At 39.0% G+C, this 67,409-nt stretch overlaps 3 protein-coding genes across 4 annotated transcripts; 2 read left to right on the top strand and 1 right to left on the bottom strand.

Moving 5' to 3' along the window:
• Positions 1–7,905: 7,905 nt before the first annotated feature.
• Positions 7,906–11,092, bottom strand: LOC122639446 (BTB/POZ domain-containing protein At3g22104-like). The gene is made up of 3 exons (XM_043832308.1): positions 10,737–11,092; positions 8,862–9,968; positions 7,906–8,705 (listed from the first exon to the last, which is right to left on the bottom strand). The coding sequence occupies exons 1-3, from the start codon at positions 10,797–10,799 to the stop codon at positions 8,244–8,246; spliced, it is 1,632 nt and encodes a 543-aa protein (XP_043688243.1). The 5' UTR covers positions 10,800–11,092; the 3' UTR covers positions 7,906–8,243.
• A 1,102-nt stretch (positions 11,093–12,194) lies between these two features.
• Positions 12,195–40,161, top strand: LOC122640544. 2 transcript variants are annotated; one of them, XR_006329689.1, is made up of 4 exons: positions 12,195–12,205; positions 27,373–27,379; positions 39,069–39,426; positions 40,042–40,161. XR_006329689.1 is itself a non-coding variant. In XM_043833766.1 (2 exons), the coding sequence occupies exons 1-2, from the start codon at positions 39,116–39,118 to the stop codon at positions 40,097–40,099; spliced, it is 369 nt and encodes a 122-aa protein (XP_043689701.1). In that variant the 5' UTR covers positions 39,004–39,115; the 3' UTR covers positions 40,100–40,158. The 2 variants fall into 2 exon arrangements, 1 of the variants encoding a protein (XP_043689701.1); XM_043833766.1 differs by lacking the exons at positions 12,195–12,205; positions 27,373–27,379 and having other exon boundaries at positions 39,004–39,426; positions 40,042–40,158.
• A 12,129-nt stretch (positions 40,162–52,290) lies between these two features.
• LOC122640545 lies at positions 52,291–53,395 on the top strand. Its single transcript, XM_043833767.1, has 2 exons — positions 52,291–52,679; positions 53,286–53,395. The coding sequence occupies exons 1-2, from the start codon at positions 52,369–52,371 to the stop codon at positions 53,341–53,343; spliced, it is 369 nt and encodes a 122-aa protein (XP_043689702.1). The 5' UTR covers positions 52,291–52,368; the 3' UTR covers positions 53,344–53,395.
• Positions 53,396–67,409: the final 14,014 nt, after the last annotated feature.

Genomic DNA, 67,409 nt, shown 5'->3' with positions numbered 1-67,409 from the left:
TATACTTTTGGTCTAATTGTACTAACTACAAGTTACTCTCTCACTCCACAATTTTTTTAGTGATAGGTGAGGTATGTTGGTGGGTTCTGTAAAGAGGAAAATAACAAAATAAGAATGTAAGTATCTTATTTCAAACTATTAAACACATTAAACATTATTAATGGTTGGATCGACTGATCATAAACTCCCCAATCACTAGGAAAAGAGTGTAATGTAACATATCAGTAGTGTAACTATGAAAAGTGGGTAAATATACGGTGTTCTATCTTTCCTTTATCAGATAAAAAAAATATAAAAACTAAATGCCATCTGAGGATTAAAATATCTTCTCAAATTGGCTTGGCTTCCAAAATCTTATGAGTTGTAGGGTTTTATCGAATGGGATTGATACATTAAAATTACCTTTATACCCATCCGTAGACAAGTAATTGAGTAGAGCAGGCCAACATAAACCGCTTATCCTAATCAAAATTGATAGCTAAGACCAGCTAGGAACCTTCTTCTCCAAACCCCCTCTCTTTCCCTCTTTTTGGCGTAAGGAGATGTATGGATGGAATTCCTTTCTTTTTAGAGACATTTGGTGGACTCAATTTGTGGTGGCAATGGTCTCCTGGTATTGATGAAGACCATGGGTCCTTAGTCATAACAACATGGACTGACAACCAATTAAAAAAGTTTCGACATGCTTAAGGCTCTGTTCGGCTAGATGTGAAGTAAGTGCAGTAAAAATTAAAATCTAAACAAAAGTGAAATTTTTTTTTTAATATTTATAAAGAACAATTTTTATGCCGGTAGACTCAATTTCTAATATCTATAAAAAAAATATATATTAGGGAATGGGGATTGAGAAAATGTCTAACTGATAATCATCTTGATGGGTGGAGTTGTTCGATAAACTACTTAATAAGTAAAGGTCTATGATTTTGGATAAGTGGATTAATTCTTCCATCAGAGTAGCCTCAGATGACCCTAAAAATCAAAAGACCCAATTCCAATAATAACGCACCACCACCCATGTGTTGCTGTCGCTGGGAAAAAAAAAAGACAAGTACGTTGGAATTGGACGTCAGGCAAGCCTTCACGGTCCTCTTTGAAGGTAAGCTTACAATCTTCTTTAAATTTTTCAGTTGGTATCAAAGCAGGAGGTCTATGCCTTCTGTCCATTCCATTAATTTATTGTTATGTATTTTTTTCGGCAATTGAAATTAAATAGTTTACTTTTGGGCCGATTTGGCCCCTGGACATAATTTTGATTTAGGTTGGGTTAGATCATAGAATTGAAACCTAATGTGGCCAATGTGCCACGTCAGTATTAGGGAGTGGGTAGTTGGTTGCTAACCTTTAGGGTAACCACCTTAATGGTGGGGTTATCCATTAGGGTACTAAGGGATTAGGTCCCTATCCTTGGGTAACATACGAGCAACTCATAATCAGAGCAGCCACTTCAAGGAACTAAAATGTCAGACGACCCTAATCCAAGTGCACCGATGTCGCCCGTGGTTCGCCATCACTGGAGAAGAAGAAAGCCAGGATGGAATTAGACTTCATGGCAAGCCTTTCGATCATGATGAAGGTAAGTCTACAACCTCCATTTAATTTCTTACAAATGGTATGAGAGCCTAGAGGTTTTTGTCTCTGTCTAATCCATTTGCTCAAATATTGATAGTTGGATTAAAGACCTTGCTTTGGGTTAGTTTGTGTTCAGAATTTTAGTGATGAATCAACTTTGGTATGCGACCACTGAACCTAAAGACTATGGTCATCCCCAATAGCAAGTCAGTAAGATACCATCAGTATCTGCATGAACTTGAGTTTAGTTACTCAGGCTGCCATGAATTTAAGGTAATCCGAACATTTGAGATTTGGGAACCTGGTATAAGTAAAACAAAATACCAGTAAGAGTGCTATATATGACGGACTAACAACCAATTAAAAATATTTCGAAAAGGGCAAGAGGTCCCAAAAAAGCAGTGGCAAAGATTCAATGATAATAAACCAAGATTCACAGGTCAATGCTTTCCTAAGCTGCCAACTTGAATAGTAAATTAAGCCCAACAACTAGGGGTGTCAATTTGCAGATCAGTGTGGGTAACTATTATTTTGAAATAATGGACAAATATTTTGAATACCTGGGTGTTTCATTTTTATTTACTGGGTTTAGTTTTTTTATTTTTATTTTTAATAAAAATTAGGAGGATTTTTTCTTTTTTAATTAGATTTAGTGGATTTAGTAGTTAGTGCTTTCTTTTGTTCTGATTCTTTTGTTGGTAGGATTAAATTTGTTCTTTTTTGTTACGTTCATTGTAAAATTTTCATATTTTTTAATGGAATTTTTTTTTGTCTCTAAGTGTGGCCTACTGTCTAGGCTAGTAGTCCCATGAGTTTATATCTCTCTTCCCCATATGAAATGACACCTATGCCAGCTTATTTTAAGGATGAGAGAAATAGACACATGGGAGTGTTTTTGCATTTTATTTTTTTTTTGTTACTAAACTATTATATAGTCTCCAATATTAAATTAAGCAAAATTACATGTTCTTCATATTTCAAATCTTAAACAGAATTTTAAATAAAATTTAAGAATCAATCATAATATATGTCCCCTTCACAAACATAAGCTCTGTCCTCTCGGTTTTCCACACAAGTTTAATCAATGTCTACGGTCTTCTCACAGATCTGATGTTATTGATATCCCCAATCAAAATCCCCAGAAGATCCTTCTCCTTCTCTCTCTTTCTCTTTTTCTTTGTCTCTTCTTCTCCTCTTTTTAATCTAATTCAGAGCTCTCCTCTAATGGCAGCAACACCATCAATATTTCTTTTCTAATTTAGATCTGGGCAGCAGCTAATCAACGTGGTAGCACCATGAGCCACAAATGACAGCAACAAAAATAAGATCTCTGTATTCTCTTTGATATTCAATCCTCTTTCTTTAGTCCTGCTGCACCACCGTCTTCCACCTCTCGAATCTCCAAAACAATCTCTTTAGTTTACATTGCATGTCACTTAGACTCTGCAAAGCATGAGCCTCTTTGTTTTATTTTATTGATGTTGCATATAGATGATAAACCTCTTGATATTGCATAACAACCACATTAGATTCCAGATTCATGGAAGAAAAGAGTTCTACCTTGAGCCAATTACAGAATCATGATCAATGATGTCGTACTATATCCTTGCTCTTACGTTGGCACTCTCGGATAGAAAACTACTTCTCTTTTTTCATATCAATTTTTATTTATATATTCTATATAAGAAAAATTGGGCTGAGGATCTCTTTAAGCAAGTAGCTTAGCCTATACCAATCTCTATCTCTCTCCTCCTAATATTGTCTCTCGTCTTTCTTTGTTGACTCTTATGGTCGTGGATTGCATATTGTGCCAAAAAGGCACCCCTCTTGCCCTCTCTCCTCTCCCCCCCTGTAGTTGTAGATTGTTGGCTTGTCTTAGCCTTAGGGGTGTCAATAAAGCCCGGCTGGCCCGAACCCGCCCTAAGCCCGGCCTTGATCCGACCCCGATTTTTCAACCCTGAGGGCGGGTTTGGGTTTAGTTATAGTCTGGCCCTGGCAGGGTCGGGTCGGGTCAGGGTTTAGATCCCAGGCTTAGCCAGACCCGACCCAACCCAACCCAACCCTGCATTAATTATAAGTATATAATATTGCATATATATATTTTTTGGTCTAATATTTATTTATATATATAGCCTAATAAAAAAATTAAAAAGCAAAAGACAAAAAAAGCCCTAAAGGCACAGGGGATTACAGATAAAATCAGGGTCAGGGTCAAGGTCAAGACAGGGTCAATCAGGGCCAACCCGACCCTGCCCAACCCTATCAGGGTCAATCAGGGCCGGGTCGAGTCAGGAAAAACCCTGACAGGGTCGGGATTGGGTTGAGGGTTTCTTGGCCCTTGCAGGGTCGGGTCAGGTCGGGTCAGGGTTTAGGTTAAGGCCTCTAGGGTTGGGTTAGGGTTTAGGGTAGGCCCGGCCCAACCCGACCTATTGACACCCCTACTTAGCCTTCCCCCTTAACTTGGCCTATGGGCCCTTGGGTAGAATCTGAATCCTCAACTTCCACCTGTCCGGTACTGTCGTGCGTCCTACACATAGCAAGACGGTAAAGACCGCCTTACCCCCACTTGGGCAAGGTGCTCAGGCAGGGTTAAGGTGATCTTTTCACCGCCCTGCTGTGTCTGGGGCTCACATGATAGTACTGGGCAGGCGGAAGTGGAGGATCTTGATTCCCTTGGGTAAGATAGTAAAAAAAATAAAAGGGTTTTTATCAAATGCCTCCCTGAAAATGCCCATTTGTCCAAATGCCCACTTACAACTTTTCTAATTATAACTCCCCCCTACTTTAAACAAATTGTAGCATTTTGGTCCTATCCGTTAATTTGGGATGTTAGACATTAGTTTTAGGGACTATAATGACCAACATGCCCTTGTAACAAAAACCAACCAAAATTAAAAAGTAAAGTGATCAAATGGCCCTCATCTTCCCCAAATGATTTAGGGTTTGAAACTGAAAATTGAAAAAACCCTAGATCTTTCCAAAAACCATCATGTGCAATCTGAAAGAGATCATTGCTGGAAATTTTATTACTGGAACTCTTATAGAGAAAGGTAATACAACAACAGTACAAGAGAAAAGCCCCACAAACAAAAATATGAAAGACCATAAACAAAGGTTCTCCTCAATCATGGAACAATTGAATAAAAAATCCGAACGAAAATTAGAATAAATTTCTTATAATCCAATTGATTCTTAGCTTTTAACATACCCGAACGCAAGCGAAACTGAATATTTTGAATTTCAATCCTCAGCAATGAAATGGGTTCGAAGTACTGGAGAAGGGATCTTCAGAGCACTGGGAAATTTTCTGGGGGAAAACGGGAAACTGAATGTTTCAAAGTTTGTAAGACAATCGAAAAACAGCAGCAGACAAAATTGGGGAAGATGGGCTTTTATGCTCCATGATTTATTTGTTTTCTATTTAAATTTTGTAGAGCCAAGGGCTCCTCACGATTTATTGAACTGGGGACCAATTTGAGAAATTTACAGTGACCCAGTTCAGCTTTCGTCCTACTATAGAAGGGTTAGTTGGAAATTGTTTTTCTATCACTAAATTACTTAAATCATCCATTAATGGGTTATCCCTCTTTTGTAGTCTGCATCATGGGATGATTTTGATTTCTTAAAGATCTGTTAATGGGTTATCTTTTCCGTGGATTGCATTATGCTGCTGATGCATTTTGATTTCTTAATGGTCTTCAATCTTTTTCTTTTTACCCATTTCCACTCACACACAGACAGTGCTTGGTTGAGGTAGTAGTTGCAGCATCAATGGTGCTGGTAGTGTGTGTATTGAAAGAGATTGCTAGACTTCTATAAAACGATTGAACGTCCACTGTTTTTCTTGATTTTACAACAAAAAGGAAAAGAAAAGAGGGTTGGTGAGGTTGAACTATTGAAGACGGGAAGTTCTAAAATTCCCAAATCAAAGAAACCCCACTCTACTGGAGATGAGCATACCAGATCCCCTGGATCTTCACGTCCTTGGAGTCTTTGCAAAAGATGGTTTTTTGGATAGATTAGGGTTTTTTCAATTTTCAGTTTCAAATCCTAACCATTTGGGGAAGATGAGGGGAATTTGATCACTTTACTTTTTAATTTTGGTTGGTTTTATCACAAGGGCATTTTGATCATGGCAGTCCCTAAAACTAATGTCCAACGTCCCACAAGACCAAAATGCTACAATTTGTTTAAAATATGGGAGAGTTTATAATTAGAAAAATTTTAAGAGAATATTTGGACAAATGGGCATTTTCAGGGGCATTTGACAAAAACCAAAAAAAAAAAGAGAAAGATTTACTTGCCCTAAAATTAGTTGCAATGGTCAAAGGTCAAGAATCTTATTAATTAATGAGGGGTACTCTTGTCGTTTGGCACATTCCCATTTGGATTTCATTGTGCGGAATTCCAAAATTGCATTGATGTCAGGGTTTTATGAATCAAGAATTGAACGGGTAATCGGCGATTCAGATTAAAATCGGCTGATTCAAATCGGAATCCACCGTGACCGATCCTGATTCCACCGATCTGACACAGTCGATTCACACCCAAAAACCTTGAAATTCCTTATTTTCAGATCTGAGAACCAATTCTAGGGTTCTTGAGCACCAATTTGAGCCGATCCAGATAAAATTCCGTCCCGATTCCGTGTTTTAAAACCTTGATTGATGTGGAGGAAACTTGAATACGAGAGATCACAGCGGATTCGAGCGAGCTCTGCCCCACACAATACCGAAACCCTTTCTTCCCTTGCACGGACCAGGAAGTTGAAAGTTGCAGACAGCCAAGAAAAGCGCAGCTCTGTCCCTTCCCTACCAATAACGTCATATTGCCAGATTCAGAATCTCGAGGTGCCCAAGTCCTATACTTTGGACTCTTTTCTCGAAGATTTCGGCTTCCATTTTGTGTTAATTAATTTTTTAAGGATGTTCTGATTTACAATTATCATTTATGTCATCATCTGTGAGTTACTGTTAATTACTTGGGAAGCAGTACCTGAGTACCGTTTAAGGGAAAGCTTCTTGCCTTTTGTCTCCCTCCATTAATGCTCTACCTCTATTTCTATTGTTCTTGGTTTTCCACTAAGGAGAAGAAAACACCCTAAGACGATTCTAAGTAGATCATATTAGAATAAATTAATCTCTTTGACTCTCTGATAATGCTCTGTTTTGCTTTTACAGATCTTTTTGATTCTCTAATAGTGTTCTGTTCTACTTTTACTTTTTATTATGATAAGAGAGAGAAAAGAACAAGTAGTCCATCAAAAAAGAAGTCTAACAGAAGAACCCTTATGAATAATAAATTTACCAGGAAGGAAAAGCAATTAGCAGCCACGTTACACATGACACACCTGTGGATATGGATTGAATCTCTGGTTTTTGGTGATTCGTTTCCTATTTATTATGATAACGAGGTACGGATCCTGTGCTGTCTTTATTGGATACTTTGAATCACTTTTTGGTGGTTCAACATGCAATGCCATGTGGTAGCCATTAATACAAATTAAATTCAGGAGTCCATGAAAGAATGCAGTAAGTGATTTCAAGTTTAAAGCATTTGGGTCGATCTCGATTTGATAACCAATAATTCCAATCTCAGAAATCCCCCGCTTTCTGTTAAAATATTGAATGAAGTAATAGAATCAACCCAGAACATAGACAAGGTGAAACAGAAATGGAAGCAAGCATGATGTGCTGATGTGACCCTCAACCTACAGATGGCTCATGGATGTACCAGACAGCTCTTCCCTGTTGTTTCGTTTTAATTGGTAAACCGTTTCTGGTTTCTACCTTCTACCACATTTAATGGAGTTAAATTGCTACCGTTCTTGTGGCTTTTTTGGGTGGGACTTGGGAGCCTAAAACTTACTGCTCTGCTCTCTGCTCTTCCTCACCTCTCTCAGCCACAAACCTTCTGCTCTTTCCCACATTGCTTGCCGACACCTTGTAGAGTTTGGATCCTCTGTTCTTGGCACATTTCTTTCCTCTGCTCTGATGAGCTTTATCTATGTAGAACATTCCATAATTAAAATTTGGTTCCACCTGATCCTCTTCCACAATCAAGTACCCTTGAAATAGTTACTTTAATTTGATATATCCAACAAGATTAAGCACTGCAACCTCCATGACCTCCTTTCAGGGTTGGTTTAATAAGTTCATATAAGTATCTTGACAACAAACACTAGCTTTTAATCACTTCTACACATTCTTTTAGAGCAGAAGGCCCACAACAGAAGAAGCTTTCAATGAGAAAGGTGGATGGTTTTAAGACATCCTGCATTTTTCATGAATGAATTATTCGCAGGCTACAGCTTTTGATTTGCTCCATATGATTTCGCTTTTTAGGCAGTGTAGTGAGACAGACCAGTTGTCAACTTGCTCCACTAACTTTGCTTTGAGTGTGACTTGGGAAAGGGACTACACATATACACAAAGGAATGCTGTGTAAACAGAATCAATGTATATGAAAAGAAACAAAAACAACCTAAGCTCTCTCCATCTGTACAGCCATCATCTCATTTCCTGTTAAAGAAGCTGCTCTCAATCATCTTTGCTTTTCTAAAGTGACTCCTCCCCCCCCACCCAAAAAACAAAAAATTTTTTTTTTTTACTGTACAACTAATAATTTGGAAATAAGAAACAAATGCAAAAAAACAAAAAAAGAAAGAAAAAATATCATGAACACATCCTGGGTAAGGATTTGGTACTACTTGGACTTGCTAATCTTAATCTTGACTTCATCAACTTTTCCATCTGGGCCTCCATTTTCCTACAAACATTCTCCAGTTCCATCACCCTCCATTGCATTCCTTGTAAATGTGCTCTGAGTTTCTCATTCTCCATTGAAATATCAAACCTCCTTTCATAAAGCACAACTTGCTCACCATCCTGAGATTCCTTCCCCTTAATTCCCTTCTCAGTGTAATTACAAGGTAGGTCAACAAAACATTTGAGATTGTCAGTGCCTTTGAGCAAGCTTTTGAGGTTTGAATGTTGAGGCATGAGAGTTTGGTCTGCCATTCTTGATGGGAATTTCGAATTTCTAGCAAGGTGTTTGAAAGCTTCCGATGAGAGCTTCTCATAATTCAGTGCACAACAGATCTTCGTCTTTTCTTCTTTGGATAATTTAGGATGAACCTGGAAAATCATGAATCAGCTAAAATTTCTGAATCAAAACTTCAAAACAAATCAAAAGCTTGGGAATTTGTTGAAGTTCACTTGGTGATGGACTAATAAAAAACAATGGAATTGCTGCATCCACTAAGAATGTTTTGTGGATGTTAGATGCCATACCTCTAGATACATGTCCATGGCTAGGTAGATTCCATCATAGGAATCTCTTGAAGTATCAGGCAGGGCTGTTAGTAATGCAATGAATTTTGAAGGTTTCACACAGGAATCAGGGGCCACTTCTGCAATATACAAATCCATCAAGCTTGCAACTTTTCTCAATTTAGTTGATGATGTCCAGCAGTCTCCTTTGCTGAGAAATGATTTCAAGAATCTCAGTACCAGATTCACATCATAAAGATAATCTGAACCAGGTGGTGATGGGATAAGAAGGCTATCAACTGTAGCCTGATGTAATTGTGAACCAATCATATTCTCTAATCTGTTCTGGCAACATTTCTTCACATTCAATCTCAAAGCTACCCGAAGAATCTCAAATAAGCTCTTGCAAGAAACAGAGCTATGGTCCAGCAAAAACAGCAGCTCAACCACAATCTCTGTGATTTTGCACTTCTCAGTGGATGTTGCATTGGAATATCTTGACTTTTGGTAATAGAAGAGGAACCTACTGAGAATTACATGATCAAATTTCTGGGCAACCATTGCCCTCAGAGCCTTTTCTATCAAAGTGTGGTTCAAACTCGCAAGATCTTCGAACCACCAAGTTGCCCGAGAGTAGCTATTCTTAAAACTTTCAGTGCTTCCCGTATCGCAAGAAAACCGGAAAGCAGAGCTGTTCGGTGAAGAAGCAGATGGACAGACATCAATGGCGGGAGCAGCCACCCTTGCTATGAGGGAATCCAAGTATTTCTGAAGAATACTAGAAGAAATAATTGCTGGTACAAAATCTTGACACTGTTTCAAAGCTACCAGAAGTTCAGACCAAGACCAGTAACTGATCCCTTCTAGGAATTCTTCAGTTAGTTCAATCAAATTGTCAGTTGCAGAGATGTCTTTAGTCATTTCCATGAAATGTGCCACACAATGTAGAAGGGATATGTTAAAGGGGGTTATCTCAATTTGACCATTGTTGTAGCAGAACCTTGCCGTGAGTTCAAAACCCTCTGCCCCTCCTGGCAAGTCATGAAATATCACTTTAAGGTTCTTCCTTGATGCCGTGGATTTACCGAATAATTTGTTTAATCTACCTGAAAATGATGAAAGAATTCTCTGCAGATGCACATATATAACACTATTAGATGACAAAAGTACAAAATTAAATAAAAATCACCAACAAGAAATTAAGGGGTTTAAAAGAAAACAATGAGAAAATAAAACATAAATTGTAAGCTATGGCAAGTAATGAAGGAAATATGATAAATTCATGAAATTAGAGTAGGGTAAGAGGTAGTTACAGCCAATTAATTGTAACAGAGGAATCTGGAAAAGTGTCTGCTAATCATCCCGACATAAAAAGAGTTAAAAAGCAGTAATTAATACGAGAAAGGAACCCGAGAGAAGTGAAAGAAAACGAAATAAGGTATGAACATTTAATCCCCATTAAAGCAGCAATAAACGCGGTACAGAAAAGAGGCTACCTATCCCGACAGCTTCTTCTGGACTGAAAGAAGACACAAGTGACCATGTTACAGGAATTTGAGGAAGAAAAAAAAAAAATTAGAAACAATGGCGAACTAACTGGTGAGCCCAAACTAAGTTCTTTCAGCATTTCAAGAAAATGAAGGGAAGAAAGAATTTGAACAATCCCATAACAGAGTAAGCTAAAAACACTCGAAGACGCAGAGCAAAAGGCTTCCATGCACCTCTAAACAAGGAAAGTATTCAAACATCCACATCGCTTGAACTAATTAGAGACCACAAGCAGAGATGTGAAGTTGTGAAGATGACCACACAGGTTAAACAAAAGATCAAAACCCAATATAATTGTACCCGGCAAGCAAAAGAAACAGAAAGGAATAGCAGGGTAAAGTGAATTACCTTGTCTACCATAAAAATCTCTTGCCCATTGACGTCCACTTCAAGATCACAGCACACTTGCATCCTTTTGAGTTAGGAAAGAAATACAAACTACCTGAAATCAGAGTCTCAGATTCTTTCACAACCCAGTAAATGAATTGATGTAACACCCAATAAAAAAGATTAATTCCTTAGTTCATCTTCAACTCAGCAGAGGGAGGGAGGGAGAAAGTTTTGGGGGGAAAGGGGGAGTAGATGAAAGACAGGAAGTATCCCATGAGGTCATGTCCATAGATTAGGTGGAGAAAGACAAGACGATGTCTATATTATATTGCGTAGTTAATGAGAGTTCAAGCAATGTTTCTCAACACAGAAAAATAGAGAGAGAAAGAGAGAGCATAAGAGACAAAGGAGACCATCCACAACAATCCACAATAAATTAAGATGAGAGTAGAGGAGAGAGTCACTTAAGTCTCAACCTCAAGGTCCCGGGGAAACAGTTGTAACTTGTAAGGGCCAAACTCTCCCTGACATTCTTACAGAGAGAGCCTTTTCTCTTTTATTTTATTGTCAAGAAAGAAATAAGAAATATCGTGGAGAGTTTGACAGAGTAGGGAAAATTATCTCCTCCAATCCCCAGCCTGGTCCAGTCCCAGTTTCTCTAATAGGGGGTGGTGGATCCCATCTGGTAGAGTGTTTAAGCAAAAGTAGGGCCGTCATTTCGACCCCCCTTGTTAGAGGAACTGGGCCGGGCAGGGAACTAGAGGAGATAAAGACAAATCTGATCAAAAAAGAGTACAGACCCGAAGCTTATAACTCAAAGTGGCTTTCCTTCTCTTATTCCATTTTCATCGCTACAAGTCTCAGTTGTAGCACACCCACCACCATCCTTAGATTATTTTATAGTAACTCTCTCTCTCTCTCTCTCATGAAGTGAAGGAAGAGCGAAGTATTACGAGCATCCAGCCATCCATTGTTCTCTCCTATACGAGTATTGATTGACCAAATTACCTTTTGTTTCCTTGTCTAGATTAGCACCTTTGGGTCTTGTGCTGGAGTTTCACATGTAAGGCGAAAAAAATAGTGTCACATCAGATATGAATGGGAATGAAGAGGGTTTATAGGTACTTGGGTACCCTCTTCTTAACCCGAGGGGGAGGGGGAATAGCTTTTGAGGATGAGTTCTACCCAAGTCCCTAACAACTTGGGTTCCACTCGAGGGACCCTCTCTTTAACAGCTAGCTTTTGAGGATGAATTCTACGCAAGTTCCTAACACCCTGGGCTCCATTGAAGAGACGGGTTCCTTAGTAGAAACATGAGTAGAATCTACCATTAATCTTGCACCATAAGACTTGATATTAGAAAGTGTTGAAGAGTGAAATCCCAAGTTACTTAGGCAGAAGCAGTTTCAGTAAGGGCATTGAGGTGTAAAAGCAAATTTCCTATCTTGAAATTATTCCAGGCTTTGTTCTGCTCCAGAAGATACTACGTCGGTTCCCAGTTTCCATAGAATGGTTTTGCAAAGAAGGTAAAACCCAATCCATGGACTAAGGGAACCCCTGCTTGAAGAAGTTCAATCGAACGTGGGCAATTGATGTAGTCCTAGGTAGGAGAAGTCCCACTAGGAACCAGGAAAATAGGATCACTTAACAAGGCTAGCTGATTAGGACAACTTAGGCTAATTAGGGCAGAAATTAGGGTTAAGGTTGAATAATGGTAATGGGGCTTATGGGATTTTATTATGCAGGTCTAGGAGGCTTTAATGGCATATAAATATTAGGGTTTGGGAAGGTTCAAAAATTCTGCAATCCTAGGCAGAATCGAATTGCAGGTTTTAGGTTTAATGGAGTGGGGGAATGAAGGGGTTGTAGTGGAGACTAAGGGCTAGGTTTAAGGTCGAGTGTAGGGAGAGGTGTGAGGGATATAGGCTGGAAGTAGGGTTCGAAACTGATGGCTAAATTTGGAGTTATGAGGGAGTCCTAGTTGAGGTAGGAGTTGCAGGTTTAATGGAGATTAGGGTTTGATGGAAGGAGGGGACTATAGATTAGGTCTAAGTAGAAGAAGGTTTAAAATAAAAAAACAGATTCAAACTCACTGTATTGCAAGAACAATGGCAGCACCTTGATGATTTGAAAGAGCCTCCCGATCTTCACAATGCAAGGAGTCGCAGGAGTCCACCCACCCTATCCATCTTGAGATCCATAAGGATATACACTCACAAAGAGCAACAGCAATGGCAGCAAGCATAAAGCTAATTTTTATTAATCAAATTCATATCTAATGCTGGCCTCCCTTACACATTTATATAGAAGACTCAAAATAGACTTAGACACTAAAAAGGAATGGCCTAACCCTATCCCTAACCTATTAGGTAACTTAAACCGACTAGGAAACTAGAATACTAAAGGAAATAGACTCAAAACATGACTGGACTTATAGAGTCCTAATCCAGCCCAGCTTACATCACATGACTACTTAAGTTGTCACATGACCACTTAACCAAGTCACATGATCACTTAAATTGAACCAATTGGATGCAACCAATTTGAACCGGTTCAATTAAAAAAACATAAAAATAAATTAAGTATTGGACTAATCCCGTATGCAACCTATGTACCCCTAGTTTAGGCTCATTAAAGTGGCATAATACATAGAAAACCCTTGGAAACAAAGGCCCAACATGTGTGTAACCCAACCCTAGACTTATTCCTAATAAAAGAAGCCCAATTTGGTGATAAATCTGCATCAGCAATGCTTATGCTTGGAAAGCCGTGGTTGGACTTTTTTTGAGTGAACTTAGTGACTCTATGCGACCTAAGTTGTTATACCCGTACCCCGGGATATGATTAAATATCATTTCTTCTCGTGACGTGTAGATACCGCTGCCATGTATGCTGGTGACCTGTTCTCCATGATGGTCAAACCTAGCTACAAAATCGTTGACCACAGCACGGGTTTGCCTGTGGAGGAAAGATTCCTCAACCGCCAGTGGGGAAAGTTCGTTGACGGCGACTTCGTCGACTACCCTCCAAGTACCAGCCCGGGAAGCGAGGAGTTCAGGAGAGAGCATCCTGGACCGTCACCTCAGTTGGATAATTCGTTCGGTGATGAGCTTAGCATTGCGTGGCGAAGTGCTTCGGGTCATGGGTAATAAACCATGACAGGGAAAAGTAAGTTCTAGCCTCAAGACTTATTAATTATTCTTCCCTTGGTAACCTCGAAGTGCGGGTCCGGGCTTGAACCGCTCGAGCTATTTCATGAGAGAAGGGAATAATTTAAGTTCGGGTCCCACGTACCTTTAGGAAGTACATTGGGGACTTATACCCATCTCATATGAACCCATCTAAGAATGGGCTTTTCCCTAATTAAAGTTGTGGGCAGGCCCATTTAACCTATTGACCCAATGATGGGTTATTCCATCCACTTACCCACATAGAACTAATGGGTTGACCCATTAAGCCTCATGACCCATTTGACTAGAGGTACCCAAATACCCATTTATTATAAATGAGTCCATGAGGGAGAGAGAGAACATAACTTCTCCTTCATCATTCTCTTCTACCCTAAATCGTGGAGGAGAGAAAGAGGAGAGAAAGAGGAGAGGAAGAGAAAGAGGAAGGAGAGAGAGGCTTGGAGGAAGGTGGAGACCCCATCTCTTGGGCCATAAATCGTGGAGCTCTCTCATCTTGGGGGTAGGTAAGCTATTGAACCTTCTTCCTTCTTCTATTTTGGATTTTAAAAAGGGGTTGGGTAATGGGAGAGATTGACCTAGATCTCTCTTGGAACCTAGGGAGTCGATGGAGCTTTAAATCCAAGCTATGGTGGAGTTATTTCACTCCATTATGAGCTCTAATGTGAGGGTTCTCATTGCCATTTGAGAGATTTAAGGTTGGACCCTAATGAGCTTAGGATGGAGTTTCCTAGAAGTCCTTGTGCTTTAAAACCACTTGAAATGGGGTCCTTGGAGGAATCCTTCGGATTTTGGACCGAAGGTGTGAGGGTTTACATGTGGGTTCGAGACACTGCAAGAAACCACCACAAATTACCTTCCCGAGAAGGATTACGTGAAGGTCGGATTTACACTCGGTTTGATTTTAAAACCACATCCGCATCCGACCTTGACCAAAATTGTCCTGAGCCCCGTGAAGGTCGGATTTACACTCGATTTCGTTTTAAAACCACATCCGCATCCGACCTTGACTAAAAACTGTCCCGAACCCCGGTTTCCTAGGATTTACATGTGGTTGCAGAATTTTGGCATGAAACCACTCCTGCAACCACTTTGTTTACGAAACCTTATACTTAAGTGTTTATGGGAGACCTTTTGGGGATCCTTTCCTTCGCTCGTTTAACCTTATTTCACTCTTTGTATAGGTTAATATATTCACTTTTGTGGCTTATTGCTTGATCGAGCGACAACGATAATCTCGGTGCTTGGCGTATACGTTGTGAGTGGGTTTGGTCGTTTGGGCTTGTTATTATTATTGCATTATATATTATGTAATCATTATAATTAATAAGCATGTTTGTGCATATTGCATACTCTTATATACAATTGTTATAATGTTGATTGGTAATGTGATACCTTGATGGGTCTCGGTGCGGTGGAGTGCAGTGCGGCCCCGAACACTATATACATTTATGAAGAAATTTTGTTGAATGTCATGTTGAAGCTGTATCGCCGTGCGTCTTGTGCTAAGGCACTAAACCGGATGAAAAGTTGATGCGCCGGATTACCTCTCGGGGCGATAGGACTTGCATGTAGTATATTGTGGCTAGGATTTCACACCCTTATGCTACGACCCTTACCAACAGGGGTTTAGGTGTTGGGTAATCGATACCGGATTCGTGGAGGTGGGAGAGGCCATCATGGTAGTATTGGTTATCGGGGTGCGCCATTGAGTGGTCTTGGAGGCTTCGATCGGCGTAGGTCCCACGTGACAATTGAGGTTTCATTGTGGCGATAAGTTAAGTGACCCACGGTGTCTCCCGAGTTGTCACGATGCATATGCCATTGACTTAGTTGTTTGTTAGGTGGAAAAATGGACTTAACATGTGCATGCATCATTGGACTATGTGAATTGCGTGTTTGTGCATTCCCATCCCCTCACCGCTCGGTGGAGCTAACCCCTCGTGCGCACACTTTTTAGATTATGATGCGGTGACGGATATCTCGCGGGACTTGGAGTTCAGCCCTCGGGATACGATGAGATCGGTGAGGAGGAACCGGAGGCCGTGTTTGAGGAACATGGCGACGGGTGTCCTTGCGATGATTGTGCCTACGGGCCGTGAGGATATTCGGGACTCGATCCCTTTTTGATTACTTTTGAGGCTAAGGCCTATGGTGAAATACTTCTGTAATACCATTTTTGATAGTTATTAGATGGTCATTGGAAATGTAACTAATTCTTGTATTTATCATCTAGCTTTGAACATCTTGTAACTATTCGATTTATACGCTTCCGCAATACTACGATCCTTGGAATGTAATATTCCTCTTTTCGCATTCTAATATTATATTGTGTTAATATTGGATATGGTCGTGCGTTGGGACAACGTGTCGGTGATCCGGGCGGTTTAGTAGGATGACACGCGTCGTCCTAGTCACCCTTTATATGATATTATATTCCTTATGCGGAATAGGGGTGTGGCATGGGTATCGGAGCGAGATGCTCGCACCATGCCCATCTAGCGGAATTGTGATTTACTCTACACAATAGGTTGCTAAAATAAAAGCTTCTAACAATGCATAATTGGAATGTGTGCGAATGTTAGGAGAAAGCCAAGACAATAGCAAATAATAGGCAAAGTGGAAGGAAAGACATGTGTATATATTTATATATATATTCCTTAATTCAAATTGTGAATACATTTTCCATAAGCCAAATGAGTGATTACAACAAAATTCAATGAATCGTAAACTTCAAATTCTTACAACCAGGAAAAAAAAAAAAAAAAATTTGCTTGCATGATAAGACAAATAGCTAGGAGTCCATCTGAGCATGGTGGGAATGGCCGGAGGTCTACTCGCTCCATCTCATCATCACTCTCGGGCTCATCCTCTGTGCCCTCATCATGGAGGTAGGAGTGCAAGTCCTCCATCTGCTGCTCAAGCTCTCCATGCGTCCTGTCGATGCATCGAGCCTAGTGTTCACTCCTTCAAACCCCCGAGCCATGCGGTGCTCATCCGCCCAGAGCTGCAAGAATCTGTCGATGTCGGACCCACTAGGAGCGATCTTGGGATGAAGAGGCCGCATGCACATGGCCGAGGAGGAGGCTCTTGTACGAGGCTCGGGCCCGTGGCCCTCTCTGGGACCAATGGCTCCCCATCACTATATGCATCCATCGCAATTCGCATCCTCGCCCTGCATTACGATCTAGAGGTGGATCTTCTTAAGTCTTGATCCTCCTCACTCAAGTCAACTCCAAAATCTTGGAAAATAGTGGTGAGCAACCTCCCATAGGGTAAATCTAAGTTCTTCCTGGGAATTCGCCCGCATGATCCATGGTCCGCATGATAATGTAGGGCGGCGGATGGGAATGCCTTTGTAGAGGTGATAGGCCACATAGCCTACGAAGATGGAAGGCATGGTGCGGTGACCTGCTATAGGCACGATGTTGTCTTTGCACAATCCGGCTCAATATCCAGGGAGAATTAGCAAAAGAAGTCTCGGGCACTTTCTTCTCGAATGCCCCACGTGTAAGCTCCTGTATAATTCCTGTATGCCTCTCTCCGAGAAAGGAGTAGGGATTCTTCCATGGTGCTGTGATGGTCTTCTCTCCCAGGATAGCTACATTGAGGATGCACCGCCAACTGTGCCCCTGTGAAGGATATGGTGACTCCTTGACATAAGAGATGATCCGGTAATCTCGCGTGCCTAGGTTCTCGGTGTGCGAGTTGGCGTAGAAGTGACGAATGAGCTTGGGATAGAATGGCTCGGAAGGTTGAGGAGGTTGGACCACCCCGATGCTTCAAATCTCGGCCCTACTTTGTAGGCCTTGAGGTCTTCCAAGTATCACATCTCTCCCCTCCAAGATACTCTTAAAGCGAAAGTGGTCTTGGTACATCTCCTGTTTCTCTAGGTCTTGGAACCATAGTACATCCAAAGCATGGGCGCTTGTTCGGCCGTGCACGCCTTGTTCTAGGAGCCATTTAGATTCCCTAACCTGCAACCAAGGAAGGCCAAGAATACAGAAACATATTAAGTCCATGCTTGGATATTAAGGTCTAAGCGATATACAATGAAAGGAGATAAGGAATTAGAACCTAGACCTCGATTCCTACAACGTTAACCAAATTACAGCAGGAAATTTACTAGAAAATTTGGTTGTGAATGGTCTAAGGAGTTAGGAAAAAGGGGAATGCATGGCCACTATGTAGATGCAATCATAGAGAATAAATGTACATGGCCACATTATGCTTGGAGAGCATTATATTATGCAAGCAATTAGTTCAAACAAAGTTGGACTGATTTGATAAGAAATATACTAAGAGATCCAAAGAGGAAATTTTCAGATTGTGTTTGGAAGTTGAATGGCATAGTAAACAATATAAATACATGGCCATATTATACCTAGAACATGAAGTTTATACCAAATATCTAGTTCAAGCAATATATGGAGCTAATTTGTAGTAAATCATGCTTGAATCTCTAAAAGGAAATTTCGGATGTGATTCTTGAAGTTCCAATTGCAAGAAGTAAATAAGTAATGGCTTGAGACAACCCCAAATTATATACACCAAGCCTACCTAGCAAAACCGAACTTGATTTGGGCAAAAAGGAAATAGAATTTTCGGTTAGGGTTTTGGGATTTCTCCAAAATCCAACCCAAACCCATGGTGAAGGTGCAAAATTGGGGAAATACCTCAACTAGGTTGCATATGATGGGAAACGAATGGAGAATGGACAATAATCCATCTATTTAGCTAGGAGAAAACAAAAAACCCAAACCTAGTAAACCCGAAATGGGTTTTGGGGTTTCTCCATAAGAGAAGTCGAAGGGAGAAGAGATAAATCGATAGAGAGGGAAGAGGTCATACCTGAACTCGATCGGATCCGTTGAAGAGAGGGTTGGAGTGCCAAAAAAATCGAACCTAGAAGGGAAATGGAGCAAGAACGAGTGCGGTTTTGGGTTCTCCAAAGCGTAGGGTGTGTTTAGAAATAGGAATTTGGGTTTTGAAAATGAGTTTCGAGTCGAATGTTTTTTGGGCCATGCGGTTTTACACTCGGATGCAAAATTATGAAACCGATGTGAATCCGCGGTTTCCGAGACCAGACTTTGGTCCTGTGAATCTCGGTTTTACACTCGGATGCGCCTAGTGAAACCGCACGTAAATCCGACCCGCCAGAAGGGTTTTTGACCTGTTTTGCTTAACCAACTTGTTTCTAATGCTTATTACCCTCATTATTGCTACCCTTACCCCTCATGTAACTGTGTTTACCTTTGCAAATCGATTTTTGATTGGTTTGCTTAATATTGCTATTGTGCCTATAAGCGTAGGTGTTGATCGTAACCAGTGTGAACCATGGTTAATACACGGTCAAATGCCAACCGTTCTCCTGCTAGGGAAGAAGCCGGTGAGGCTTCAAATACGGTTCTACCGTAGCACCGCCTTAGTAATAATGCGGATGTCGCGCGTTGTTGAGCAATAGGTTGCAATCCATGGAACGAGAGCATAGGGAGGCGCAACAAGAGCGGCGCCAATTTATGCAAAACATGACTGCTATGTTCCAAGCCTTTGTTAGGGAAAGGCGCCAGTGCCTCCTCCTGTGCAAGTCAATCCTCCCCACCGCCCCGTGGGTTCTGCTGTACCTAGTGTTCCTCCTGGCTCAAGCTACGCCGGAATTCCTTTGACACAAGAGGTGCAGCACCTACTCTACCTTCCACTTCGATGACTCCTCCACCAAGCGGTGGCTCGGCTTGGGTAGATCTTGCTAGGTCAGGAAAGATTTGAAACATCGCCCTCCAACCTTCTACAAGATGGCCCATGATTCCTTTTTCCGCAACATTTATAAGGGATCTTGAGAGAATCTTTGAAGTGATACAGATGCAATGACACGGACAAGATCCGGTGTGCTACCTACCACTCGGGGTGATTCGATGCGTGGTGGCTCTCCTCTAAAGACCATTTTTGGGCAACTCACCCAGAGGCAACTTGGGCTCAATTCAAGGAAGTCTTCTTCAAAAATTTCTTCCCTCAAAACTTAGTGATAGGAAGGAGTCCGAGTTTATGAGCTTCTTTCAAGGATCCAAATCGGTCCTTGAGTACCAGCAAGCTTTTGAGGAGTGTTTTACTTCGCCCGGTACACATGAAGGCGAGAATGTGAAGGTTAGGAAGTTTGAGAAGGGGCTTAGACCTAGCATTAGTACTTGTGGTGCTACACAAGTACCCTACTTATCTTGAGACGGTCCAGGCGCTAAGGTGATTGAGGACCAGAGAGAGAAATTACAGGGCCATTCAGGTGGTAAAAGGCCCATGACCTCTCATGAACCTAGGGATCCACAAAATTCCAAAAGAGAGGATCCTACACTCGCTTTTCCGGTCCGATCCGGAGGTCGATGCGAGTGCAAGCGCCCAGCCTACATCAACTCCTCACTATGGTTCCCAGACTCTTATATGTTACAATTGCAAGGAGTCCGGGCATATGGTTCGAGCTGTCCTCATCCCTCGGATGATAGGTCCTCAGTGCGGCTACACAAAAGGCACCCCAAGCCAAGGCGTTGTGCGTTCTCTTCTTCTGCTCCGGCCCATAGATCTCAAGGTCGGGTGTATTCTCGTGACAAATGAAGAGGCCCAGGCCGATCCCAGTGTTATTACAGGTAATGCACTCTACTCTTAAGATGTGCATATGATAGCTTTTGTTTCTATGATTGGTTGTCTTGCTTGTCGGTGTCGTTCTTGTTTGCTCTCGGCTGCTTATGCTTTATTTGATTCGGGGCATCACACTCTTTTGTGTCCCCTAGTTTTGCTAAGAAGATGTCCATTGAACCAAAGCTAATGGCCCGAAATTGACAAAGTACACCAACGGGTAGCAAGGTTGAACTTAACTCGGTTTATGATCCTTGCCGGTATGTGTGGGTGGTCACGGACTCAAGCAAGCTTAATCTGCTGGATATGAAAGACTTTGATGTGATTTTGGGAATGGATTGGCTATCAACTCACAAAGCCGAGTCCTAATCTGCTTGAGAGGAAGGTTCTATTCAAACCATTGAAGGTGAAGAGTTTGTGTTTATGGGTACTAGGCGGGAGAGACCCAAGAAGGTTATCATCTCTGCGCCTCCAAGTACAGGTTGTTGGCGAGAGGATGTCGTGTTATCTAGCATCCGTGATAGACACTGAAGCCAAAGCAGGCCTTTGGAAGAGTTGTACGTGGTGAGAGACTTTCCGGATGTCTTTCCGAGGATCTAACGCGGTTGCCACCGGATCGCGAGACAGAGTTCATGATAGATCGATTCTGGTGCAGCCCCGGTATCCAAGGCACCTTACAGATGGCCCCAACTGAGCTAAAGGAGCTACAAGAGCGGTTGAATGACCTGTTGAAGAAGGGTTTCATTAGACCGTGTATCTCCTTGGGGAGCACCGTGTTGTTTGTGAAAAAGAAGGACGGTAGTATGCCATGCATCGACTACGAACCGTGAGCTCAACAAATTGACAATCAAGAACGGTATCCTTTGCCTAGGATCGATGACCTATTCGATCAACTACGAGGTGCTAAGGTGTTCTCGAAAATTGATCTCCGGTCGGGTACCATCGATTGAAGATCGAAAATAGTGATATCGGCAAGACAAAGATTCGAGATCTCGCTATGGTCATTATGAGTTCTTGGTCATGTCCTTCGGGTGACCAATGCCCGGCGCCTTTATGGAGTTGATGAACCGGGTGTTCCACGATGTTCTAGACAAGTATGTCATTGTCTTCATTGATGACATCTTGGTCTATTCCAAGAGCGAGGAGGAGCACGGACCATCTTCGCCTAGTATTGCAACGCCTAAGGGAGAAAGCTTGGTTGTACGCCAAATTCGATAAGTGTGAGTTTTGGCTACAACAGTGGCATTCAGGACACCTTGTTTCGGTAAGGGTATAGAGGTTGACCCTGGCAAGGTGAAGTCGATGATTGGTAGGCGATACCCAAGAATGTGGCGGACATTCGTAGTTTCCTGGGACTAGTGGCTATTACAGGAGATTTATTGAGAACTTCTCAAGGCTCTCCGCTCCTATGACACGGCCCGACTCGAAAGGGAGTGAAGTTCGAGTGGTCGATAGGCTGTGAAAAGAGCTTCCAAGAGCTCAAGCGAGGCTGGTTTCCGCTCCAGATCTTACCATTCCTAATGGTACTGGAGGGATGGTAGTCTGATGATGCATCTAAAATGGGCTTGGGTTGTGTTCTAATGCAAGATGGGAAGGTAGTGGCCTATGCTTCTCGGCAATTGAAGGACTATGAGAAGAACTACCCGACCCATGATTTGGACCTTGCCGCTGTGGGTTTTCGCTCAAGATCCGGAGACATTATTTATATGGTGAGAAGAGCGAAATATACGATGATCACAAGAGCCTCAAATACTTCTTTACACAAAAGGAGCTCAATATGAGACAATGCGGTGGTTGGAGTTGTTGAAAGATTATGATTGTACTATCCATTACCACCCAGGCAAGGCAAATGTAGTAGCGGATGCGCTGAGCCGAAAATCTCGAGTCCTTGTCCTGGCATCACTAGCGGCCGGTGAGAAACTCATCGAGGAAGCTAGAAGGATGGACTGGAATTCTTGGTTGATGGTGTTACCTTATCTCTATCGGCTTTATCGGTACAATCCACCTTTGGTAGGGCGAATTCAATCAGCCCAGGCTTCGATGAGGAGATTCAAAAGGTTATTGAGGCTATCAAGGGGGACACACGGGGAACTGGATTTTACTTTAACAGTGGTGTTCTCATGTTCGGACAACGGCTTTGTGTTCCTAGTAACCCTCGGTTGAGGAAGGAAGTGTTAGGCTGAGGCCCATGACTCTCCCTATTCTATTCATCCAGGTAGTACGAAGATGTATAGAGATCGAAGGAATATTACGGTGGAGTGGAATGAAGAGGGATGTGGTGAGTATGTGGCAAAATGTCTTACTTGTCGGCAGTGAAGGCGGACGAGCGCGACCTCATGGCCTCTTACAGTCATTGCTGTTCCCAGTGGAAGTGGGAGCATGTTACCATGGATTTTGTCACCGGGTTGCCCCGCACGCCTAGAGTGTCGATACCATATGGGTTGTCGTTGATGATTGACAAAGACGGCTCACTTCATCCCCATGAAGATTACCTATTCGATGGACAAGCTGGCTCGCTTGTACATTGATAATGTAGTTCGTCTACGGAGTTCTGCAAGACATCATCTCCGATCGGGATCCCGATTTACATCTAAGTTTTGGGGGTTTTTGAAGGCAATGGGTACACTGTTGAGTTTTAGTACAGCCTTCCACCCTCAAACCGACAGACGATCGGAGAGGACTATTCGGACATTGGAAGATATGCTCGAGCTTGTGCCATTGATATGCAAGGCACTGGGACGAGCATCTCTCACTTATTGAGTTTGCTTACAATAACGATTACCAGGCTACTATAGGCATGGCACCGTTTGAGGCTCGAGTATGGGAAGAAGTGTCGGACACCGTTATATTGGGACGAAGTAGGTGAACGGCGTATTCTTGGACCCGAGTTGATTCAGGCAACATGCGAGAAGGTGGACTTGATTCGTGGCGGATCAAGGCGGCTCGATCCAGCGAAGGGTTATGCGGACTTGAGACGGAAGGACCTTGAGTTCACTATCGGCGATAAAGTGTTCCTTAAGGTATCACCCTCCAAAGGGGTGATGCGTTTCAAAAAGAAGGGCAAGCGAGTCCGAGATTTATAGGACCTTTTGAGATCCTTGCACGGATTGGACCGGTGGCATATCGGTTAGCACTCCCTCCATCTTTAGAAGGTGTGCACGACGTCTTCCACGTGTCCATGTTGAGGAAGTATGTCCATGATCCAAGCCATGTATTGACGCATGAACCACCGAACTTGCGGTCGACATGTCCTATAAAGAGATCACTGAAAAGATTTTGGACAGACAAGGTTGTTCATCTTCGCAACCGCCCATTCATTATGTGAAGATAAAATGGTGCAACCATCCAGGAAGAGAAGCTTCTTGGGAGGCGGAGGTAGAGATGCGGGCGAAATACCCTTTTCTTGCCTATCTACAAGGTACGTCAAATTTCGAGGACGAAATTTCTTATAAGGTGGGGGGATGTTATACCTGTACCGGGATATGATTAAATATCATTTCTTCTCGTGACGTGTAGATACGCCATGTATCTTTGGTGACTGTTCTCCATGATGGTCAAACCTAGCTATAAAATCGTTGACCACAAGACGGTTTGCCTGTGGAGGAAAGATTCCTCAACCGCCGATGGGGAAAGTTCGTTGACGCGACTTCGTCGACTACCCTCCAAGTACCAGCCGAGAAGCGAGGAGTTCGGAGAGAGCATCCTGGACCGTCACCTCGATTGGATAATTCGTTCGGTGATGAGCTTAGCATTGCCGTGGCGAAGGCTGTTCGGGTCATGGGTAATAAACCATGACGGGGGAAAAGTAAGTTCTAGCCTCAAGACTTATTAATTATTCTTCCCTTGGTAACCTCGGGTCGGGTCCGGGCTTGAACCGCTCGAGCTATTTCATGAGAGAAGGGAATAATTTAAGTTCGGGTCCCACGTACCTTCAGGAAGTACATTGGGGACTTATACCCATCTCATATGAACCCATCTAAGAATGGGCTTTTCCCTAATTAAAGTTGTGGGCAGGCCCATTTAACCTATTGACCCAATGATGGGTTATTCCATCCACTTACCCACATAGAACTAATGGGTTGACCCATTAAGCCTCATGACCCATTTGACTAGAGGTACCCAAATACCCATTTATTATAAATGAGTCCATGAGGGAGAGAGAGAACATTACTTCTCCTTCATCATTCTCTTCTACCCTAAATCGTGGAGGAGAGAAAGAGGAGAGAAAGAGGAGAGGAAGAGAAAGAGGAAGGAGAGAGAGGCTTGGAGGAAGGTGGAGACCCCATCTCTTGGGCCATAAATCGTGGAGCTCTCTCATCTTGGGGGTAGGTAAGCTATTGAACCTTCTTCCTTCTTCTATTTTGGATTTTAAAAGGGGTTGGGTAATGGGAGAGATTGACCTAGATCTCTCTTGGAACCTAGGGAGTCGATGGAGCTTTAAAGCCAAGCTATGGTGGAGTTATTTCACTCCATTATGAGCTCTAATGTGAGGGTTCTCATTGCCATTTGAGAGATTTAAGGTTGGACCCTAATGAGCTTAGGATGGAGTTTCCTAGAAGTCCTTGTGCTTTAAAACCACTTGAAATGGGGTCCTTGGAGGGGAATCCTTCGGATTTTGGACCTGAAGGTGTGAGGGTTTACATGTGGGTTCGGACTGCAAGAAACCACCCTGAAATTACCTTCCGAGAAGGATTCGTGAAGGTCGGATTTACACTGCGGTTTCGGTTTTAAAACCACATCCGCATCCGACCTTGACCAAAATTGTCCCGAGCCCCTGTGAAGGTCGGATTTACACTCGGTTTCAGTTTTACGAAACCACATCCGCATCCGACCTTGACTAAAAACTGTCCCGAACCCCGGTTTCCTAGGATTTACATGTGGTTGCGAGAATTTTGGCATGAAACCACTCCCGCAACCACTTTGTTTCTGAAACCTTATACTTAAGTGTTTATGGGAGACCTTTTGGGGATCCTTTCCTTCGCTCGTTTAACCTTATTTCACTCTTTGTATAGGTTAATATATTCACTTTTGTGGCTTATTGCTTGATCGAGGCGACAACGATAATCTCGGTGCTTGGCGTATACGTTGTGAGTGGGTTTGGTCGTTTGGGCTTGTTATTATTATTGCATTATATATTATGTAATCATTATAATTAATAAGCATGTTTGTGCATATTGCATACTCTTATATACAATTGTTATAATGTTGATTGGTAATGTGATACCTTGATGGGTCTCGTGCGGTGGGTACGTCTGGAACCCGAACACTATATACATTTATGAAGAAATTTTGTTGAATGTCATGTTGAATCGTATGCGCCGTGCGTCTTGTGCTAACCGGGCACTAAACCGGATGAAAAGTTGATGCGCCGGATTACCTCTCGGGACGATAGGACTTGCATGTAGTATATTGTGGCTAGGATTTCACACCCTTATGCTACGACCCTTACCAACAGGGGTTTAGGTGTTGGGTAATCGACACGGATTCGTGGAGGTGGGAGAGGCCATCATGGTAGTATTGGTTATCGGGTGCACACGAGTGGTCTTGGAGGCTTCGATCGGCGTAGGTCCCACGTGACAATTGAGGTTTCATTGTGGCGATAAGTTAAGTGACCCACGTGTCTCCCGAGTTGTCACGATAGCATATGCCATTGACTTAGTTGTTTGTTAGGTGGAAAAATGGACTTAACATGTGCATGCATCATTGGACTATGTGAATTGCGTGTTTGTGCATTCCCATCCCCTCACGGCTCGGTGGAGCTAACCCCTCGTGCGCACACTTTTTAGATTATGATGCGGTGACGGATATCTCGCGGGACTTGGAGTTCAGCCCTCGGGATACGATGAGATCGGTGAGGAGGAACCGGAGGCCGTGTTTGAGGAACATGGCGGCGGGTGTCCTTGCGATGATTGTGCCTACGGGCCGTGAGGATATTCGGGACTCGATCCCTTTTTGATTACTTTTGAGGCTAAGGCCTATGGTGAAATACTTACTGTAATACCATTTTTGATAGTTATTAGATGGTCATTGGAAATGTAACTAATTACTGTATTTATCATCTAGCTTTGAACATCTTGTAACTATTCGATTTATACGCTTCCGCAATACTACTGATCCTTGGAATGTAATATTCCTCTTTTCTGCATTCTAATATTATATTGTGTTAATATTGGATATGACTGTGCGTTGGGACACTGTGTCAGTGATCCGGGCGGTTTAGTAGGATGACACGCGTCGTCCTAGTCACCCTTTATATGATATTATATTCCTTGTCTGGAATAGGGGTGTGACATAAGTAGTCTTCTTCACAGGTTTTAGAATGGATAAGGGATGTGGGTTAGTTTTAAAGGATTGGATGTTTTCAGTTCGATCGCCTGATCCGGGCTCCACGGGGTTGCCTGGATGTGAATGGATCGAAATTGAATTGAATATAACATTATCTCTATTAACATCTTTGATTAGCTTTCGAACTAATTTGGATAGTTTTCTAAAACTCAATTTTTTGAATAGGGATTTCACTGCACGGATACAAACACAAATTGAATAGGATTTTCGACTATCCATTTACATTCTTAATAGAGATTGAAAAGTGGAATCATGAGTCTAGAGAGAGAGAGAGAGAGAGCGGCATTAGGACTGTTTGTGTTGAGTGGCAAAGAATTGTAGAAGAAGAAAGGATTAAAATCCTTTACAGTGCGAGCATCTTGTGGTACACTGCAGTGTAGGCCTGAGAGCTCGGCATGTGAAAGAAGTTTCATCCAATGGTGTGAGCTCGATGCAAGGTAATTTTTTTTCTTTCTACTTGAACTTGTCATCATTGGATGTTGCATCTTCCACGTGTCGAGCTTTTAAGTCCACACTATAGTGCACCGCAAGATTAAGGCAGTATAGAAGATTTTTTTTCCATGAAAGAAAGTTTGAGAAGTCGAGAAAAGGCTGAATCGACTATCCCACTAGGGTTGATATTGAAAAGTCATATATGAAATTACATAGATTTCCTCATTTTTTTTTCTGATTAATATCTGTTTTTTCTTTTACTTGTAATATATCGTGAATTGATAACTGTATTTTAGTATTATAAAATAGAATCTTAACATATCTATAAATCCTTGGATGAAGGAAAACTTTCGCCTTGAAATTTATATTTAAATATAAATTAAGCTCAACACATTTCATATTAACAACATTGACTTTAACAAACTTGCCAAAACTGAATAAAAAAAGAGAAATCAAACCAAAAAAAAAAAACAAGTACAGAATAGAGAAAAAATTTATATATGTGGTTCCTAGATTTTTTTTATATACGAATAGGATAATCCTTTGTACTGCAAATATTAGGTACTGTGTCTACATTCACAAGTTTAAAACAATAAATGCACTGTTGAAAATAAAAAGAAAAATATTAATACTTACTGAATATATGATTGAATTTCGCTTTTAAGAATTGACATTTGACCAAGAGAGAGAGAGAGAGAGAGAGAGATTGACGAAGATTAAGAACTTGGTAGACTCCTCAAGACTCCGTTTTCTAATCATGTTGAGTAATGATTGCAAAAATTTTTGCCTTTCTTTTTTATACTTTTGAATGGATTGACATAATTATGAAAATCTTTCGAATATGAAATTCTCCAAATGGATACAAACACGAATGGAATACGAATTTTTGACTATCCATTTACATACCTAATTGCCACTAAAGATAATTTGCATTGGAAAATGGACCATTGAAGCAAACCGCTCTTCTCTGGCCATCAAACTGCAGTGTTATCCCATATGCATAATTCTAGCTTTATAGATTATTGTTTTGCTTATATAACATTTTACTTTAAAGAACCCAATTTTCCATCATCCAAGAAGGAAGAAGGGTGTTTTTGACCATGTACAATAGAGGATAGGCACATTTATGATGACATGAATCTTGAAAGAAAAGTGAGGAAGAGAAAGTGTGACAGTTTGATGAAGAATAAGGAACTTGGTAGACTCTCCGAGGGCTCCATTTGGTAATCATGTTGAGTAATGACTATAAAAGTTTTTTTTTTTTTTTGTTCGAAAATTGTCACTTCTCTTCCTTTTCCTTTTAGTTTCCCTTACAACCAAACAGAGCCTATGAATAAACTAAGACAATCTTAAGCTGCATTGACAGAATCATTCAATTCAGGTGTTCAGCCATGTGTCCAGATCAGAGATCAGAGCTATACATCACCACACTCATATGGCCTATAGATTGGGTCCATTGGAATGACATTGAACAGCCACACCAGTTCTAACTGTGTGAATACTGCAGACCTGTAAGACTTTTGTGGGTTCCAAAAAAAAAAAAAGGTTGAAATGGAACCTGGGTTGGCAGGTACAGGTCAAGAAATTAAATAGCAACAATGGACTTTTTTTACTTAAGAGGCAGGATTTAGAACCCAAATTAAGCTTACCAACTCCATGCTGAAATGCCCATTATGGGTTATGAGCTAAGTTGCTCACACTCTCTCTTCATGTGGATTACTATACCAACTTTCAGTGATGTTCATGTGTTCTGTGCCAATACCTACCTATCTCTTTTATGGTAGTTTCCCTCATAAATCATTACACCCACTGTGTCTGTGTCAACTCCTCTTTTATCTTCTAAGTAGATGGGAAGATCGAGCTACATATTTTTGTTAGCACTTGTTCTTATACATTAGTTATGCATGATTAAACCCTGATAAGACTAAAAGGGCAAACATTTTTTTGTTACAGCTCTTCCTTGTAGCTGGATCACCAAAAGGCCACAACAGCTTAGCCAGCTTGGGCAATTGATGACCAAAGCTTCATCTAAAAGGTCTTAACATGGAAGGAGATATTCAACTGACCCAATAGTGATTCAAGGCCAAAGCCATAAATATGACTTTGATTTAAAAGAATTCGAATCCTCAAGAACATGGAAATATCCCTGGAGTTTGCAAAATTCCCTAACCAGAGACCAACTTCTTGAAAAATCTGAGATACATACGAAGTTAAGGTTAAACATATTCGAAGTTGTACAAGATCTTTGGGTTATCATGAACAAATGTCCTCTGATACCATGTTAGATTTTCATCTCAAGAGAATGATCTGATAAGTGGGAGTACTATTAGGTATATAAATAGAATAAGGATCCCACTCACAGTTGGGATAAGGCTGAGTTGTTGTTGTTGTTGTATCCCACTCACAATCAATGTGGGATCTAACACTGCTGTGTGTCTTACCATTGACATCGAAAATAGGAAGAAGAAGAAAGCAATAGTATCGGACAAGCAAAAACAAACTTAGCCAAACTTGCTCTTAATAATAGAGTACCAACACAAGTTTCAATCTACAAAATGATTTTGAGACAAATTTTTTTGCTAATTTTTTTCTCTAAACTCAAGTTTCAAGATACAAATTGAGAGAATTTGCACTCAAAACATTTGCAACAAATTATGGCACTGAAGGGCCTCCGAAGATAGCATAGAAGCCAAATTCAATAATTTAGTCGTACAATGTGGGATTATTGTTTTATAATTCAAGTAGACAAATAACTTAGAAAGATAATGAAGAACATGAATTCTAATACCATATTGGAGGGTCTAACCCAAAACCTTAAAGCATTAGGTGGAAAGAATTAAATAACCCTATAACTCCCAACATCCCATGCTCACTTGATACACTTGGTACATTTTCAAGGTATTATTAAAAAATCCCAAAACAGCAAGTGGGAAATGTAAGGGAAAGTGAAGTGAATCAGGCAAGATTCTGATTCTACTTTTTATGGATTTTGTTTCGGGAATGTGACGAAGCACCCTTTCCTGATTCAATTGATTTAATTTAACATGAAGTAGGAAAGAGACATATCTAGAGAGAGTGACTCAACACTGATCCATAGATCAGTGGAAGCGAAAAGGGTCTCTACCCAATTTTATGGATTATTTTCTTGTAGTACTGCAACAAAACTGGCTTGCCACTGGATGGATTACAAACAAAATAAAGAAAAAGAAAAGGAACAAAGGATTGTGCTTTTAGGAAAAGGTTCAGAATTAATAAAAAAAAAAAAAAAAAAAAAATTCTGAAGTAAATTATTATCCTAACCATATCAGGAAAATTAGATTCTAAAGAGATATTTTTTTGGTCAGGGAGGTACCCAAAACCTCTCACAAGGTGGGGCGATGACTCAGCCAGTGAGGTAGCAAACCTAGCAAGCCTCCTTATAAATCTTCACATCCGATTATTCACATATAATACATCATTACAAGTCTTTAAAGTTTTCATTCAAAAAGTATGAACTATTAGGTGGAGGGACTCCCAGGTGTATGAGGAGGGTTGTAGGCTTATTAATAGCCGATGTGAGACTAATCCCCTCCCAACACTTCCTCGCATGTGTGATAGTCTGTGCTACGGACACGTGGATATGGTGATGAAAACTCGCTCTTATACCATGTAAAGATTTCATTCTAAAAGTTCAAACTATTAGGTGGAAAGAGTACTCTCAGTTGTATAAGATGGGTTGTAAGCTTGTGTATGACTAATCTCCCAACAGGGTTCACTCAATTCTTGCCTTTGGAAAAGAACCGGTTAAGATATGAGACACGTCTCTATAACAAGAACTTTGAGATATTTTTTTTGTCTTTAAACAGACACTCAAAGCGTGGCCAAAAATGAACCATTTCTCTTACCCACTACTTTACTACTTTTGGTTATTATGTTCGTACAAGACTATATGGCGCAGAGTAATTGCCTTCTAAAGAAGGAATTTCAAGAAGAAGAGAAGAAGAGAAGGAAGGAAGGTATGATATGAATGAGATTGAAAGCAATCTTCTAGCATCTCTTTTCTCTATATCAAAACCCAAATTGTTTAAATGCCTTGGAAGAAGAATCACCCACATGAAGGATAGTATGGGAGAGAAATTGAATTGGTTCTGTGAATTATTTGGAAAGACAAAAACTAGTGGAGGATACAAGTTTTGAGTTATCTCTCTTGGTGGTATTATTTTATTGGGAGATTCTGTGTCTCAGCACAGGCTGTGTCTAGGCACATGGGTAACCTGTGCAGATGGCAAAGTGGCCATTGCATCCATCCCATGTGCCGTAGGCTGCGACACAGAGAACAGCACCCCTATTTTATTCTAGGAGTCAAACAACCTCTTCAACCAAAAGATTTCAAAACCTTTCAGTCCTCAGAGTTAGTGAGTGAATATTATTGTCAAATCTTTAAAGTTCCACTATCATCACATATATTAACCAAAATTTTTTTTTATCATTTATGTGTTCACACTACACACCAACTCCCACTTTAAAATCAAAAATAACAATAATAATTAGGTGACTTTGGGCGTCAACCACACTGTGCTTAATATTATATTTTCATCCACTGGTCTTTAGCAGTCTTTCAAGACCCTTTTTTGTGGGATTGTGAATGATACGAGGTGGATTTAGAACATATAATCTTCTTTTAAAGGAACAACTTGTTGTCATTAAAATTGTGAACTAAGAAATTATCAATTTTCTATTGTTTTATTCTCAATAATTATGTAATATACTATTTAATGTATAGATTAAAAAAAAAGGGTTTTTAAAATATTGAAAGTTATTTAATGCAATATTTAATATAATTTTTTCTGTGAAATGACCGGATTTACTCTCATTTTTAAAAAAATACGTTATATTAGAAGGGCAAAAAAATAATGTTACAATTTCCCCTTCTTTTAATTGATCCTCGCTTTATTTTCTCTCGAAAGTTTTTTAAGATAGGGGGTACACTTTCACAATTATTTGAAAATTATTTATTATTATGTCATTTTCATTGTCTTATACACGTTGTTCAGGTACAAATGCAATACGACAAGATTTTACCCTTATTGAAAGAAAAATGTGTCATATTAATCATGTTTTAAAAAAATGGTATACCAATACCCATACAGATTGGCTGCATGTAGCGGGTCTAATCGGATGGTTTTGCTTTCAATTTCAATTAAAAAAATCGTTGTTTAGACAGATTTACCATCAATTAAAACCATTCCATTTATAACCGAACCGAATCTCAGGATGCCCACCCATGGGGGCGGCCGCACTGGCCGCAACCTGAAAGGGTAAGGAGGTCGGCCACTTAAGGTGGTCTACCCCCTCTTGTTTCCTCTTCCTATTGGGATTCTATATGGGGGCACACCCGAAACCCTAAATTGAGATTAGTCTCTCTTTCACTCTCGGATTTGCTCTCCAAGTTATTGTTGTGTTCTCTATGGGAATTCATCAACTCCCAAGGATTTGTGGTGTGGACTTTTCTGTGGAGAAACTTAACAGATATCTAGAAGTTGAAGAAGATATGCAAAGTGCATGAGACTTGTAACCATTACTTGATCGTGATCCCATTCCGCTGCGTTTCATACTCATTTCAGGTAACACCCAAACGGTGTCCATGTGATGTAATTTATTAACACCACTGATACATGATCGAGCAGGTATCGATATTAGACATGATCAATATGCCTGAACAAAAAAATAAATTACTAATTATTTGATACTTAAGAATTATCAATAAGAAAATCCCTTACCTAAAACTTTAAGAGCAGTGACATTATTCAGAGCAAATTGAAACTTCTAAGCAATAGATATACAGTTTGACCTACTCATGCACATTTAGAGTTAAATAAAGGAAACTACCTAGGCTAAATCCGAACGCAAGCACCACTTGAAATTTTGAATGATATTGCAAAGAATGGATGGAAGATGATGACCCATTGTTAATATTAAGTAGATCAAATATAATATATATATATATATGTAAATCCATAATTATAGTGAACACTAAGAGAAATGGCCACTCTAGCTAGTTTATTAAGGTTGATGGGTTTGCTTAACCAACAATCTGTCGGCAAATTAAGGAACAATTAATAAATTATGGATTATTCTTCCATTGAGGGGAAATAGAGGGAGGGGTAGTTTTGCATTTAACTGATTTATGGTATTTTGGTCATTTTCTGCTAAAAAAAATTCTCCCATTGGATTTTAATGGTGGACACCTATTAATGACTTGACTTGGCCTGGCCGCCCACCCCACCTCACCTCCTTTTAAGCCAGTCATTATTAATAATAATATAAAAACATTGACTTCCCTTTGTTCTTAAAACTTCTATTGGTGGCCAAATGCCAACAAACTAATGGAGCCTTTAATCCATACTTATCTAGATGTTATTTAAGTAAGGGAAAATCTTGTTATAAATTATATCCAACCTTGGTTATAACAAGATTGTAATTTTATTTTTTTGTCGATTATTACAATACATTTTTTTTGCAAAGATGTCCTATCATTTTATATAAAAAGTGCAGTAAATACTGCATCAAATAACTTTGAGAACAAGATAGGACCGAGTATCCCTCCACCCACAGTGAATGGAATTCCATTTAACAAGGGCCAGAATGGGTATCGAAAAGGTATTTTAGAACATACAAAAATCCTAGGAGAGGTTTGTGAACCCTAGGATGATTGATGAAGCATCCTTTATGGGTGGAGGAAAATTTTATCCAATAAGATAAGGCAATTAAAAGAAGATTAGAACTTGTTAGTTCCCAATAAGTAAGATGCACCTTGTTGTCACTGACGTGATAAAGTGAGAAGTTGTAATATTTTATTTTTTTTTCAAATAGTTATTTTAATAAGAGGTAAAAATAGATTTTCAAAATAAATAGAAGGTGACTTATCATTATATCATTTTCAAAAATTATCATTATCTATAGGAAATGATAGGATTTACTCTCATTTAAAAAAGAAGCATGTTATATTAAAAGGACGAAAAAATAAGCTTAAAATTTCTTTTTCATTGATTTTTTATGAAAATTTTTTATGGGAAAAGGAACACTACCTAGTCGCGTGGTTCTTGCCCCAAGACAAAGGAGCATGTGCAAATACCATTCAACCCCCACTAAAATAAAAAAAAAAATAGCGTCCAAACTGATGCCTCTATGAACACTCTTATTGGCCTCGGTACTGGTGCAGGAGCTACACAATCTGAAAGAATAACATATACAATAGGTCAAGGAGATTTGCTAAGCATGTAACAATCTAATTACAGAAACAGGTTTTGGCTTACCTGGATCCATAGTCGAACAACAATGACTGTACAAACATCGTCGCTCCATTGCAATGGTCGTCAGTCTTGTTTACCGTCTTCTCTACTCAATTTTAGATGTTGTACACTTAATGGGCTAGTATCGACTATATAGAGTGAGGGTAAGGACCAATCATTTTTCATTAACAGATATGTTAGTTATGTCCACACTATGCAATATCTTCATACCAATTAAGAAAAATCGACAAGAAATGACTTTAAAAAAATTCAATGATAATAAAGTTTTTAAAAAAAAAAATTTAAAAGTTTAGACCTTGTTAATAGTTCTATGTATTCATCACCTAGATCCACTGACCATTAGATGGACGTATGCAATATCAATAAAGGTCTTTCTAATGGAACATACTTCAACAACATAGTGTGGTAATAGAATATACTACAATTAACATTAAAGTCTTTGAATAGTTGTGCAACATGCATGAAAGATAGAGACACTTTTTTTTTTTTTTTTTTTAAATGATGTAAGAAATAAGTACAACCTAATTGCCTTGCGTGTAGGTCGCAAGATTACAAACTAAGTAAAAAGATAGAGACTAAACAATACAATAAATTGATAGCTCTAATAGGATGTTCATCGAAAAATTTCATTGGAACAACTGTTTGGTGGCTATAGGCCATAGCTCCATTGGTATATATTGCATGAAAGAAAGAGACTTAACAATACAATAAATTGATAGTTCTAATAAGATGTTCATCAAAAAATTTCATTGGAACAACTGTTTGGTGGCTATAGGCCATAGCTCCATTGGTATACATTGCATGAAAGATAGAGACTTAACAATACAATAAATTGATAGCCCTAATAAGATGTTCATCAAAAATTTTCATTAGAACAATTGTTTGGTGGCTATAATCATGGCCATAGCTCCATTGGTATACGTTGCATGGCCGCCATAAGGTCAAAGTTCAGAACTTCAACTCCAAATTTTCATAAAAGATATTCTATCTAAAATAACTCTTAAGACATTTAATTTCATTAGTAGAGGAACTTGTTAACTTTCATATGGTGGTTTACACTGCATGGCTACCATGAGGTCAAAGTTCAAAACTACAACTCCAAATTTTCATAAAGGAGATTCTGTACGAAATCACGTTTAAGTAATTTAAATTCATTATTAGAGGAACTTGTTAACTTCGTATAGAGATATACCAAGTCAAAATAGAATTGATTTAAATTTAAGAAAATTTTCTTTTTTGGTTTAATGTTCACGGTTCACCATGGTCATATAATGACCATAACCTCTTTGAAAACGATTTAAAAACAAATGACTCACCTCTTTAAAAAGCTAACAAGTCAATTCTGATCATTTAAATAAATTTTTTTTAATTAGTGCTTTACAGCTGTACTTCAGTACATATCTAATTTGAGGTGATTTTGTTGTTTTCAAAAAGAAATCAATACTACATAAAACGATTCTTATTTGTCGTTATCAAAAGGAAACAAACACCAGCGCTACATATATATAATTAATTATATAAAATGGGATAAAATTACTTTTATACCCTTGTCACCAATTTTTGTTTTCAAAACAAAGAAGTAACGAAGAAAGCCTCTGAAAATAAAAATCCTAAAGACAACACCATGGCTGTTTCCTGATGGTACGAAACTAGGCAGTTGTCGGTCTTGAAAAATTCCGACGAAGGGATATCTACTACCGAGAATCTTAATTCTGACAATTCACTACGTCAAAACAACATTACAGTAGGAATTTTAGATCTAACCAAACACTGCCTGAGGTGGCCAATATATACGGTGGATGCATTCACAGGTTTGCATTCAGAGGGTTGACTTCACAAGTGTTTCAAACAATGATCAGTAATTTATTTGGCCACGGCCACCACTTCTGTGGCTGTTTTTTTTATTTTTTATTTGCTATTTATTCAGTCAAGTAAATAAATAAAATAAAATGTAGCCCATCAATTGGCTCTGATACCAATGAAATAATAACATATACAATAGCACATGGAGATCTGATAAGCATTCAACAATCTAATTACGAAGACAGGTTTCGGCTTACATGGATCCATAGTCGAACAACAATGACTGCACGAACGTGTCTCTCCACTGCAATAACCTTCAATCTTATCTACCCTCTTCTCTATTTACTTTAGGTTTTAGATGTTATATACTTAATGAGTCAGTGTCGACTACATATAGTGTGAGGGTAGGGACCAAACTTGCAAAAGGAATGTAAAATTTCATTTTACATTAAAGTGTGCCAAATCTCAGTCCAATATTCCATATGTGATCACTTTCCACTATTGGATTGAACTAACCAACTTTGTAACAGTCAACATTTGTCAATCCGATTTTAGAAAGACAAAAATGTGACTATGCTAGCGCATCCAAAAAGAAAACCGTACACAACCAGGTAGCAATCTCTTGCCCAATTTTGATTGCGAAAATTTTCTAAATCTACTAAATTAAAACAATAATTACAAAACAAGTAGGTTTACAAGAAAAATAGGTGTAAAACAAATTCAACCGTACTTGATTTGTAATTTATTTTCTTATCTAGTACATCTTGGCAATTTTTTCATTTTTATTATCCTAAGTCTAATATTATCTTCTACTAGTGTTTAAATTTTGGGGAAAAGGTTGTACATGCTTGTGGCGTTTACGGCCTCTCTCACACTTTCTCCCCTCCATGACATGTGGGGACTTTGTATAGAAATCTTGAGGTGCCTCTCTCGTACTTCCATTGGCTTCCACATTGGTAACTTATAGATATCCAGCCCTTAAATTTTTCATTGAAATACCAACCTTATCTATTAATAATGATGAAAATAGCTCTTCATCTTGAAATGGTGAAATTTCACCTTACGGAGTCATATCTTTGGATCAATGGAAGTTTTCTTTTCTTTTTTTGGGAGGGTAAAGAATGGAAGTTGATGTTGATGACCCAAGTACTCCTCACCCTAATCCATTAGAACTTCCTCTCCAATTTCGTTAAAATGACAGTGATCTATCATCGCAGTTAGGGATGCAAACAGAGATCAAATTTGAATCGATAAAACACTATCCATATTCGCATGAGATTAGCATTTGAATAGATCCGAGAATTTCTGGAAATCAATTTCTTGAATATAAATTCCCTTAAATGTATATGAACATGAAGCGAATACGGATTTACACTTATCCACTTACGTCCCTAATGGAGACTAGAGGGTGGAGTTGTGTTTGAAGAGAGCGGCATTTCAATCTCACTATCTGCATTATTTTTTTTTTTTGGCACAACTCTATCTATTTGCATTGTGCGATAGAACACTGGAGATTACATTGGTGTCCTTATGAATCTTTTTTTTTTCCGTTTAATTACTTGTATTAAAATATGAGTTAATAGAGGTATGTAGTATTATAAAACTATTATTTAATTACATTTTTATTATCGTAGTTAAACACAGATTGGATAATATTCGAAAAGGAAAGAGATCTCTCTTTGGTTGTGTAGCCCATGCACTAGTAAAGGAGGCAATGAGAACACGCACAAGGTATCAAAATGGATGGGATTTTTTATTTCATCAAGGTGAGACAACAAATTTGTGCGCTCATTCACATCAGAAAAACTTTCGAATGGATAAGGATAGTTTTTTAAAATTAAAATTTTTTATTATAAATTCTCTTAAATAAATACAAATACGAATCAAATACAAATTTTCTATTATCCATTTACATCCCTGATCATAATAGATTTATAAAATATTGAACTGAACATGTGAATACTTCATCGTCACTACTAATCTCAACACCTCACCATATAAAGTAAGGTGAGAGTGGTGCGCTTCATGGCCATACTCACCAGGAGGTCTCGAGTTCGAGTCTTCTGGCTGGAATCTTATCCCATCCCCGGTTCGACCCCCGCCCCCTCTATACAAAATATATATATATAAAGCTTCCAATTCCAAAAAAAAAAAAAAAAAAAACGTAAGGTGAGAGTGAGACCTACTGAATTTTGGTGTTTTTTTACAACAGTCACGCTCTTCGCATGTTAGAATTGAATTCCCGTTTGTTATTGGCTAACTATCGTTCGTTTTTTGCTCCGATAGAGACAAAACTAGGATAGGTCTCGTGTGGGGTCAGAAATAAACTCAATAAATTATAGAAGAACTACTAAGCCGTCTGATCTCAAAATGATCACACGATTAAAATCCAGAATCAGATCTGACGGTCTATGGAATGGCAGTCTACAAATATTACACCAAAGCTGACTACATGGCATTAAAACCTACCTTTCTGATGAAAAGGAAATCTTGTTTATAGAAGGGTGCGGACTAGAAAGCTCAAGAGGTGTTTGTAGGTTTGTCAAGCAGAGCGGCGACGGCAACGGCGGCAAGTGAGGGAGGAAGAACCGAAGAAGAAGAAGAATGAGATAGTGTTTCAGAGATGGCAAGATCTGTAATCTAATTGTAAAAGTGGAATAGATTTGAAGAAATTAACTTTATTAAACTTGTAAATCCATTGAGAAAAGGGAGGACTATGAAGAGCTTTCTGGAATTCGTGCCTTGCTTCGGCTACCCGAATCAACCGACTGTGCCGATAACTCCATCGCGCAGGGAAGAGTCACGATCTTTGCCGTGTAGGCAACGCCGCCGATTGAACAGATCGAACTCTGTCTCGTCGGCGGTGGCTCAGTGGCAGCCTACGCTTTGTGCGATTTCGGAGGATAAAGTAATCTCGGTTGTGGTAGGGAAAGCAGAGGAAGCTACAAAATCCGGCAAGAAAGTGGCCCGGAAAACCCCTTCCAGGGCTGAAATTGGCGTCCATACCAGATATGGTGACAACTTCGCGTAAATTCCAAACTCTTCCCCATCTTTCTTTCTTTCTGTCAAATTAACTGTTTTATTTTTTTAATCTTCAATTCATTGACTTCGAATCTCGAAGGGCTACATTGATTCTGAAAGAGTCTCTGTAACAGAGACTAAACCCTTGACTGTGTCAAATGGTGGAATTCACCGTTTGTTCCGTTATCTTTTTGTCTGCTCCGTTTTAGACTGGGCTTCCTTGAAGTTTCCAATTTTCTTATCCGACACCGCCGCATGGTGAGTGGGAGAAAAAGCTCTTTGTCGCTGTTTCATCTTCTTATCCATTCCAAATCCCAAAGAGGCCAAAAAAAAAAAAAAAAACCATTTTCTAGATTTCTAAGATCCATAATCAGATGGAGTTCATAATGATGGGAAAATTAAAGGGAAAAAAAGAAACACTTATCCCAGTCTAAAAATTTTGACTTTCCTCTTTCTCTTTCAATCCCTTTACTTCCATTGTTTTCACGTGAATAAGAGGAAAGAATACGACCTGAAACTTTCCTCTGCTTCAGCCAGTTTTAGAATTGAAAGCTTATTTGGAGAACTATAAGAGGGTTATGAATTTTTTTTTTTTTTTTTTTGTGGTTGTGGTGTTTGCAGGCGAGCTTCAGTTCCGTTGGCCATACCTGCGTTCTCCCCGACGGCATTCTTATTTTGAAGGATATATCATCGACGGTGTCGTCCGGCAAGCCCACCAGAACTTCTGCTTTCTCATTTTTAATTCTATTCTACTGTAGCAATCCATAGTCCATAGACTCCCATACATAAATGTAAAGCGTTACTGGAGTTCTATTAACAGAGAGTGCTTGTTCGTATATAAAAAAGTTATCTTTATCATCATCTTCATGAGAACTCTGAGATTAGATCTCCCAGTTGAGTTTCTGATCAACTTTGGAAGCAAGAGATGAATCTGGGTAATGGGTTTTTAAAATCATGTTGCCTTCTATTGGAATCATAATAAACTACTGCAAATGGATACCGTCCTTAGAGAATTATAAGGAAAATTAAAAATGGACGAGAGAGGGTGTTGATCCACCAAACTCGTCCCGCGCTTCCAAACGTGGACTGGACTGGACATGTAGTTCCAACTTCCAATCTGATAAAGACTACAGAGTACAGACCTTCCCCAGTATCCTAAAAAGGCCTTCTTCTATTCCTCTAAACGACAAGAAAATCCACACCTCTGTACCAATTTTTTTTTCTTCTCTGAAAACAATTCTAAAATACATTTTTTTTCGCCTTTTAAAAATTGGAAATCGGATCGGAATCGGCTGAATTAAGAAAAATTACAGCAGCCTATTCAGAGGGAGATGTGTTCGGATCAACAAATAATGATCAAATGACCCACAGAAGGCAATTCTTGGTAATCAAGGACAAACATGCAATTCATAATACAAGATTCATTAGGAAAAGCAAGCTATCATATATAATGATTAGATGATCCACAAAAGGCAAATCTTAGTAATCAAGGATAGACATGCAATTCATGATACAAGATTCATTAAGAACAGAAGGAATCCCACAATAATCAAGATCAACAACCCATTTGTTTATGGTATGAAAAATTAAGAAGGGAGCAATGTTAGCATTTTGGAAGACACATTTTTACGGAAAAATCCAAATATAATACATGGTAATAGCAGAGATAGGTGATAACCAAATCAGAATAGGTTAGGGAAGAAACAGTGATCTAGGATTCAAACAAATCAACCATCGCAGAAGATTGGAGGTATTCTGGGATCCAGATCCTCTATGGCGTGCTGCCCGTAGTGGCCTGTGCAGCGCAGACTGGGCTGCGCATGCAATGATCGCCTTACCCTCGCTCGGGCAAGGTGTTTGGGTAGGGGTAAGGTGGTCTTTGCGTGCACAACCCAGTCTACACTGCACAAGCCGCTACGGGCAGCTACGCCGTAGAGGATCTGAATTGGGTATTCTGTCCGTATCCTCAATGGCACAACAATGTAAATACGTTTAGAAATAGAACAAGATAAAAAGAAATGCCTCACAGATTCCTTTTTGACTTTACATAAGGGGCAAAGGGGATTATTTACCTTAAGATTTTTATCTTTAGTAGCAATTCCTTCACAAAGAACTTTGCAAAGAAAACCAGGAAATGCCGTATCTGGAGCTGTTGATACTGGTTTCAAGAAGTTATATATTTGGTTGATTCCTTTGGTGTTAATTTGTTCTTCTCATTATGGGAAACTAATCGTACAGCTGATTCTTTTACCAACTATGTTTGCACTAATTTGGCTAACTCAGTGTTTCTTGCAGGGCAAGATATTCCTCATAACATTGAGAGAATTCTGCGAGAGATAAAGCTGGTCTTCTAGTGTTCAAATTGTAAATCGATTTATGGGTTTAGGGCGGGTTAGTTTAGTTTGAGTGATCTTTTGTGTTTTCGGGTTGGGGTAAGGCAGGCTACGTCCTCCCCCCCCCCCCCACCCCCACCCCACCCCACCCCATCCCATTGTACCTCTTTTCATATTATTTTAATAAAATCCTAGGAACCCCAAGGGGCAACGCAGCGCAGTTGGCAAGGAGGAGGCCTAAGCTTCAAGGTCCTGAGTTCGACTCCACCTCCCCTCTTGGGGCCACCCGCCTGAGAGGAAACTCCTTGGTGAACATGGGGGCCCCCGTATCTCCCGGTTCGTGTGTGTTGTGGGGTTATGCATGAGCCCTGGGGGAATTAGTTGGCCAAAGGCCGAACACCTCCAGTTCCTCAAAATATAATATTCGTGTTTTTTTAAAAAAAAGAAATCTTTCACTGATCCAATCTATACCCTACCCCAAGTCATTCCAAATAAGAAACTAAACCAGAATTTGAGTATTTAACAAGCCACTTTGCGATCGAGGACAATACCAGCCTCCTGCATGTGAAGGAGGAAGAATAGGAGTCTTAGAAATAGCTAGAGCCACTTGCGAGGGAAAAATTGAGTGCAATAAACTAAGGCTGCTTTTGGTATGCATTCTAGGTCGATTTCATATTCTCACATGATAAAAACCAAGAATGCGAAATCGATCTAGAATGCATTCCAAGAATTATATGAAACTCCTAATTAAGATCAGGAACCCAAGACTGACCCCAAATAAAAAGGGAAGAACCACTAATAACCTTCCTACAAACCAATTGCCCAAGTAAAGGCATGATCTGAGTTATACCATTCCAAATTAATGAACTCATTAGGCTGTGTCAAAAATTTTCTAGCTAACTTGGCCAGAAAAGCCTTATTATGAACAATACTACCCCTTAACCCTAAACCACTCAAATGTTTAGGCAAACACAAGGTCTTCCAAGAAACTAATGACCATCTTTTACAATTCTCATAAGAGCCCTTTCAAAAACGAGAGCTAAGAAAGTTCAATTGGTTACAAACAATAGCCGTGAACTAAAAACATGTACATGACATCCGATACATGAGGATTGAATTCACAAAAATGGAACCTTCTAGAGACCAAGTTTAGAACAAACACAATTAGTAGCATTATTCCAAATCAGTTTCTTCACTTTTTTAGACACAACAAAGGTGCCAAGATATAGAGAACCTTCTTCCATTAGATAAACACAAGGATGACTCTAACTACTTCACTCCTATTAACAATGTAAATACCTTTATTAAACATAACCCCACCCTTCGAAAAAAATAATTTGCTGCCTCGACAAGTCTTTGAAGAGATTTAAAATTGTTTGAATGGATTGGACATCATTTTCAAAAAATTTGGGACTAAGACAATGAACAATCAAAAGAAGGCTCCAACTTCACATTTTTCAGCGTTTTGGTGACAAGATCAGGGTTTTAGTTCACGATATGGAACGGGTATCGACCAGTTCTGAAACCGATACTGCATCCAATATGTGTCAGCCAGCCGTATTGAACGTTTTCTCCCTCAAAGATCCCAATATGATACTATATTTTTACAATTTATCAATATCGTATCACCGATCCGGTATCGACCAGCCATACCGATTCTAAAACCCGGAACAAGATGCACCCATTAGAAAAATTAAGAAAAAAAATAAACAAAAAAACATCCCTTTATGCTTTATCTCCTGAGGTTCGCTGATCGATACAGTTGTGCGGTTCCTCTCATAGGGGGTTAAAATGATCATTCCACCCCTTAACCGAACACACTGCCCGGGTGGGATCCACCCCCATTTATTAGAAGCACTAGAGAATCGTACCAGGCAGGAAAACCGCAGGTGATAAAAATTCCCATGGTGATTGCCAAAAAATAGGGTGGAAGATTTTAAAGAAAAAAAAAAATCATTTATCTAAAGTTTTTCCTTTTCTTTATATCCACCCCACTTCCCCCCTTGTTCTTTGGATTTAGCATATAAAATAGCAGACAAGAATAAATTAATTAATTTTTGGTAACAGACAAGAATAAATTAATAGAGAGTTGTGGCGGGTATCTAAACATGTCATCCAGGATCTTAAGTATTAAAAAAAATTATAATATAAGTGCTAAAATATATATAAGGGCAACAAGAACCTTTTCATGGATGAAATTTTGCTGTTACAAGGCTGGCAACTAAAGAAATGAGATCTTAAAGGGTATTTTACAAAATACTAAAACCTATGAGGGTATTTATGAACCTTAAGGGAAAGTGAATTATTCTATTTCCTTGGCTGCTAGCCTTGTAGCAGAAACATGTGTCGCAGCAACAAAATTTCCCCTTTCCATTAGCTATCTCTCCTCAAAGTAGAGAGGTCACTTCTTTTGAGGAGGAGAGAGATAGAGAGTGGAAAATCCTCCATTCTCTGGCATAAAACATTATCTTAAAAAATAAATATGGTCATATCGTAGCCTTGTATCTAAGGGCCACGCAAAATGACTATCGTGCCTTTAAGGATTTTCACCTTTCCATGGAGGTACGATGGTCATTTCACGCAGTCCTGTATCTAAGTACAGGAACCGCACAAGACCAGGTAGCATTCTTTTCCCTTAAAAATAAATGATTTTAGCTGACATGTGACTAGATTGTAATATCATAACTCACAAAAATGTTAGAGATTAATCTTTGGAAAAAAAAGAAACAGGACTCTCATGAATTTATGTCTCTCTTCCCCCATGTGAAAAGACACATCTGCCTCTTACTTTAGAAAAAAGAAAGAGATAGACTCATGGGAGTCCTGACATATGCCGCAATCCCAAATAAAAAGCTACTTCCCTGTTTTTTTTAAAGTGAGAAAACAAAAAAAAAATTTATTAAATTGCAATGTCATATTAAAAAACACCAGTATGACACTTCATATTGCAATATGGACCCTTCACATTCATACCCAACCTCATTGATTAGACTGTGATGTCACAGAATCTCAATGAGGTTGGCAGTCAATCTCAGAATCTGTCTTGATAGTGGTTTGTCTTCTATGGCTTTTTCATCCATAAACTAAGTTATAGGCTTTTTGTTTACCAAAAAACAAGTTATATGCTTTTTCATGATTTTTGATCTCATACTTTATTGGTCAGTGAGAAAATTTTAAATATTAAAAAATATATATAGTCAGATATAGATATAAAACTATTATGTCATGGCTATGATCAAACCACCCAATTACCTCCAAAGAATCTATCGGAATCTCTAATAAGAATCTCATCTGCAATGCCTTGCAATCCTTGTTGGAGTCCTTTGACCTATGTTTCTTGCGCGCATCCTGTATAACCAAAATTCATATATCCTCGAAAGACGTTATGCTGAAACAATATTAAAGTAGCCTACAAAGACTTAGCAATAATTGGATCAAAAACACCATGGCCCATTGATGGTAAATCTCAAAAGGGAGAAAGTTCTCTGTTCGGGAATGTAGCCTATGCCAATACTCTCATGAGTCTATCTCTCTCTCCCCCATTTTAAAAAGACATCACTGTCTTCTTATTTTGAGGAGGAGAGAGATAGACATATGAGAGTGCTGGCATAAGCCACACTCCCGGACAGAAAATTACATCCCATCTAAAAAACTGAAGGTGACATAACATGTTTTTTATAAGGAAGAGGTTGCAGGGGGTGAGAAATAGAAAAGTTCCAAGTCACCCATCTATTTCTAAATATTAGACAAAACAGTCAAAGGATGAGCAAAGAGAATTTTTATCTGCTCTTTGTGCATTGCGGCAACTTCTTTGTGCCATTGTCTGCGCCCGACGACAGACATGTGTGCACAGCGGGCCCCACTATGCACACATGGCTGCATGTTGCATCGCACGATGCACACAGCAGTGCCTCCAGTACTGGAGCGGATAAAGGACATGCTGGCCGCGGTAGATATAAATTTCGGGCATTCCACAAGAAATAAAAAGTTAAAGAAAATAAGGTCATGAACTTTATCAGAATAGAATTAGGAAAAATATTTTCCATATAGAAACTTGTCGCCCATTCCCAATCGAGAATGGATCATCTGAACGTACATCTCAAAGCCAATCACATTTTAATTTTATTTCCATAAAAACCCCTTCTCCTCTTGTAAATGGCAAAAATAAGACAGGTGGTTGGCTCTCACATGTACGTCTACCTGTTGGTACGTGCAGAGGAACCGAACTCTTCCCAATCTTCCAACAAACTATCTTACACACAATAATTAACATTTTCTTGATACTATTTCAAACCCAAGAGCCATTTTTAGGTTGGAACAAGGGGTTCAAAGGTGACGATTCTTAAGTACAAACTCTTTTGAACCTTAATGATTATGGATTGATTATGAAAAGAACTGGTTCAAAAGTCCAAACCACCTAAACACTTAAGCTGACAAATGGAAGACCAATATAGGAGAAGCAATTTTCTTTTCCCAACTTATTTATCATTCCAAAATGAAGAACAAATATAATCCAGTTGCCTATAAAATTTAGGGAAAAAAGTATCTCTACTTGGTGGTGTTTCCTACACCCTCTCATAAGGCACCGTGAGATGGTGCCTCTGCTCTCTTGGTAGATACCTAGGTGGGCTCATCCATTGGCCCAGAATGTAGAGACCATGCAACCAAGTAGAGATCTCTTGCCCTAAAATTTATTTTGGAAAAGAAAACAAAACAGATGATAGGTTGAAATAGCACTAGGTACCAATTGAACAAGCATTGACCTACGAGCTTGGGTTAAAAAAGGAATCTTTCAACTACCAAGTCGAGATTTAACTTGATTAACTAAAAACGAAAGAAGCTGTGATCTTTCCATCAGTTTTAGGTCATTTGGTTTATGGTTTTCTTATTTGGGTTATAAAGGTCTATCCATGTTTGCTCATAAGATGAGTCAGGATGCCACTCTCTTTAGCTTTGAATTCTAATTCATTTCCTTCTACTATAGATTTGATCATTGAGGGCTTGAGACTATTGTTTCAAAAATTGGAATCAGATCAATCGAAATGGCACCAATAGATTTGGACGATTCAAACCGATACCTGTCGATTCTGGCCAATTTGAATCAGTAATCGGCACTTTAGCAATTTCAAGATTTGAAATACTGAGCAGCTGATGTATAGGATCGGATAATGTTCCCCTTTTTGTTTACAATTACTGTATGGCTTACTAATACGGATTTATGTATCCGCGATGATATGCATTGGTATCAGCTATCATACCTACATGGTCAACTGTATAGTCATAGTATCTGGCGTATCAAACAGATCGATGGTGATAATATGATACTGGTAAAAATTTACAATTCATGGTTTAAAGTATTAGTATCGTATCAAACATCGGTTATTGGTCCAAGAGAAAATATGCAGAAATTGCCCGGGATTTTTACCAAAGAATTCTCTTTCAAAAAAAATTATGATTCAGAATTAAACAGTACTTATGTTGCCACACCTAGACACATAACCATCAAATGTTAACGTTAGAACTCAATATCTCCTCCTGTGACTGAGAAACAAGAGAAAAATATGCTGTGTCTATAATTTCGTAGTCTGAACTCTAAACACTCGGAACAAGAGCAACATAAATACATAAATTTCTTTTGCGGGGTGGTTTGGCAAGGTCATTAAACCACAATCCTTTACGTGGAACAATTGTTTGAATGAGAAAATCTTCTTTTCCCTCTTACACTTTGTAATTCTGTATAATGTTGCAACCTGAAAAGACTATTATTTTCTGAATCTGATCTGACAACAGTTCATGTAACAGAGATCTGTATATTTCTTTTTCTGGTTTAGTATACAAAACAAGAGGTGACCATATTGTTGATATGTGACACTTAGTTTGATCAAGAAATCATTTTTTTCAATGTGTTTTTGAGTTCTTTATTGCTTTGCAACCTGAAAAAGATTCATTGGTTTTTTATTATATTGAAACTTTGATCTTGCTTGTAGAAATTGAGGAACACATACTGCAATACGATGGTGTAACATACGTGGGTATTGATGAGGCAATTCCTCCCACGGTTGATAACTTCAAGAAGGTTTTTGTTTTACCTCTTGTTTTCCTGATCTTTTATGAGGTATCTGAGGGCCGGAATGGGTATCGGAAGAGTATTTTAGAACATACAAAACCCTAGGAGGGGTTTGTGAACCCTACGATGATTGGTGAACCATCCTCTATGGGTGGAGGAAAATTTTATCCAATAAAATTAGGCAATTAAAAGAATTTCCCAATAAGTAAGATGCACCTTGTTGTCACCGAGGTGATAAAGTGAGAAGTTGTAATATTTTTTTTTTTTCCAAATAGTTATTTTAATAAGAGGTAAAAATAGATTTTCAAAATAAATAGAAGGTGACTTATCATTATATCATTTTCAAAAATTATCGTTATCTATAGGAAATGACAGGATTTACTCTCATTTGAAAAAGAAACATGCATGTTATATTAAAAGGACGAAAAAGTAAGCTTAAAATTTCTTTTTCACCGATTTTTTATGAAAATTTTTTATGGGAAAAGGAACATTACCTGGTCGCGTGGTTCTTGCCCCAAGACAAAGGAGCATGTGCAGTTACCATTCAACCCCCACTAAAATAAAAAAAAATAACGTCCAAACTAATGCCTCTATGAACGCTCTTATTGGCCTCTGTACTGGTGCAGGAGCTGCACAATCTAAAAGAATAACATATACAATAGGACAAGGAGATTTGCTAAGCATGCAACAATCTAATTACGGAGATAGGTTTTGGCTTATCTGGATCCATAGTCGAACAACAATGACTGTACGAACATCGTCGCTCCATTGCAATAGTTGTCAGTCTTGTCTACCCTCTTCTCTACACAGTTTTACGTGTCGTACACTTAATAGGCTAGTATCGACTACATATAGAGCGAGGGTAAGGACAAATCATTTTTCATTAACGGATATGTTAGTTAAGTCCACACTGTGCAATATCTTCATACCAATTAAGGAAAATCGACAGGAAATGACTTTAAAAAAATTCAATGATTAAAAAAAAAAAAAAAAATCAAAAGTTTAGACCTTGTTAATAGTTCTATGTATTCATAACCTAGAACCATTAGATGGATGTATGCAATATCAATAAAGGTCTTTCTAATGGAGCATACTTCAACAACAAAGTGTGGTAATAGAATATACTACAATTAACATTAAAGTCTTTGAATAGTTGTGCAACATGCATGAAAGATAGAGACTTAACAATACAATAAATTGATAGCTCTAATAGGATGTTCATTGAAAAATTTCATTGGAACAACTGTTTGGTGGCTATAGGCCATAGCTCCATTGGTATACGTTGCATGAAAGATAGAGACTTAACAATACAATAAATTGATAGCTCTAATAGATGTTCATCAAAAAATTTCATTGGAACAACTGTTTGGTGGCTATAGGCCATAGCTCCATTGGTATATGCTGCATGGCGGCCATATGGTCAAAGTTCAAAACTTCAACTCCAAATTTCCATAAAAGATATTCTATCCAAAATAGCTTTTAAGTCATTTAATTTCATTATTAGAGGAACTTGTTAACTTTCATATGGTGGTTTACATTGCATGGCTACCATGAGGTCAAAGTTCGGAACTACAACTCCAAATTTTCATAAAAGAGATTCTGTACGAAATCACTTTTAAGTAATTTAAATTCATTATCAGAGGAACTTATTAACTTCATATAGAGGTATACCCAGTCAAAACAGAATTGATTTAAATTTAAGAAGATTTTTCTTTTCTTTTTTGGTTTAATGTTCACAGTTCACCATGGTCATATAATGACCATACCTCTTTGAAAACGATTTTTAAAAAAATGACTCACCTCTTTCAAAAGCTAACAAGTCAATTCTGACCAAACACTACCTGAGGTGGCCAATATATACGGTGGATATGCCTTCATAGGTTTGCATTCAGAGGGGTTGCCTTCACAAGTGTTTCAAACACTGATCAGTAATTTATTTGGCCACGACCACCACTTGTGTGGCTTTTTTTTTTTTCTTATTTATTCGGTCAAGTAAATGAATAAAATAAAATAAAATGTAGCCTATCAATTAGCTCTGATACCATTGAAAGAATAACATATACAATAGCACATGGAGATCTGATAAGCATTCAACAATCGAAATACGGAGACAGGTTTCGGCTTACATGGATCCATAGTCGAACAACAATGACTGCACGAACGTGTCTCTCCACTGCAATAGCCGTCAGTCTTATCTACCCTCTTCTCTATTTACTTTAGGTTTTAGATGTTATATACTTAATGAGCCAGTGTCGACTATATATAGTGTGAGGGTAGGGACCAACCTTGCAAAAGGAATGTAAAATTTCATTTTGCATTAAAGTGTGTCAAATCTCAGTCTAATATTCCATATATGATCACTTTCCATTATTGGATTGAGCTAACCTACTTTGTAACAGTCAACATTTGTCAATCTGATTTTAGAAAGACAAAAAAAATATGACTATGCTAGCCCATCCAAAAAGAAAACCGTACACAACCAGGTAGCAATCTCTTGCCCAATTTTTATTGCGAAAATTTCCTAAATCTACTAAATTAAAACAATAATTACAAAGCAAGTAGGTTTACAAGAAAAATAGGTGTAAAACAAATTCAACCCTACTTGTTTTGTAATTTATTTTCTTATCTAGTACATCTAGGCAATTTTTCCATTTTTATTATCTCAAGTCTAATACTATCTTCTACTAGTGTTTAAATTTTGGAAAAAAGGTTGTACATGCTTGTGGCGTTTACGGCCTCTCTCACACTTTCTCCCCTCCATGACATGTGGGGACTTTGTATAGAAATCTTGAGGTGCCTCTCTCGTACTTCCATTGGCTTCCACATTGGTAGCTTATAGATATCCAGCCCTTAAATTTTTCATTGAAATACCAACCTTAACTATTAATAATGATGAAAATAGCTCTTCATCTTGAAATGGTGAAACCTCACCTTACGGAGTCATATCTTTGGATCAATGGAAGTTTTCTTTTCTTTTTTTGGAAGGGTAAAGAATGGAAGTTGATGTTGATGAGCCAAGTACTCCTCACCCTAATCCATTAGAACTTCCTCCCAAATTTCGTTAAAATGACAGTGATCTGTCATCGCAGTTAGGGATGCAAACAGAGACCAAATTTGAATCGATAAAACACTATCCATATTTGCATGAGATTGATTAGCATTTGAATAGATTCCGAGAACTTTTGAAAATCAATCTCTTGAATATAGATTACCTTAAATGGAAATAAATAGGAAGCGAATACGAATTTTCAATTATCCATTTACATCTCTAATGGAGACTGGAGGGTGGAGTTGTGTGTCTGAAGAGAGTGGCATTTCAATCTCACTATCTGCATTTTTTTTTTTTGGCACAGCTCTATCTATTTGCATTGAACGATAAAAAACAGGAGAAGACGAGAAGGTGAATAGGTGAACCCATTACCTCCACTAAGGATGATGTTGAGGTGGCATATATACATTGATGTCCTTATGAATCTCTTTTTTTTTCTTTTAATTACTTGTACTATAATATGAGTTAATAAAGGTATGTAGTATAATAAAACTATTATTTAATTACATTTTTATAATCGTAGTTAAACACAGATTGGATAATATTCGAAAAGGAAAGAGATCTCTCTTTGATTGTGTAGCCCATGCACCAGTGTGGGAGGCAATAAGAGCACGCACAAGGTATCAATATGGATGGGATTTTTTATTTTATCAAGGTAGGACAACACTATTAGTCATGAATTGACAGAATGGATTTATTTGCTAACGTTTGTAAACCTCAGGAGGTACACAGAATTACCCAAAACTAAGAGGTAAAACTATACTTTTGTCAAACCTCAAAGATGGTATATATGTAAATTACCTATTTTTTTATTATAAATTTTCTTAAATAAATATAAATACGAATTTTCTACTATCCATTTACAACCCTGATCATAATAGATTTATAAAATATTGAACCTAACATGTGAATACTTCATCGTCACTATTAATCTCAACACCTCACCATATACAGTTAGGTGAGAGTGAGACTTACGGAATTTTGGTTTTTTTTATAACAGTCACGCTCTTCGCATGTTAGAGTTGAATTCCCGTTTGTTATTGGCTAACTATCGATCGTTTTTTGCCCCGATGGAGACAAAACTAGGAAAGGTCTCGTGTGGGGTCAGAAATAAACTCAATAAATTATACAAGAACTACTAAGCCGTCTGATCTCAAAATGATCACACGATTAAAATCCAGAATCAGATCTGACGGTCTATGGAATGGCAGTCTACAAATATTACACCAAAGCTGTCTACATGGCATTAAAACCGACCTTTCTGATGAAAAGGAAATCTTGTTTATAAAGGGTGCGGACTAGAAAGCTCATGAGGTGTTTGTAGGTTTGTCAAGCAGAGCGGCGACGGCAGCGGCGGCAAGTGAGAGAGGAAGAACCGAAGAAGAAGAATGAGATGGTGTTTCAGAGGTGGCAAGATCTGTAACATAATTGTAAAAGTGGAATAGATTTGAAGAAACTAACTTTTTTAAACAGTAAATCCATTGAGAAAAGGGAGGACTATGAAGAGCTTTCTGGAATTCGTGCCTTGCTTCGGCTACCCGAATCAACCGACTGTGCCGACAACTCCATGGCGCAGGGAAGAGTCACGATCTTCGCCGTGTAGGCAACGCCGCAGATTGAACAGATCGAACTCGGTCTCGTCGGCGGTGGCTCAGTGGCAGCCTACGCTTTGTGCGATTTCGGAGGATAAAGTAATCTCGGTTGTGGTAGGGAAAGCAGAGGAAGCTACAAAATCCGGCGAGAAAGTGACCCGGAAAACTCCTTCCAGGGCTGAAATTGGCGTCCATACCAGATATGGTGACAACTTCGCGTAAATTCCAAACTCTTCCCCATCTTTCTTTCTGTTAAATGAACTGTTTTATTTTTTTAATCTTCAATTCATTGACTTCGAATTTCGAAATGCTTTGCTACATTGATTCTGAAAGAGTCTCTGCAACAGAGACTAAACCCTTGACTTTGTCAAATGGAATTCACAGTTTGTTCTATTATCTTTTCGTCTGGTCCGTTTTAGACTGGGCTTCCTTGAAGTTTCCAATTTTCTTTTCCGACATCGCGGCATGGTGAGTGGGAGAAAAACCTCTTTGACCCTGTTTCATCTTCTTATCCATTCCAAATCCCAAAGAGGCCAAAAACAAAAAACCATTTTCTAGATTTCTAAGATCCATAATCAGATCGAGTTCATAATGGGAAAATTAGAGGGGAAAAAAAGAAACATTTATCCCAGTCAAAAAATTTGGACTTTCCTCTTTCTCTTTCAAGCCCTTTACATCCATTGTTTTCACGTGAATAAGAGGACAGAAGACGACCTGAAACTCTCCTCTGCTTCAGCCAGTTTCAGAATTGAAAGCTTATTTGGAGAACTGAAAGAGGGTTTTGAAATTTTTTTTTTTTTTTTTTGTGGTTGTGGTGTTTGCAGGCGAGCTTCAGTTCCGTTGGCCATACCTGCGTTCTCCTCGACGGCATTCTTATTTTAAAGGATATATCATCGACGGTGTCGTCCGGCAAGCCCACCAGAACTTCTGCTTTCTCATTGTTAATTCTATTCTTCTGTAGCAATCCATAGACTCCCATACATAAATGTAAAGCGTTACTGGAGTTCTATTAATAGAGAGTGTTCATTCGTATATAAAAAAAGTTATCTATATCATCATCTTCATGAGAACTCTGAGGTAAGATCTCTCAGTTGAGTTTCTGATCAACTTTGGAAGCATGAGATGAATCTGGGTAATGGGTTTTTAAAATCATATTGCCTTCTATTGGAATCATAATAAACTACTGCAAATAGATACCGTCCTTAGAGAATTATAAGAAGAATTAAAACTGGATGAGAGAGGGTGTTGATCCACCAAACTCGCCCTGCTCTTCCAAACGTGGACTGGACATGTAGTTCCCAACTTCCAATCTGATAAAGACCACAGAGTACAGACCTTCCCCAGCAGTCTAAAAAGGCCTTCTTCTATTCCTCTAAATGACAAGAAAATTCACACCTCTACCATTTTTTTTTTTCTCTGAAAAACATACACGGTTTACACGACCCTGTATGAAAGTATGAAACCTTTATCCTTACGTTTTTTTTATATAATAACTCATGTGAGAAGGTCCAGTGTCTTTTTTTTTTTTTTTTGGTAGAAAGCTAGGCTATTCATTAATGCCCGTCCAACGCCAAACAAAGGAAAGGGAAATACAAAAAACAGATAGAGAGCATGATAAGCACAAGGTATGGATATATGGTATCTAAAACCTAGGAATGGAAATTGACCCGATCGCACATGCTATTGACTGGGTCATTTAGGCTAGGGATTGGGTCACTACCACTTCCCTAGAAGAAAGGTTGTAGCCTTCGTTAAATTTAAGCGCATGCACAAACTTGCCAATAGGAGGGGCCCTAAATTTGCCAAACAGGCCAACGCAACACTGCCCACACTTGGCGACACGTTGCCACAGCTTACTTTCAAATAAACTTATCGGATCGACAATAGTCTACTGGATTGGCGAGTGGAGCATCAATTGACTTCAGGACTCAGGAGAGTGTTGGTGAGTACTAACCGATGGGCAATAGTCTGCTAGATCGGCGAGTGGACCATCGATTGACGTCAGGACTCAGGAGAGTGTTGGTGAGTACTAACCGATGGCTGGGGCAACAGAGCCGACGTTAATCTCGGTGCCACAAGCACCTAGGTCAGCAACACCTGCAAATACACCCAAAAAAAAAAAAAAAAACTACCCTTGACAAAGAGCCCAAACACTGAAACATATCCGTAGAGCACAAAAACTACCATTCTTGGCCGACACAAAACCCTAGACACCCACAGAACGGGTCGACCACTCCTCAACACCCACATGATGGAGCCCTTGGAGCCCATGGCCGCACACAGTACCAGATCTTCCCTGTTCTTGAGCACTGCCTCGCAGAAATGATTCAACCCCATCATGAACACCCTCTCCTCGCGCATGTCAAAAACCCTACTGGAGGCAAAGACCCCGACGCCATCACAGGCGATGTCGTAGGTCTTCCAGATGTCAGCAATGAGGTGGGTGTCCATGGCTGAAAGCTCGGAGAGCCAGAGAAAGAATTCGCCATAGCTACCAGAGATGTCGATGCGGATGAGCACAGCGTCGATCCAGACAAAAGAGAGGAGGAGCCTCATCACCTTCGCCATCTCCACCTTATTGCAGAGGTCGAAGACCTTACTAGACCAAACGGCGGAGACGAAGGGCTCCCTGCCGTGGGCAATGAACAGGGTGTTCATGGCCATGCGCTCGAAGAAATGGATATTGTAAGTGATACAGCTGCCAAAATCGCTGCTGCACTTGGCCTCTTCTTCGTTCCAGACGATAGATGTGCGGGTGCAGCAGGTATTGGTGTCGTCCGAGATGCACCAGATGCAGAGGAAGTCCCCGTAAATGGACGGCAGATCATGCTTCTGGCTCTCCTTGTCTAGAATGAGGAGAGCTTTGGTTGGAGGGTAGGGGTGCTGGAAAGACAAGTTGGGGTCGGACCTGATCTCGTCGTTGGAGTCATCGGCTTTGGCATCTTCTTCGTTGGGGGTTCCAATGAGCATGGTGGAAGAGAAAAACACAGAAGGCGGAGAAATAAACACACACTGAGGCAGACTGAAACACGCACGGTGGCGGAAAGTAATAAAACACGCCCTGCGCCTGACAAGAGGAGAAAAGAACCCAAAAAAAAAAAACCCTAGTAGGTGTAGTGTACACCTTAGGGTAAGAGAGAGCTGCTCCCTCTCCTTTTTAATTTTCTTTTTTTTTTCTTTTCAAAGGGAAAAGAAGGCTGCCAAGTAAGCTGTGTACACTAGGTGTCTTTATTTCTATATTTCCTTTCCCCTCCTGTGAAATAACATACTTGACAGTGACATACCAAAAAAAAAAAACTTAGCTTGACAGTGATCTCTTTTATTTTTTTGGAAGTTTTCCTTCACTGCATGGTGGGGAAGGGAACCATACAGTCATCAATGGTTGTAGTCGCACTTCTTTGCCCCTATTTCCCAAAGACCATGGGCGAAGGAAAATTCGATCCTTTTTTGTTTAATGAGTGAAAAGCAAATATTCAAAATAAGAAGTTTGATACATCAACTTCGATCATAGCTACTAGCTTAGTGACCCTAGTCTTAACCTTAGCTTTACTAGCAATTGATACAAAATAAGAGTCTTTAACAATAAAAGATGCATCCATCCTCATTGTTAGGGAAGAAATTATTAATAAAGTTTGGAATAGCAATTTGCTTACTAAGGTACCCTTTGTCCATCACTTCTTGTTACCCTTGCATGATGCTTCTGGCCTTCGGTGTCATTATGTTTTTTGAAATCCAAAACTCATAGAAGCCAAGCAGAAATATGAATTAAGAAAACTTAGAGCAGGCTATCCAGAGGGTGATGTGTTCGGATCAAAACAACCATCACATATAATGATCAGATGACCCACAAAAAGCAATTCTTGGTAATCAAGGACAAACATATGCAATTCATGATACAAGATTCATTAGGAAAAGAAAGCTATCATATATAATGATTAGATGATCCACAAAAGTCAATTCTTAGTAATCAAGGATAGACAAACAATTCATGATACAAGATTCATTAGGAAAAGAAGGAATCCCACAATAATCAAGATCAACAACCAATTTGTTTATGGTATGAACAATTAAAAAAGGGGGCAAGGTTGCTTGTCACGAAAAAATTCTAAATATAATACATTTTTTTTTATGAGAAAATAAAATTATATTAAACAACTAATTAGAAATTAACCATGTACACGGACTTAGATGAGTAAGCACATTTAGCTAGATTGCTAGCTACTGTACAACAAAAAGGATCACCCTTAGAAGTATATATAGTTGATATCAGATCCTGGGTCATTTATGTACAATAGATCTTTTGGCAACGACCAAGGCCAAGGATTAGAAGTTGGCGATGGAAGAAGATCAGCGATCTATTGATTTGAGCACCACACTTCTTTAATCTTCAAACCCCAAATTCCTTGAAAGATCAAGTCCTATTTTAATATTAATCATATCTGGATCAATACCACTACAATTCTTAATATAGCCTGCCGCAAGCAAAAGAAATCTACCATCTAGCAAAAAAATAACAGACCATCCTGCCAAGGTCACTCCAGATTTCTGGTATCTTTCACAAATTAAAATAGGATAATTGAAATAAGGAAAAGAAGAAAAATTAGTAATACCTACCTCATCTTCAATACCGGGGCTTACATAGTGGGATGCAATAGGGGGTGGGTAAATCTCCAGATTAGACAACCAAATTTCAGTCGATTTTAAAACCCAATTGGGATCAGGCTTTTCTAGCCCAACCACCACTTTGTTTCTAGCAGTCCAAATAAAATAACACTTAATAACAAAAACCTTGAAGAACCAATCTAAAGAGCTCTTATCTAGATTGCGATTAAACTGAGTCACTATGCAGAGATTTTCCAACGATGATTGCGATAAGCATTCAGTTCTTAGCCCCAACGGCCCAACAGCCCAGATGTGTTTGGTCCAGTCACATGAAATGAATAAGTGCAAGTAGGATTCGGCACAACTTCCACATAAAGCACAAGCAGGATCGACCTGAAGCTACTTGGATGATCGCCTTAACTGGAAGACCTGCATTTAATAGTCGCCAGAAAAAGATTTTGAATTTATGGTGAATTTTTAATTTCCAGACAAATTTTCACCAAGAAGATCGCAAAGAATTATTAGTGGAATCAAAAGAAATTAAAAATTTAGCTATTAATTTAGTACTAAATTTGCAAATATAATACATGGTAATAGCATAAATAGCTAATAAATGAACTTTATCAGAAAAGGTTAGGGAAAAAACAGTGATCAAAGATTCAAACAAATCAACCATGGCAGAAGATTGGAGGTATTCTGTACGTATCCTTAATGGCAGAATAATGTAAATACGTTTAGAAATAGAACAAGATAAAAAGAAATGGCTCACAGATTCCTTTTTGACTTTACATAAGGGGCAAAGGGGATTATTTACTTAAAAACTTTATCTTTAGTAGCAATTCCTTCACAAAGAACTTTCCAAAGAAAACCAGGAAAATGCCCTATGTGGAGCTGTTGATACTGGTTTCAAGAAGTTATATATTTCGTTGATTCGTTTGGTGTTAATTTGTTCTTCTCATTACGGGAAAGTATCCGAGCATCTGATTCTTTTGACAACTATGCATGCACTAATTTTAGTTCACGATATGGAACGGGAACCGACCAGTTCTGAAACTGATACCGTCCAATATGTGTCAGTCTGTGTCGTATTCATCTTTATTATTGTTCTATTTTAATAAAATCTTAGGGGCTGCCCCGGGTCCCAAGTAATATTCGGGTTTTAAAAAAAAAAATGTGTCAGTCTCTGTCAACCGTATTGAATGTTTTCTTCCTCAAAGATACCAATATGGTACTATACTCTTACAATTTATCAATATCGTATCACCGATCCGGTATCAACCAGCCATACCGATTCTAAGACCCTGAACATGATGTACCCATTAGTAAAACTACGAAAAAAACAATAAACAAAAAACATAAAAACAATCTTTTATGCTTCCATGGTGATTACCCAAAAAAATAGGGTGGAAGATTAAAAAATAAAGGGAAAATTTCACGGACACCCCCTAAAAGTATCCAATATATCCGAAACTTACCATATTTCGTCAAAAAGGCAGAGACTACCCTTATTTTATGAAGAAATATGAACTTAGTCCACTCCGTCAAGCTTAGTCCACTCCGTCAAGCTCTTGGCGTTAAGTTGCTGTTAGTTTTCTCATAATGGCCAAATTACCCATTGAAGGATTAAATGTACCATAATACCCTTAAGGGTAAAACCCTCTTTGTTCTAAAGAGCTTAGACCGGCGTTGAAGGATCTCGTCTAGACCTCCCCGGCTGATAATCCAACACCTACTTAGAAGAAAAAAAAAGGCAGATTTTTCTAGGGGCCAAAATCATTCGTTTACAGATTCAGATCTTCTCGAGCTTCTCGGCCTCGAACTCGACATCATCCTCAAGGAGCTTCAGCCAAGAACCCGTAAACAGAAAAACTCATTGTCAAATCCCTCTTGTTGTTTATCGATCTCTCGATCTAGGGTTAGGATTGTTTTTTTTTTCCAGATTTCTATAGAACCTCCGTCTGCAACTAAGGGCCAATGTCCACTTTCCGCTATTGTTATTGCTACTGCAACTTCAAACGTTGTTGCTACCATTAGAGCTCTGTTGGAATTTCTAAGGATAAAAACTTGCTACAGATGGATTGGTCAGAGAACAACTGCAACTATTCTGCCATTAAAGCTCTGTTGGAAGGATAGAAGCTTGCTACACATGGATTGGTAAAAAAATGACTGCAACTTTTCCACCATTAAAGCTCTGTTGAAGATCAATGGAAGGCAAAGGGGTTTTAAAAAAAGCGAAAAGAAAAAAAAATATATATTTGAGAATTCTAATTTAAAATTTTAACTAAGAATTGGGGTCCGATCAGCTTCAATCTCGCAGATTTATCATTCTAAATAAACACCGAAACAGTCTTTGATCGCTCGATTCCCACCTTCTCTGCAACTATTCAGCCCGAAAATGGGAAAATTCCTAATTTTTTTCCCTTTTCCTTTTCTTTTTTTTTTTCTGTTCTTCTCTTCCTAAAAATTCTAAAATCAAACAAGAAACCAATCTGCCTTGAGCAGAGAGTGAAATAGGGTTTAAGAATCTAACCTATTTCCCTAAGGTGGCTGCAGCTCGAAAGAGTTCCAGACCTGGAAGTTGCACGTTGTAGCTGCTGCTCGAAGGAATTTTGGAACTGGAAGAAGCTGCGCCGATGCTACTCTGGCCCTTGCACCGGCCATTGCTCTCTGGAATCTGGCAGCGGGCAAGCCCAAGCGCCGCCGCCGCTTGTAGAGTGGGAATTTGGGAGGAGTAAAAGGGTGAGAAGAAAATGTGAAATGAGGAAGAAGAATGCTAGGGTAAAAAAAACCCCTTCTGCGAATGTTGAAGATGAAGAACCCTGAACGCTCTTCGTGCCAACCCACGGTGGAGATGAAATTGTCGGAGATGAAAATGCCCACGGTGGTTGTTCTTCTCCAACGGGAAGAATCTGATCTTGCCCTAGTAATTTTTCCAAGAGGGTAAAATCATCATTTTTTGCTTTGGGTGATACTAAGAGGGTAAAATCGACATTTTGTCTTTGGGGGTCACCCTGCTTAACGGCAGGGGGAAGTTTGCCATTTTAACGAAATATGGTAAGTTTTGGATATATTAAATACTTTTAGGGGGTGTCCGTGAAATTTTCCCAAAAATAAAAAATAAAAAACCATTTGTCTAAGTTTTTCCTTTTCTTTATATCCACCCCGCTTCCCCCCTTGTTCTTTGGATTTAGCATATAAAATTGCAGACAAGAATAAATTAATTAATTTTTGGTAACAGACAAGAATAAATTAATAGAGAGTTGTGGCGGGTATCTAAACACGTCATCCAGGATCTTAAGTATTAAAAAAAATTATAATATAGATGCTAAAAAAAATATAAGGGCAACAGTGTCCTACCCGAGAGCGGAGAGCGTGCTAGCAAGCACCTTTTCACGGACGAAATTTTGCTGCTACACTTGCTATAACGCTGGCAGCCAAAGACATGAGATCTTAAAGGGTATTTTAGAAAATATTAAAACCTACAAGGGTATTTATGAACCTAAAGGGGAAGTGAATTATTTCATTTCCTTGATTGCTAGCCTTGTAGTAGGAACATTCCTGTTACAAATGTCGCAGCAAAAAAGTTTTTCCCTTTCCACTAGCTGTCTGTTCTCAGAGCAGAGAGGTCATTCTTTTGAGGAAGAGAGATATAGAGACTGGAAAATCCTCCATTCCCTGGCAGAAAATATTATCTTAAAAAATAAATATGGTCATGTCACAGCCTTGTATCTAGACAAAGGACCATGCAAAATGACTATCGTGCCATTAAGGATTTTCACCTTTCCATGGAGGTGCGACGGTCATTTTGCGCAGCCCTGCATCTAAGTACAGGAACCGCACAAGACTAGGTAACATTCTTTTCCCTTAAAAATAAATGACTTTAGCTGACATGTGATTAGATTGTAATGTCATAACTCACAAAAATGTTGAGATTAATCTTTGGGAAAAAGAATCCAGGACTCTCATGAATTTATCTCTCTTCCCCATAAGGATAGAAGCTTGCTACACATGGATTGGTAAAAAAAATTACTGCAACTTTTCCGCCATTAAAGCTCTGCTGAAGATCGACGAAAGGCAAAGGGGTTTTAAAAAAAGCGAAAAGAAAAAAAAAGATATTTGATAATTCTAATTTAAAATTTTAACTAAGAATTGGGGTCCGACCAGCTTCAAGCTCGTAGATTTATCATTCTAAATAAACACTGAAACAGTCTTTGATCACTCGATTCCCACCTTCTCTGCAACTATTCAGCCCGAAAATGGGAAAATTCCCAATTCTTTTTCCATTTTTCTTTTCTTTTTTTTCTGTTCTTCTCTTCCTAAAAATTCTAAAATCAAACAAGAAACCAATCTGCCTTAGCAGAGAGTGAAATAGGGTTTAAGAATCTAAACTATTTCCCTAAGGTGGTCGTAGCTCGAAAGAGTTCCAGGACACTGGAAGTTGCACCTTGTAGTTTCAGAAGGATTTGAACCCGGAAGAAGGCTGCGTCGATGCTACTCTAGCCCTTGCACCGGCCATTGCTCTCGGAATCTGCGGAGCAAGCCAAGCCAGCGCCGCTTGTAGAGTGGGAATTTGGGAGGAGTAAAAGGGTGAGAAGAAAATGTGAAATAAGGAAGAAGAATGCTAGGGTAAAAAAAACCCCTTCTGCGAATGTTGAAGATGAAGAACCGTGAACGCTCTTCGTACCAACCCACGGTGGAGATGAAATCGCCGGAGATGAAAATGCCCACGGTGGTTGTTCTTCTCCAACGGGAAGAATCTGATCTTGCCCTAGTAATTTTCCAAGAGGGTAAAATCATCATTTTCTACTTTGGGTGATACTAAAAGGGTAAAATCGACGTTTTATCTTTGGGGGTCACCCTGCTTAACATCAGGGGGAAGTTTGCCATTTTAACGAAATATGGTAAGTTTTGAATATATTAAATACTTTTAGGGGGTGTCCGTGAAATTTTCCCAAAAATAAAAAATAAAAAACCATTTGTCTAAGTTTTTCCTTTTCTTTATATCCACCCCACTTCCCCCCTTATTCTTTGGCTTTAGCATATAAAATTGCAGACAAGAATAAATTAATTAATTTTTGGTAACAGACAAGAATAAATTAATAGAGAGTTGTGGCGGGTATCTAAACACGTCATCCAGGATCTTAAGTATTAAAAAACAATTATAATATAGATGCTAAAAAAAATATAAGGGCAACAGTGTCCTACCCGAGAGCGGAGAGCGCGTTAGCAAGCACCTTTTCACGGATGAAATTTTGCTGCTACACTTGTTATAATGCCGGCAGCCAAAGACGAGATCTTAAAGGGCATTTTAGAAAATACTAAAACCTACAAGGGTATTTATGAACCTAAAGCGGAAGTGAATTATTCCATTTCCTTGATTGCTAGCCTTGTAGTAGGAACATTCCTGTTACAAGTGTCGCAGCAAAATTTTTTTCCCCTTTCCACTAACTATCTCTCCTCAGAGCAGAGAAATCATTTCTTTTGAGGAAGAGAGAGATAGAGACCGGAAAATCCTCCATTCCCTGGCAGAAAATATTATCTTAAAAAATAAATATGGTCATTTCACAGCCTTGTATCTAGACAAAGGACCATGCAAAATGACTATCGTGCCTTTAGGGATTTTCACCTTTCTATGGAGGCGTGACGGTCATTTCGTGTAGCCCTATATCTAGGCCCAAGAACCGACACGAGACCAGGTACCATTATTTTTCCCTAAAAATAAATATGACTTTAGTTGGCATATGATTAGATTGTAATGTCACAACTCACAAAAGTGTTGAGATTAATCTTTGGGAAAAAGAATCCGGGGCTCCCATGAATTTATCTCTCTCTTCTACATATGAAAAGACACATTTATCCCTTATTTTGGAAAGAAAAAAGATAGACTCATAGGAATACTCAGGTAGGCCACCCACTATAGAAAGCTACTTCCCTTTTTTTTAGAAAGGTGAGAAGACAAAAAAAAATTTTTTTATTAAATTGCAATGTCATACTAAAAGAACCAGTTTGACACCACCTTACCAGCCTATCTTCATATTGCAAATATGGACCCTTCACATTCCTACCCAACCTCATTGATTAGACTGTGATGTCACAGAATCTAAATGAGGTTGGCAGTCAATCTCAGAATCTGTCTTGATAGTGGTTTGTCTTCTATGGCTTTTTCATCCATAAACTAAGTTATAGGCTTTTTGTTTACCAAAAAACAGGTTATAGGCTTTTTCATGATTTCTGATCTCATACTTTATTGGTGAGTGAGAAAATTTTAAATATTAAAAAAATATATACAGTCAGATATAGATATAAAACCATTATGTCATAGCTATGATCAAACCACCCAATTACCTCTAAAGAATCTATCGGGATCTCTAATAAGAATCTCATCTGCAATGCCCTTGCAATCCTTGTTGGAGTCCTTTGACCTGTGTTTCTTGCACGCATCCTGTATAACCAAAATCCATATATCTCCGAACATAAGTTATGTTGAAACAATATGAAAGCAGCCTACAAAGACTTAGCAATAACTAAGTCAAAAACACTATGGCCCATTGATGGTAAATTCAAAAAGGGTGAAAGTTCTCTGTCTGGGAGTGTGGTCTATGTCAGCACTCTTATGAGTCTATCCCTCTCTCCCCATTTGAAAAGGCACATCTGTCCCCTTGTTTTGAGGAGGAGAGAAATAGACACATGAAAGTGTTGACGTAGACCACACTCTCGGACAGAAAACTACTTCCCATCTAAAAAACTGAAGGTGACATAATATGTTCCTTACAAGGAAGGGATTGCAGGGGGTGAGGAATAGAAAAGTTCTAAGTCACCCATCCATTTCTAAATATTAGACAAAACTGTCAAAGGATGAGTAGAGACATGCTGGCCGCGGTAGATATAAATTTTGGGCATTCGACAATAAATAAAAGGTTAAAGAAACATAAGGTCCTGAACTTTATCAGGATAGAATTACGAAAAATATTTTCCATATGGAAACTTGTCTCCCATTCCCAATCTTCAAACAAACTATCTTACACACAATAAGTAACATTCTCTTAATACTATTTCAAACCCAATAGCCATTTTTAGGTTGGAACAAGGGGTTCAAAGGTGACGATTCCTAATGATTATGGATTGATTATGAATAGAACTGGTTCTAAAGCCCAAACCACCTAAACACTTAGGCTGACAAATGGAAGACCAAGATAGGAGAAGCAATTTTCTTTTCCCAACCTATTTATCATTCCAAAATGAAGAACAAATCGAATTCAGTTGCTTATAAAACTTAGGGAAAAAAGATCTCTACTTGGTGGTGTTTTCTACACCCTCTCATAGGGCACCGTGAGATGGTGCCTCTGCTCCCTGGGTAGATACCTAGGTTGGCTTATCCATTGGCCTAGAATGTAGAGACCATTCAATCAAGTAGAGATCTCTTGCCCTAAAATTTATTTGGGAAAAGAAAACAAAACATAAGATAGATTGAAATAGCACTAGGTACCAATTGAACAAGCACTGATCTACGAGCTTGGGTTAAAAAAGGAATCTTTCAACTACCAAGTCGAGATTTAACTTGATTAACTAAACATGAAAGAAGCTGTGATCTTTCCATCAGTTTTAGGTCGTTTGGTTTATGGTTTTCTTGTTTGGGTTATAAAGGTCTATCCATGTTTGTTCATAAGATGAGTCAGGATGCCACTCTCCTTAGCTTTGAATTCTAATTCATTTCCTTCTACTAGATTTGAATATTGGGGTCTTGAGACCATTGTTTCAAACATCGGAATCAGATCAATCGAAATGGCACAAATAGATTTGGACGATTCACACCGATACCTATCAATTCTGACCAATTTGAATCAGTAATCGGCACTTTAGCGATTTCAATATTTGAAATATTGAGCAGCTGATGTATAGGATCGGATAATGTTCCCCTTTTTCTTTACAATTAATGTATGGTTTACTAATACGGATTTATGTATCAGCGATGATATAAATTGGTATCAGCTATCATACCTACATGGTCAACTGTATAGTCATAGTATCTAGCGTATCAAACAGATCGATCGTGATAATATGATACTGGTAAAAATTTACAATTCATGGTTTAAAGTATCAGTATCATATCAAACATCGGTTATTGGTCATCTTTTTAAAATTTCTACATGGTCAACTATATAGTCATTGATGGTTGTATTTTTCCTGCAATACCAACTGTGTAAAAAAATTTCTCCAAAACTCATGTATTTATTTTGTTGAGACTATTAGAGTATTAGATGTATTAGTTCAGCCAAGTGTCACATAGGACCACCAGTGGCAGTAGTTGTAAATCTTGTGTTATGTAAGGGTTGTATTACACCCATTATTCTTAATATATAAATGAAACCACTCTTAGGGTTTCTCTCATTCTGAGAGAACTCACAATTATTTCGTCTCTGTCTCTGTCTCTGTCTCTCTTATGGTATCAAAGCAAGAATAGAGCTGACCTCTCACGATCATCGCTCAGTCACTGCTGCTAATGGCGAATTCTTCAATGGTGTTTCCGTATCCTTGCACACTTAATGTTGCTAATTTCGTCACTCTCAAACTCACGTAGACCAATTTTTTACTCTGGGAGACACAGATGCTGCCTCTGATCGAAAGTCAAGACCTGCTTGGGTTCATCAATGGCGAGTGCACATCACCATCACACGAAACAGTGGATCCAGAGGGAAAAGCGATCGTGAATTCAGACTATCAGTCTTGGATTCGTACAGATCGTCTCTTGAAGGCTTGGATCACTGGAACTCTTTCAGAAGAAGTTCTTGGCATTGCAGTTGAATCAAAACTACTTCCGAACTGTGGAGTGCTCTTGTTGCTGCCTTCTCGTAGGCATCTGAGGCACGGGAGTTTGAATTGCTATCCAAACTTCATTTTCTGAAGAAGGATGAGTCTACTTCTCTATCTGGTTTCTTGATCGAATTCAAGAATATCTATGACCAGCTTAGTTCGATTGGCAAACCGGTTGAGGATCAGCGCAAGGTGTTTTTATTGCTTACAAATCTTGGATCTGCATATGAGAATTTCGCCACCACCATGCTGAAGCTGCCAGTTCCTAGTTACCAAGAACTTGTTCCCCTTCTACAGAGCCATGAGCTTCGGAATTGAGGTAATCTCACCTCTTCTGACTCTGCTAATCCTCATACTGCCTTTCTTGGGGCCAAGACTTCTCGGTATGAAGGACGATCTAATCGCGGGAAGGGAAGGCGCGGCTCTTTCACTTCTCGTGGTCGTGGTTTTATCCAGAACTCCAGGCCTACATCCTCTGATGACAAAGAAAATCAGGGAGATAACAGAGGTTCTTCCAATACCTCCCAGCAAAACTTCAAAGGTTCCTTCAATCGATCTACTATTAAATGTCAGATCTGCCAAAAGCATGGCCATGGCGCCCTAAAGTGCTACAGTAGGTTTGACGACAGCTATCAGTCGGATGATATGCCTCAGGCTCTCACTGCACTTCATCTCAAGAATTCTCAAGATTCAGAATGGTTCCCAAACACCGGAGCCTCTGCTCATGTTACTACTGCGCCAGGTAACCTTCATTCTGTTACTCCATATCATGGTTCTAGCAAGGTAATGGTAGGAAATGGAGTTCATCTACCTATTACTTCTATTGGAAATAGCAGTATTACTACTGGTTCTACATCTCTGCCTCTTAAGAATGTCCTCTTGGTTCCTGACATTAAGAAAAATTTACTCTCTATTTCCCAATTAACCAAGGATTATCCATGCTCTTTTGAATTTGATGCAAATGGTTTTGTGATTAAGGATCTTCCGTCCAAGAAGATTTTGGCATCGAGGAATAGAAGTAATGGCCTTTACACATTTGCTGCTCCATCAGGAACAGCTCCATTCTGATCAGGACCTTTTGGCTTTTTTCTCTTCTCGATTTCAGTCTGCAACTGAAGATGTTTGGCATCAGCGATTTGGCCATACATATGGTCGAATAGTTCATTTTCTTTCCAATAAGGGGTTAATCTCTGTAATCCATCGTTCTAAACAGTTGTGCTCCAGCTGTGAGCTTAGTAAGAGTCAAAAATTACCATTTCTTAGTTCATTTACTCGCTGTGATGCTCCATTGGATCGTGTTCATTGTGACTTGTGGGGTAAAGCCCCTATTGATAGTGTCCAGCATTTTCGATTTTATGTCATATTCATTGATGATTTCTCACGCTGTACTTGGTTGTATCCTCTTAAGAGGAAGTCTGATTTTCTTGCTACTTTTTTGAGTTTTCAATCCATAGTAGAAAGACAATTTGGTACTAAGCTCAAAGCCTTTCAGTGTGATGGTGGGGGTGAGTTTTCAGACAAGGCTTTCTTGACTC

The sequence above is a fragment of the Telopea speciosissima genome, chromosome 9 (assembly GCF_018873765.1).
Source record: "Telopea speciosissima isolate NSW1024214 ecotype Mountain lineage chromosome 9, Tspe_v1, whole genome shotgun sequence".
In the NCBI taxonomy this organism is placed as follows: domain Eukaryota; kingdom Viridiplantae; phylum Streptophyta; class Magnoliopsida; order Proteales; family Proteaceae; genus Telopea; species Telopea speciosissima.
Note: the sequence above shows the minus strand (reverse complement) of the source record. Positions and strands in the feature narration are given on the sequence as shown.

What these genes read in the sequence shown, in the direction of transcription:
- LOC122639446 (XM_043832308.1), bottom strand. Translation starts at nt 10,799, where the DNA reads ATGCAAGTGTGCTGTGATCTTGAAGTGGACGTCAATGGGCAAGAGATT. An exon ending in AGATTTTTATGGTAGACAAG is followed by an intron (nt 9,969 to 10,736) that starts GTAATTCACTTT and finishes GTGCATCTGCAG; the next exon opens with AGAATTCTTTCATCATTTTC. An exon ending in CCATGGACATGTATCTAGAG is followed by an intron (nt 8,706 to 8,861) that starts GTATGGCATCTA and finishes ATGATTTTCCAG; the next exon opens with GTTCATCCTAAATTATCCAA.
- LOC122640544 (XM_043833766.1), top strand. Translation starts at nt 39,116, where the DNA reads ATGAAGAGCTTTCTGGAATTCGTGCCTTGCTTCGGCTACCCGAATCAA. An exon ending in AGATATGGTGACAACTTCGC is followed by an intron (nt 39,427 to 40,041) that starts GTAAATTCCAAA and finishes TGGTGTTTGCAG; the next exon opens with GCGAGCTTCAGTTCCGTTGG.
- LOC122640545 (XM_043833767.1), top strand. Translation starts at nt 52,369, where the DNA reads ATGAAGAGCTTTCTGGAATTCGTGCCTTGCTTCGGCTACCCGAATCAA. An exon ending in AGATATGGTGACAACTTCGC is followed by an intron (nt 52,680 to 53,285) that starts GTAAATTCCAAA and finishes TGGTGTTTGCAG; the next exon opens with GCGAGCTTCAGTTCCGTTGG.